Raw genomic sequence first — 69356 nt, forward strand, 5'->3', positions numbered from 1 at the left:
CCAGTGAGGTGAGTTGCAGATGAGCTAACTGAGGCTCAAGTCCCAAGCTCAAAGTCACATGGCCAGTGGCAGCCAAGCAGGTTCTTCACTCAGGCTTCCTATCTCCCCTTCTGGCTTCCAAGAACTTTGTCCTGCTCACAGCTCTCTCCCTGCTACATGGTATACAGTAGATACTCAATTAATGTTTGTAGGTTGACTAATTGCTTCTTCACTGAACTAACAACCTTCCATCACTTTGCTTGGGATGCCCATTCCTATCTTGCAAACTCCTTCTCATACCTCAAAACCCCATTTATAATGCCCCTTCCTTAGAAAGTTTTCCTGACTGCTTGAGAAGACTCCTGGCATCCCTTTCTGGGCTTCTCTAGTCCTTCTCCCTCCCTCTAGCCCACCTCTGAGCCCGTGGGGCTGGGATGTCTGGTTCTTTCTCTCCCAGAAAGGCCCTGTACAGGTTGAGCGCAGTGCAGGGAGGGAGGTGCATTAGGTCTCTCACATTCATCCGCCTTCTCTTCCTCCCCTCTCTGGCAATGCAAAGGATACTTCCTGGAGCAGGAAAAGGTTTCCTTTTTTATTTTATTAGAAAATAAAGTGTTTATTCAAAGAACATTAAAAGGCCAGGACCTGTGTGGGGTTGGCATGAGGGGGAGGAGCGAATCTTGGGCTCAGCCAGGCTGGGCATGGGGCTCCTCTCCGTGGAGTCTGGGCCTCAGGGAGGCTGGGGTGGGAGGCCCCAGGGTCCGGCAGGAGGGTAGGGAGCGGTCAGCCAGCACCAGGGCGCAGTGTAGAGCTGGGGCGGCAGCATTTACGGGTTCAGCAGCTCACCAGGTACATCCCTGTGGGGGCGCAGCTGTGAGGGGGAGGGGTGGGGAGAAGGGGTACGGGAGGGGTTCCCCGGCTCTGACTCTGGGATGCTTCAATCATCCTTGTCCTCTTCAAAACACCCCTCTATCTCATAGTCCTTGCTGCCACTGGGCCCCAGGAGCCCCTTGTTGGGGGCAGGAGAACAGGGTGGGGCTGGAGGAGGGGATGGCAGGGGGGACTTCGGGCTCCCTGGTTTGGGTCCTTTCAAGGATGTCCTCCAGGGGCCAGCCCCAGACACATGGGGCCCTGAATCCTTGCCCACCTGTGCCCCCCATCTGGGGTCTCCTGGCCCCAACACCCACCTATCCTTCCCAAGGATCCCCACGCCCCAATCCCTCCCCACATCCCAGGGCTTGCCCCTAGCAAGGTCCCGGCTCCTGAGGTCACCCAGCAGCAGGGCTGGGGAGTACCTGTGGCAAACCTCCTCTTCACCAGTGACATGCGGTAACCGCTGCCCACCAGTTCCAAGTCCACGCCCGACAGAGTGGCCCCCTCGCTGGTGAACTGTGCGGCCACGGGGCTGGGTGTGCTGGGCCCTGAGAGCGGCTCCCAGCTGGCAGAGAGGCGGCCAGAGCCTGGGGAGACCTGCAGTCAGCTGCGCCCTGGCACCAGCCCCCGTCCCAGCTGTGAAACAGGCTCCTCTTTGGCCCACACCTGAAGCCCTTTGTTCTGTGGTCTTCATGTGCCCCATCAGACCTCCCTTCAATCCCCTGCATCTGTCTCTCCTGGCATCACTGGGCTTTGTGTGGCTGGCAAGGGAGTCCTGCCTCAGGGCCTTTGCACCTGCTGTGTCTGGCCACTTGGCACTGGGACACCCTCTCCTCCAGTTTTTTTCTTTTTTTTTTTTTTTTAGAGACAGGGTCTGGCTCTGTTGCCCAGGCTGGAGTGTAGTGGTGCAATCATAGGTCACTGCAGCCTCCAACTCCTGGGCTCAAGTGATCCTCCCACCTAGGCCTCCCAAAGCACTGGGATTACAGACCTATGCCACTGTGCTCGGCCCTCTTCCAGTTTTTTTTTGAGACAGTCTCACTCTGTCACCCTGGCCAGAGTGCGGTGGCATGATCTCAGTTCACTAAAACCTCCGCCTACTGGGTTCAAGCGATTCTCCTGCCTCAGCCTCCTGAGTAGCTGGGATCACAGGTGCATGCCACCACGCCTGGCTAATTTTTATATTTTTAGTAGAGACAGGGTTTCACCATGCTGGCCAGGCTGGTCTAGAACTCCTGACCTCAAGTGATCCACCCGCCTTGGCCTCCCAAAGTGCTGGGATTACAGGCATGAGCCACCGCACCTGGCCTTTTTTGTTTGTTTTTTAGAGACAGGGTCTGGCTCTATTGCCCAGGCTAGAGTGCAATGGTGCGATCATGGGTCACTGCAGCCTCCAACTGCTGGACTCATGTGATCCTGCAGCCTAGGCCTCCCAAACCACTGGGATTACAGACTATGCCACCCAGCCAGGCCCTCCTCCAGCTTTTTAAAGCCTTCCTCAATGCCCATACTTGCCCGCCCTCAGTATGCCCCCAATTCTTCCCCAACATAAGTAAGTGCCTCCCACCTGACCCCAGTCCCTCCCACCCAGCCCTCATGCACAACCACAGCTCACCCCCTGCCTCAGACACATCTGGAAGCCTCCACGTGAGCCGCTTCTCCTCCAGGTTCCTGGCCGTGAGAGAATCTTGATCAGGGCTACCCCACAGAGGATGCTGAGAGCCCAGGGTCCCGCCTCAGCAGCCTCCTGGCTGTGTGACCCCAGCAAACTTTCTCCCCCACTTCACCTCAATTTCCCCATCTGTGAAATGGGGGTGAGATATGGAACAGCCGCGGAGCCACACAGCCTTGCAGCACTTTTATGTGTGTGTGTATGTGTTTTGAGATGCTGCCTCGCTCTGTCGTCCTGGCTGATGTGCATTGGCGTGATCTCTGCTCACTGCAGCCTATGCCTCCTGGGTTCAAGCGATTCTCCTCCCTCAACCTCCTGAGTAGCTGGGATTACAGATGCCCGCCACCATGCCTGGCTACTTTTTGTATTTTTAGTAGAGACAGGGTTTCACCATATTGGCCAGGCTGGTCTCGAACTCCTGATCTCAGGTGATCCACCTGCCTGGGTCTTCCAAAGTGCTGGGATTACCGGCATAAGCCACCATGCTCAGCTTCCTTGCAGCACTTTTAGATTATGCATTCTGTCCTGTAAGTCTGGCTTCTTCACAGCAGACTTTTTTTTTTTTTTTAACTTTTGTTTTTTCTATTTTTTTTTTTTTTTTTTTTGAGACGGGGTCTCGCTCTGTCGCCCAGGCTAGAGTGCAGTGGCACGATCTCGGCTCACTGGAAGCTCCACCTCCTGGGTTCACACCATTCTCTTGCCTCAGCCTCCCAAGTAGCTGGGACTACAGGCACTCACCACCATGCCTGGCTAATTTTTTCTATTTTGTTTAGTGGAGACAGGGTTTCACCATGTTAGCCAGGATGGTCTCAATCTCCTGACCTCGTGATCCGCCTGCCTCAGCCTGCCCAAGTGCTGGGATTACAGGTGGGACAATTTTTGTTTTTTAAGAGACAGTTGTCACCCAGGGTAACTCCCTGAAGCCTCAACTCCTGGGTTCAAGTGATCCTTCTGTCTCGGCCTCCCGAGTAGCTGGGACTACAAGAGCACAATACCATGAATGACTACTTCTTAAAATATTTTTTTTGCAAGGCTGGGCACAGTGGCTCATGCCTATAATCCCAGTACTTTGGGAGGCCAAGGCAGGTGGATCACCTGAGGTCAGGAGTTCAAGACAAGCCTGGCCAACATGGTGAAACCCCACGTCTACTAAAAAAATACAAAAATCAGCTGGGCATGTAGCAGGCCCTCGTAATCCCAGCTACTCGGGAGGCTGAGGCAGAGAAAAATCGCTTGAATCCGGGAGGCGGAGGTTGCAGTGAGCTGAGATCGTGCCATTGCACTCAAACCTACACGACAGAGTGAGACTTCATCTCAAAATAAATAAATAAATAAACAACATTTTTTTTGTAGAGATGAGGTCTCACTATATTGCCCAGGCTGGTCTCAAACTCCTGGCCTTAAGTGATCCTCCCACCTCAGCCTCCCAAAGCACACAATTACAGGCATGAGCCATGGCACCTGGCCCTCACAATATCACCCTTAGTGCTAAGAAAGGTGGGCTCACAGTTAACGGTCAGGCCTAGGGTGCACCCTTTAATCGTTGCATCAAGGAGAAGGTCTGGGGTTATGGGGGAAACTGCTAAGTTTTCCTTGGCCTCCCGCACGCCCTCACCAGGTGGCGGCCGGCTGCAGGCGGACGTTGGTCACAGGTTCCCCCACAGGCAGCAGGATCTGGACGTTCGTGAGTGGCGTGGGCACAGCTGTGGCACCGGGCCGGTAGCCGTACTCCACTGAGACCTGGGTGAGGGTGGCCCCACACTGCCAATGGGCACTGAGCTGCAGAGGCACAGACTGGGGACCCGGGCGGGAGAACTAGGAAGAATGAGAATGGGAGAGAGGACACAGCTTGGGCCATCCCGTCTTGCCATAGCATGTGCTATTCAACCACTTGACCCCGCCAGGCACACACTGCCCCAAGGGGGCCCAATCACAGGGAGATTTGATGGATGAGAGGCTGTATTACACCAGGTTTCCAGCAGGGGGCAGGAGAGCGCCTCATTCTAACAAAGTCTCCCAGGGAAGTTCAAGTGAAAAGATTCCAGGGCTGGGCTTCTAGTTCATATAAAGATGCTATCTGCAACAGGGGATGCATGCTCTCCCACACTGCCTACTCCTCCACCATCCATTCCCCACCCACCCTGCCTACTCCCTCCAGCTCATCGGCTCTCACGGGTTGGATCTCTTGAGGTCAGGAGTTTGAGACCAGCCCGGCCAACATGCAAGCGCCTCCAGGTCTGCTGCCAGCTCACCGTGTCCCCCACTCCACCACCTCCTCCCGGACCCATGCGGGTGGCACACCTGGTATCGCAGCAGCACCACGTTGTAGTAGGAGGCGGTGGGGTTCTGCTCTGCCTGGCGCTGCAGAGCCTCGGTCAGAGCTGCCATGTTGAGCCAGAAGTCTTTGGTCTCAGGGTCACTCTGGGAGGGGTCACTGCAGAAACCCGGACTGATCACCACAATCCTTGGGACATGCCCTCCCAGGGCTCCCAGCATTCAATCTACCCCTTCCTAAAGATGTAATTTCCTCATCCTGGCTAACACGGTGAAACCCTGTCTCTACTAAAAAATACAAAAACTAGCCAGGCGAGGTGGCGGGCACTTGTAGTCCCAGCTACTCAGGAGGCTGAGGCAGGAGAATGGCGTGAACCCGGGAGGCAGAGCTTGCAGTGAGCTGAGATCCGGCCACTGCACTCCAGCCTGGGTGACAGAGCGAGACTCCGTCTCAAAAAACAAAACAAAAAAGATGTAATTTCCTGGTCCACCCTGGGCCCAGCAAAGCCCTACCTAGATGGTAGTGGTGGTGGCAGTAAAGGAGGGATGGAAAACAAGGGTCAGAGAGGGCAAGTTACTTGCCCCAGGCCACACAGCAAATCCCAGGAGGCGGCTGGGTGCGGTGGCTCATGCTTGTAATCCCAGCACTTTGGGAGGCTGAGACGGGTGGATCATCCGAGGTCAGGAGTTTAAGACCAGCCTGACCATCGTGGTGAAACCTCATTTCTACTAAAAATACAAAAATCGGCCAGGCATGGTACATGCCTGTAATCCCAGCTACTCAGGAGGCTGAGGCAGGAGAATCACTTGAACCCAGGAGGCAGAGGTTGCAGTGAGCCGAGATCGCGCCACTGCACCCCAGCCTGGGCAACGATAGCAAAACTCCATCTCAAAACAATAAAAAAAAAAAAAAAAAAAAATCAGGCCGGGTGTAGTGGCTCATGCCTGTAATCCTAGCACTTTGGGAGGCCAAGGCAGATGGATTGCCTGAGCTCAGGAGTTCGAGACCAGCCTGGGCAACAAGGTGAAACCCTGTCTTTACTAAAATACAAAAGAAATTAGCTGAGTGTAGTGGCATGTGCCTGTAATCCCAGCTACTCGGGAAGCTGAGGCAGGAGAATTGCTTGAACCCGGGAGGCGGAGTTGCAGTGAGCCGAGATCATGCCATTGCACTCCAGCCTGGGTGACAGAGCAAGACTGCGTCTCTACAAAAAAAAAAAAAAAGAAATTCCCAGGAAGCAGAGAGGGAATTCAGAGCCCGGAAGCCCCTGACCCCCAGCATCCTCGGAGGCCCTCTCCCACTGCCCATCCATAGTACCTGAAGAGCAGATCGGCGTTGGGCTGGAAGTGCTCAATAGGGGCTGTGTGTACAAGCCGGAAGCTGAGGACAGGTGGGGGTGGGGTCCCGCTGAACACACGCACGATGCCAGCAGGGAAGGTCATGGTCAGCTCCCCAGTTACTCGAGCCAGGCAGCTGGGGAGGATGAGGGGACTGGGTGTTGGCTTAGGGCTCTGCCTGGAGTCTCATCCTCCCCCTTCTCCTGGTTCCACTGGTGCCTGTGGCTCCCCAGACTCCTCAGATCTAGGATGGCCCTGATGATCCCCCGTATCCTTTCCCCCAACCTCCTCCTCTTTCATTCCTGCCTGGACAGGAAGAATCCACCCTGGGCTGAAGGAGGCAGGAACATCTCCTTCCCTAGTTCTCTTTTCTCCTAGGCCACCAGGGAGCTCAAATTAAAATGTTCAGTTTTTTTAGCTGTCCTTTGCTTGGGTTTTTGATCTGACACTCTCCTCTTCTTCATGGTTTGACTTTCATATCTTTTCTGCCGAAGGCCACCCCAATATATATCCCTGCCCTCCACTCGTCCTTAAACCATCCCCTTACCCCCTTACGGGGCCTAACTTCTAGTGTTACTCCCTTCATCTCAATGCCCACGGCAGCCTTGGAGTCTACAGCAATGCCTAGCCCTGCTCAAATGCTCTCCTATGGCCGGGCACGGTGGCTCATGTCTATAATCCCAGCACCTTGGGAGGCCGAGGCAGGTGGATCACTTGAGGCCAAGAGTTCGAGACCAGCCTGGCCAACATGGTGAAACCTTGTCTCTACTAAAAACACAAAATCAGCCGGGTGTGGTGGTATACGCCTATAATCCCATAATTACTTGGGAGACTGAGGCAGGAGAATCTCTTGAACCCAGGAGGAAGAGTTTGCAGTGAGCCAAGATCACACCACTACACTCCAGCCTGGGCAACAGAGTGAGACCCTGTCTCAAAACAAACAAACAAACAAAAAATACAATAATTTAGTCAGGTGCAGTGGCCTGCACCTGTAGTTCCAGCTACTCGGGAGGCTGAGGCAGGAGAATGGCTTGAACCCAGGAGGCGGAGGTTGCAGTGAGCTGAGATTGAACCACTGCACTCCAGCCTGGGCAACAAGAGTGAAACTCCATCTCAGTTAAAAAAAAGAAAAAAAAGGCCCTCCTATGGCTCCACTGCCCTCAGGACAGGGGCCTGGTCACTTGGCTCAGTGTTCAAGGCCCTTTCACCATAAGATAGACCATGAAGCACATCTGAAAGCTGTCCCTGCTGGACCCTCCCCAACACAGACCCCCCACGGGCCCTGTCTGCCCATCACCGGGTACCTGGGGCTGTGGCCACGGAAGTAGGCATGGACGTACTCCGTGAAGGCTGTGGCTACGGGCAGAGCATCCTGGGAGCCCAGGACCACAGGGCTCGGACCCCGGGAGACTCCTGGGGGTGGTGGGGAGGGAATGGGGAACAATGGATAGACAGCATGAACACAGGCTCCAGGCTCGAGACCCCCCGCCCAACCACACCTCTGCCAACAGAGAAGCCACCCACCCAGACCAGAGAAGGTGACACTGATGCCCAAAGCTGGGCCCAGGACCGCTCTCACGTACCATGTCCTGTCTGGGATGAGAAGCTGGGCCGGTCCAAGGCAGTGCCGGGGGCTAAAGAGCCCAGTGGGGAGGGGCTCAGGGAACGAGACTGGAAGGGAAAGAGACAATCTGGGCTATCAGTGCCCCAGGACCAGTGCCTAAAAGCTGACCCAGGAGGCGACCCCCAGCCCAGCTTCTGCCACACCCCCTCACCTACCAGGTCCCCGTTGCTACGTGTGAGAGGGCAGGACACCTTCCTAGAGCGAAGTCTCCTGGGTGGGGCTGCCAGGCCCTCCCTGGCTGTGGGGTCAGCAGGTGCAGGCATCAGGTCTGGGAGCAAGTACAAAGAGGCACTGCTGAGATGCTGCCCAGGGCCTCTGGGGCCTCCCCAGGGGCACAAACTCAGTCAAAATATAGGAGGTGGGCTTTTCCATGGAGACCCCCAGTGGGTCTGAAGTCCTGGGGTTGCAGAAAAGGTGCCAGACAGGACTGCGGATATCGTGCACACCCCTGACCCTCCCAGACGCCAGAATGGTGGCCCAATAAGAGGTGAGCTTCCCATTACTGGGGATATGCAAGCAAGCACTGAAGGCGTAAGACGCAGGCATACTGTAGGGAGGATTCAGCGAGGGTTTTTAGCCAACATTCAGCCTTTCTGTGACCTCTACCCTCTCCGGGAACCTGACTGCAGCCACCTACTGTGGCCTATGTCTGAGTTTCATGCCTTTAACAGCCAAGCTCCCCTCCCTCTCCTGCTTCTTCAGGGTTCTGGTTGTGTTCCATCTTATGAACGTGCTCACTTGCTCACCTACCTCCCCTCCCACCTACCTCCCCCCTCACCTGCACCCCAGGCTGCGCTCCCCCCTCTACCTGACTTTCTCAGCCTCAGCACTGCAGACATTTGGGGGCTGGACCATTCTTGTAGATGGTGGCTGCCCTGTGCACTGTAGGGTGCTGAGCAGCAACCGAGGCCTCCACCCACTGAATGCCAGAAGCACCACTCCTGCCTGGTAGTGACAATCAAAAATGTCTCTAGACACTGACAATGTCCCCTGGGGGGCAGAATTTGCCAGGATGGATAAGAGCCTCTGCTCAGGCTGGATTTGGTGGCTCACACCTGTAATCCCAACACTTTGGGAGGCCGAGGCAGGCAGATCACCTGAGGTCAGGAGTTCAAGACCAGTCTGGCTAACATGGTGAAACCCTATCTCTACTAAAAATAAAAAAAATTAGCCGGGCATGGTGGTGGGCGCCTGTAGTCCCAGCTACTCGGGAGGCTGAGGCAGGAGAATGGCATGAACCTGGGAGGTAGAGCTTGCAGTGAGCCGAGATGGTGCCACTGCACTCCAGCCTGGGTGACAGAGCAAGACTCTGTCTCAAAAAAAAAAAAAAATTAGCCAGGTGTGGCGGTGTGCACCTGTAGTCCCAGCTACTTGGGAGGCTGAGGCAGAGAATGGCTTGAACTTGGGAGGCAGAGGTTGCAGTGAGCCAAGATCGCACCACTGCACTCCAGCCTAGGCAACAAGAGCAAAACTCCCTCTCAAAAAAAAAAAAAAAACTTCTGCCCCCTCTCTGTGGTCTCCACCCACTCGGCTCTCCCTTGAACAGGCTCCAACCAGGCCCTTTCCTATGGAGGGCGCCTAGCGCCCTTGTTGGCACTGCTGGGGACCTTGAGGTGGTCACAGCCCACAGTCCCTCTGACTCAGGGGCTTCCCATTCTCCTCAGGTAGCTCCTAGGAGCCCACCCCACCGCTCTCCCCCAACCTGCTGTCCTCCTGTCTCCAACCCCTCCGGGGTCCCCGGCTCTGTCCTCTCCTCTACTCTCTCTGGCCAGCTGCTCCTCCTGTTTTGATGACATCTTCAAGGAGGGGGTGCTCTGTCGAGAGGGTGCTCTGACCTGACCTTTCCCAAACTCAGGGTCCACTGTGCACCTGACACCTAAAGGCCCAGCCTCAACGTCCATCCGCCCCTCCCCTGCTCATGGCCCTCAGCGTTACTCAGGGTAACACTTACAAGCCCTCCCTGTGCCCATCAGGCCCTGCCCACAGCCCCCTTCTCTTCCTCCTCCTCCCCTCATCACCCTGTTCCAGCAGGCAGGCCTCCTTGCTGTTCTTCAGACAGGCCTAGTGTGCTCCTGCCCCTCGGCCATTGCAGGGGCTGTGCCCTCTGCCCAGCACATCTTTCCCCTCATATCCACGTGGTTCTGTCCTCACTTCCCTCAAATCTCAGCTCAGATGTCCCTTCCTCAGGGAAGGCCCCCACCTGGCACCCGCTACCGCCTGCCTTGCTAAATGTCTATCTCATTGTTGTCCCTGCAACGGTGGGAGGTTCTACCTGCCTGGTCCTAGCGGTGTCTCCAGCAGCCTAATCAGGCCCTGCCCACAGCAGGCGCTCAATCCCCCTCCCAGGGTTCCAGCAACTCTCAGGCCCAGACCCGCTGGACTCACCTCCTCCTGCCAAGGTCTCCAGCCCCCAGGGGCCTGGAGACGGGGCGAGGGGCTGCGGCGAGTCTGTCAGAGGCGGTGCTCGGATACCCCTGGCCTCTGGGGGTGGCGCCCTACAGCTGGGCGGGCTCTGCGGGGTGCCTGGGCGGGGGACCCAGGAATCTGGGGAGGGGCCAGGTGCCGCGTGTGACGGAGAGTCCAGGCCGGAATCCTCCACGTTTTCGGGCGACGAGGAGGAGAAAGGGGAGGGGCTGGAGGTGAAGCCCAGGCTGCTAGAGCCTTGGGGAGGGAAGTGGGCGGTCAGCTCCGACCCTCGCCCACTCGGAGTCCCTGCCCATCCTCCTGCAGGCCACGGCCACGTCGAGGGAAGGTCAGGGGGTGCCCCATTCAAAGTCCTTGCGCACGCCCCCAAGGCTATGCCTTCTGGTGACTTCCCTCTCCACAAATGTCCGGCCCATCCACCCAGTCACCGCCCACTGGCCAAGGCCCCGTCCTATCTATGGCCCCTCCCACCTGTACTCTGGCCCCGCCCACCCTGACACGGACTAGTCCTCCCTCCAGCCTGGCCTCCAAGGTACTCGATTGGCCTAACTTTGCAATGGCCCCACCCATCCTCCCTCCGGCCACACCCATGACCTCCAATCCTTTATCCCCATCACCTGTAAAATCTTCGTGGTCAAAGGCTGACTCCAGGGGCGGCCCAAAAAGGTTCTTGGACACCTGCTCCTCTGACTGCAATCTCTCTGCACAGCTAGAGAGGGTGAAGCCAAGAGGAAACTGCTTCTATTTTTCCCAAGCCTCATCCCACCCCGGGGCCTTTGCACATGCTGTTCCCGGTCTTTTTTTTTTTTTTTTTAGACGGAGTCTCGCTGTCGGCCAGGCTGCAGTGCGGCACAATCTCAGCTTGCTGCAACCTCCGCTTCCTGGTTCAAGCAATTCTCCTGCCTCAGCCACCAGAGTAGCTGGGATTACAGGCACCTGCCACCATGCCCGGCTAATTTTTGTATTTTTAGCAGAGACAGGGTTTCACCATGCTGGCCAGGCTGATCCCAAACTCCTGACCTCAACTGATCTGCCCGCTTTGGTCTCCCAAAGTGCTGGGATTACAGGTGTGAGCCACTGTGCTCAGCCTGTTCCCAGTCTGGAGTTCCATTTCCCCAGCTCTCTTCATAGCCACCTCCTGGCTCCTCTTTGGGGCTTAGCTCCAAGTCACCCTCTCGAGGAGGTTCCCATCCCCACCTCAAGGGAAGTCACCTCCTTCTGTCTTTGCGTCATCGGCTTTCTTCGTAGCACTTAGAAATATTGAATATGCTCTAACTTGTTTGCTTTTTTTTTTTCTCTTGAGACGGAGTTTCCTCCTGTTACCCAGGCTGGAGTGCAATGGCGCAACAGCAGCTCATTGCACACTCCGCCTCCCAGGTTCAAGCGATTCTCCTGCCTCAGCCTCCCTAATAGCTGGGATTATAGGCATGCACCACCATGCCCAGCTAATGCTGTATTTTTAGTAGAGATGGGGTTTCTCTATGTTGGTCAGGCTGGTCTCGAACTTTCAACTTCAGGTGATCCGCCTGCCTTGGCCTCCCAAAGTGCTGGGATTACAGGTGTGAGCCACGGCTGGCCTTATTTACTATTCTTTTTTTTTTTTTTTTTGAGACAGAGTCTGGATCTATCGCCCAGGCTGGAGTGCAGTGGCCGGATCTTAGCTCACTGTAAGCTCCGCCTCCCGGGTTTACGCCATTCTCCTGCCTCAGCCTCCTGAGTAGCTGGGACTACAGGCGCCCGCCACCGCGCCTGGCTAATTTTTTGTATTTTTAGTAGAGACGGGGTTTCACCGTGGTCTCGATCTCCTGACCTTGTGATCCGCCCTCCTCGGCCTCCCAAAGTGCTGGGATTACAGGCGTGAGCCACCGCACCCGGCCTCTTATTTGCTATTCTTAAAATCTGAGTCACTAGCATGTGATTCTGAGAAGGGAGACCTGTCTCAGAACCCAGGCCCTAGAACAGCACAGGTACATAGCAGGCACTCAATAAATGTTCATCAAATGAATGACTAAATGGTCCCTCAAAAGCCAACATGGGCCAGGCGCAATGGCTCATGCCTGTAATCCCAGCACTTTGGGAGGCCGAGGCAGGCAGATCACTTGAGGTCAGGAGTTCGAGACCAGCCAGGCCAACATGGTGAAACCCTGTCTCTACTAAAAATACAAAAGTTAGCTGGGCGTGGTGGTAGGTGCCTGTAATCCCAGCTACTTGGGAGGCTGAGGCATGAAAATTGCTTGAACCCAGGAGGTGGAGGCTGCTGTGAGCCGGGATCGTACCACTGCACTCCAGTCTGGGCGACAGAGTGAGACTCTGCCTCAAAACAAAAAACAAAAAAAACCCCAGCATGACATCAACTCCCAGCCGAGACAAGAGATCACCAGGCGGAGACATGGGGAGGCAGAGGTGGGGACAGCCCCCACCTGCCCACTCGTGTGGAACCCACCTGCCAGTTCTGGGGGCAGACCGAGGTCTCTGGGGTTTCCCAGCAGCGTCCCCTACAAGAAATGTACCTCCTTGAGCTTTCTTGTCACCCTGCCCGCAATGCTCCCCACTTCACGGACCAAGGGACCGAGGTTTGGGGGTGTCCAGCCAGTTGCCCAAGGTGATCAGCAAATCAGGCAGACACAGATTCAAGCCTGAGCGAGCCCGTCTCCAGATGCTGGCTCCTCCTGGCCCCAGCTACCCCTTTCAGCTCTCACTTAATTTCATAATGACCTCATTTTACAGAAAAGGAGACTGAAGGTCAGCGTGGTTAAGCAGCCTGCCCCAAGTTACAAAACAGAGCTATGATTCAAGCCCACACTCATAGCCTCCCCTCCTTAGGATCCTCCCTACTCTGAAGACCAAAGGCTACTCACGTGAAGAATGGCGTTTCATGGTGCCCTGTGGACAAAGTGGGCGGCATCAACATGAGCACATCCAGCCAGCCTTGCCAGCACCACCCAGGGCACCCCTCCCATGCCTCACCCCTGGGCCAGGAGGAAGGATGAGACTGCCCGCAGTGGCCCTGAGCTGTGCCGCTGCTGCCTCAGGGCTGCAGGCTGGAGCCCGGGCCGGGGCGGGCTTGATGTGCACGTAGAACTTGCGGGGCTCTTCATCATCAAAGTCGGAGTCGCTGGACGAGAAACGGGAGGGCTCGGCCGTGCGTGGGCTGCAGTCAAGGTCCAAGCCAATCCCAACACAAGCTTCTCCCCAGTCAGCTCTCCAATCCAACCTTGTCCCTCCCTGCTCAAACCCTTCAAGGTCCTGCCCAATCCCATCGCTCGTCATGTGCAACCTTCAGTCCTGACACCATGTCCCACCAGCACTCCCACCCCCCAGCCAAGCCTTTGCACAAGCATGCGCAGACCTAACTGGCAAACTCCTATTCAGCTGCAAAACCCCAACACTGGTGCCTCCTCCTCCAGGAAGCCTTGCTGGCTTTCCTTTTCTCTCTCCCTCTTGCCCAGTGCTGACCCCAGAGAGTGGGTGTTTACATTTAGGTTGGCTTCGTCCACAAGGGAGACCCTCTCCAGGGTGTACCCAGAGAGGATTGCTGAAGGTGGACTGGTTATTGTGGACAGTTTTGACCTTGCTGTGCCAACAACTGCTCCTGGGGGGTGCCAGAAGGATATTGTTCTGGGTCACATCAGGCCGGACAGTGAAACCTTCTTCATCCACCTCTGGACACGTCTAGGGGAGTCGGGGGACAGCAGTGAGTCAGGCTCCCCACTATTGAACTTTCCATCTCACCCTGCCAACCACCCCCTGCCCCACCCCCAGGCCTTGACTCAGACCTCAAAACAACCCTGATGGCAACGACTGTCTTCCCTGGGTGTGTGGGCGGGTTCCTGGGACAAACTGAGCTTCGGCAGGGACATTATTCACACCCACGTAGTCCACGGGACTTTGCAGCTGAGGTGGGATATGAACTCAGCCCCCAGGCTCCAGCCCGCCCCTCAATCTCGGCTCTTTAGTTTCCAGTAGGGATCCGGTCTCTAGGAGCCAAGAGTGGGATCAAACTCCTTCCACTTGTAGCTCAGCCTGACCCCTCCCACGTCACTCACCCCTGAATCTGGCTCCAGGAAATCTCTGGGGATGGAGGAAGAGATGTTGGTATCAGCTTCTGCAGCCCACCTGGTGCCCCCTGTCAGCCCCCAACACTGGACATGGAAGCTGGGGTAGCTCCCCGGCTGTGATACTGCCCTGACCTAGCCCTGGAGGCGGTGGGACCCTGGGGCTTGCTTGGGGAGGGGCTTGAATCTGAAGTTAGCTGAGTAGAGAGTGTTCTCAAATAGCCTGGGAGGGAAGGAATCCTGGAACTCATCTGAAGGGCTGCCTTGTGAAGGTAGGGAGAGTTAGGGCTAGCCTTGGCAAACAGAACAATCCTGGGCCAGCTTGGACAGGGGAAATGCTAGGTTACTCTGCGACAGGCAGTTCTTGGCCTAACCTGGCAAAAGGAAGAATTCTGGACTAGCTTGGGCAGCGGTAACATTGAGCTAGCCTGGGGCAGAGGTACTCCTGGTCTAGCTTGGGTGGAGGGAATCCTGGTCCAGCCTGGAATATGGATACTCCTGGGCTATCCCAGGAGGGGACTTCTGGGATAGCCTGGGCAGGGGAAGGGATTCTGGGCTAGCCTGGGCCAGACCAGGCAGGGGTACTTTCTCACACAGCTGCAGGTGGCTCTGGCTCCCGCTCCCGCCGACTTAATCCCGGAAGGCGAAAGGTCTTGGCTCCCCGCAAACGTTTCATCGCTGAGGACAGATTGCAGTGCAGCTGAGAACTGGGAGGTGCCTTCTTTCACATTCAGATCAGCCTCCCTCACCCCCACGGTCCAGCCTGGGCGTCCAGGCCCAGACGTACTTGCCTTCCTGCAGGGCAGCCGCGCTGTACGCCTCGAAGTCCAGAGGTCCTGAGACGGGAGACAGAAACTCAATGGAGGGGCTGGGCATGGTGGCCCGTGCCTGTATTCTCAGCACTTTGGGAGGCTGAGGTGGGTGGATCACCTAAGGTCAAGAGTTTGAGACGAGCCTGGCCAACATGGTGAAACCCTGTCTCTGCTAAAATTATAAAAAAATTAGCCAGATATGGTGGCAGGTGCCTGTCATCCCAGCTACTCAGGAGGCTGAGGCAGGAGAATCGCTTGAACCTAGGAGGCAGAGGTTGCAGTGAGCCGAGATTGCACCACTGCACTCCAGGCTGGGTGACAGTGTAAACTCTGCCTCAAAAAAATTAAAAAGAGAGAGAGAGAGAGAGAGAAGAAACTAAACTGAGGGTGGGGAGACTGGGCTTCAAAAGGGTAGTACACTTTTGGCCACAAAATGGCACCTGGATCTGAACTCAAGGTCCATCAGGTTCCCAGACAAGAACCAGCCCCAGATCATCAGGAGTGGGATGGATCAAGGGCCGGTCTGGTTCCAGCTGGTTAGTGCCACCGTAGGGGGTGACATGAGCTACTTCCACATACTTCCAGCATTTGTGGCTGGAACTTGGGTTGGGTTGGGGGATGGACCATGCGTCTGTGCAGTGGGCTGGGCTTTGAGTGACAGGATGAGGCGTGGGAACTCTCTCCCAAGAACAATGGGGAGCCATGGAAGGTGTGTGAGCAGGAGGAGGACACAACAGATCTGGGGCCTGTGAAGAGCAAGAGTGGGGCCCCACGCAGGGAGGGGTGACCTGAGCCAGGGCCGAGCCAGAGAGACAGGAGGGAGAAAGAACAGGTTTTGCTGGTTAACAAGACTTGAAGACATAACTGTATACCAGCATTTAGTGAGTGCCTACTGTGTGCCTGGCACACCCTTTGCCCTTTACCTGAATTAAATCACTGAACGTTACATTATTAACATCCTCACTTTACAGATGAGGAAACTGAGGCTCAGAGAAGTCAAAGCACAGGTTCTAGGTCACACAGCAGGTGATGAAGAAAAGACTCAAGCCCAGGTCTGACTCTAAAACTTTTGCTCTTAACTCCTCCCCAGTCCTGTAGCTGAGTATTTGCAAATTGTTCTTTTGCCCAACAACCCTCAATGGCTCCCTTAGGCCCTGGGGGTGAAGTCTGAACAGCTGAGCCTGGCACTCAAGGCTCCTCTGGGATCTGGTTCAAAGAGATTTACACGTAAGATCAAGCTGGAGAGCTGGACTCGTCAGCAGCCCATTTTTCCCATGAAGAAACCAAGGCCTGGCCATGAGCAGTGGCTCACGCCTGTAATTCCAGCACTTTGGGAGGCTGAGGCAGGCAGATCACCTGAGGTCAAGAGTTCAAGACCAGCCTGGCCAACATGGTGAACCCTCATCTCTATTAAAAATACACACAAAAAAATTAGCTGGGCGTGGTGGCACGTGCCTGTAGTCCCAGCTACTCCAGGAGGCTGAGGCAGGAGAATAGCTTGAACCCCGAAGCAGCAGTTGCAGTGAGCCAAGATTGCACCATTGCACTGCAGCCTGGGCAACAGAGGCAGAGGGAGACTCCATCTCAAAAAAAAAAAAAAAAGAGAAAGAGAGAAACCAAGCCCCAGGGAGGTTCAGTCTCCTGCTTCTGGAGTCCTGCCCATCACCTGCAGCTGTGGCCCTAAAGCCCGACCCCTGATGGCTGCCCTGACTCACCTGGCTTCTCCTGGCCTGTGCCCTTACTCTCTGCAAACTTCCTGAGTAGCATCTCCACGCTGACGTTCTCGATGTTCTGCTTAAATTCCTCATGCACCTGTGCCAGGTGGGCGGGGTGTGAAACTGGTCAAGGCCCCTTTGCCCAACAGTGACCCCCACCTCATTCCTCACACCTGCCCAACTCACCTGCCCGATCTGCACGTGCGTGTCCTCCACTGAGTGAGCATAGGAGCCCAGCAACGCCTTCATGTGCCTCAGGTGTGTCTCTTCCATGGCTTGGAAGCGCTGAAGCAGGAGGGGAGAGGCAGGTGGAGAGAAGGTCAGGGCCAAGAAGGAGTGGCCATGTGACTCAGCCTGACCAATCAGAACACCCTAAGCCCTTGGCTCACTGATTGATTTGGGGAAGGGCCAATGAGAGTCTGCCCTAGGACTTTCTCTGAATCTACAGAAAAAGATACTTCCATTCCTGAACCAATGAGCTGATGGGATGTAAGTGGGGGTTGCTGGGGCCCACTTTGATGCACACATGTGCATGCATGCACACACACACACACACACACATGGGCATGTCTGCCTGGGAGTGATGTCCCCAGAGAGCAAAATAGACTTAAGAAGCAGAAATGGTGGTCGGGTGTGGTGTATTATGCCTGTAATCCCAGCACTTTGGGAGACCAAGGTGGGCAGATCATCTGAGGTCAGGAGTTCAAGACCAGTCTGGGTAACATGGTGAAACCCTGTCTCTACTAAAAATACAAAAATTAGCTGGGCATGATGGCACGTGCCTGTAATCCCAACTACTACTAGGGAGGCTGAGGCAGGAGCATCACTTGAGCCCAGGAGGTGGAGGTTGCAGCGAGCTGAGACTGTGGCACTGCACTCTAGCCTGGGCGACAGAGAGACTCCATTTCAAAAAAAAAAAAAAAAGAAGCAGAAATGCACAATTTCCTGCCAGCACTATTTGAGCACCTGGATTCAGCTATGACTGAAACCTCCACAACTCAAAAATAAAACTTTTCAGTTCCCTGAGCATGTCAGCTTTTTTAAAATTTTATTTTTGTTTGTTCTTTTTTTTTTTTTTTCCCGAGACAGAGTCTTGCTCTGTCGCCCAGGCTGGAGTGCAGTGGTGCAATCTCTGCTCACTGCAGGCTCCGCCTCCTGGGTTTATGCCATTCTCCTGCCTCAGCCTCCGGAGTAGCTGGGACTACAGGCGCCCGCCACCACGCCCGGCTAATTGTTTGTATTTTTAGTAGAGACGGGGTTTCACTGTGTTAGCCAGGATGGTCTCGATCTCCTGACCTCGTGATCCGCCCGTCTGGGCCTCCCAAAGTGCTGGGATTACAGGCGTGAGCCACCACCATGCCTGGCCTTGTTCTCTTTTTTTTATATACACCTTGTCAGTTTGAATGAGGGTTTCTATCACTCGTAGCTTGAAAAAAGTTCTGATTCCTAATCCTGAGATTCCAATCTGCTTTTATTTATTTATTTTATTTTTTCCAGACAGGGTTCCATTCTATCACCTAACCTGGAGTACAATGGCTCAATCTTGGCTCACTGCAATATCCACCTTCCGGTTCAAGTGATTCTCCCACCTCAGCCTCCTGAGTAGCTTAGATTACAGGCACCTGCCATTACATCTGGCTAATTTTGTATCTTTAGTAGAGACGGGGTTTTGCCATGTTGGCCAGGCTGGTCTCAAACTCCTGACCTCAGGTGATCCGCCCACCTTGGCCTTCCAAAGAGCTGTTATTACAGGTGTGAGCCACCACACCCTGCCTGGGATTTCTGCGGCCCATAACCTCCAGGGCAAAGGCATGTGTGGGTCTTAAAGGTACAGATGCCTGGTTCTTACCAGGGCCGAGTCCAGCATCTTCTGCTCAAAGTCAGCTCGGGCTGAGTTGTATTTTTCCACTGAGCGTCGCAGGCTCTCTGCCGCCTTCTTGGTTTTAGTCTCTGCCTATGAAGCCCAGGGAGGAAATGGGGATGGAAGGGGGACACTCAGGGGGCTTCCCCCAGGCCCCATCACCTGGCAGGTGGACTCCTCGGGGTACCCAGGGTGTGATCACCCACAAGTTCCACGACTGTCGCTCTGGGACGTGTTTCCACTCTGATCAGGCAGCCCCTCTGCCCCGCGGCAAATTCCTCAGAACCCCCTGCTGTGAGCCCACCTTGTCCATCTCCTTCTGGCTGGTACTCTCCCTCCGCAGCCGCTCCTGGTCCATGCAACGGTTCAGGTAGTTCTCGCGGGACTTGGGCAGGAGCTGGCTGACGCCCGAGAGTACCTGCACAGCATCCAAGGTGCCCACCACTTCCTCCTTGCACTGCAGGGATAGGAGGGGAGATCGTGGGTAGACTGTGAAATTCCTGACCTCCCAAATATTTCCTGCCAGCGCTAGTCTTTTTCTATGTGTGTGTGTGTGTGTGTGTTTTGTTTTGTTTCTTTTTTTTAGATGGAGTTTCGCTCTTGTTGTCCAGGCTGGAGTGCAGTGGCACAATCTCAGCTCACTGCAATCTCTGCCTCCCGGGTTCAAGCGATTCTCCTGCTTCAGCCTCCCAAGTAGCTGAGATTACAGGCGCCAACCATCACACCCGGCTAATTTTTGTATTTTTAGTAGAGACGGGGTTTCACCATGTTGGCCAGGCTGGTCTTGAACTCCTGACCTCAGGTGACCTGCCCACTTCAGCCTCCCAAAGTGCTGGGATTACAGGCGTGAGCCAACGTGCCTGGCCTGTGTGTGTGTTTTTAATAGCAATGGGGTCTTGCTATATTGCCCAGGCTGGTCTCGAACTCCTAGACTCAAGCAATCCACCTGCCTCAGCCTCCCAGTGTTGGGATTACAGGCGTGAGCCACCATGCCCAGCCTGTATGTTTTTCATTTCAAAACATTTTAAACTTTTTAAAAAAGTACTATTTACACATGGTTCATATTTCCGAAAGTTGTAAGGGGTTAAGCCAGGAAAAAGCCTCCCATATAGGCCCTCTACCTAGAAGTCCCCAGTAATTACTGTGATACTTCTCTAGAAATAATCTGAGTATGGATAAAGATGCTTGTTCTAACCCATGTTTTATGACAAACAGTGGCAGACTGTGTTGCTTAACTCACCCTTTTGTGTGTGTGTGTGTGTGTGTGTGTGTTTTGTTTTGTTTCTTTTTTTTAGATGGAGTTTCGCTCTTGTTGTCCAGGCTGGAGTGCAGTGGCACAATCTCAGCTCACTGCAATCTCTGCCTCCCGGGTTCAAGCGATTCTCCTGCTTCAGCCTCCCAAGTAGCTGAGATTACAGGCGCCAACCATCACACCCGGCTAATTTTGTATCTTTAATATAGACAGGGCTTCACCATGTTGGCCAGGCTGGTCTGGAACTCCTGACCTCAAGTGATATGCCTGCCTCAACTTCCCAAAGTGCTGGGATTACAGGCGTGAGCCATCGTTCCTGGCTAGCAAGACCCCTTCTCTACAAAAAATTTAAAAATTAGCAAGGCCGGGTGTGGTGGCTCACTCCTGTAATCCCACACTTTGGGAGGCCGAGGCGGGTGGATCACCTGAGGTCTGGAGTTCAAGAGCAGCCTAGTCAACATGGTGAAACCCTGTCTCTACTAAAAATATAAAAAATTAGCCAGGCATGCTGGTGTACGCCTGTAATCCCAACTACCTGGGAGGCTGAAGCAGGAGAATTTCTTGAACCCAGGAGATGGAGATTGCAGTAAGCTGAGATTGTGCACTCCAGCCTGGGCAACAGAGCGAGTCTCCATCTCAAAAAAACAAAACACAATAAAAACAAAGTATTACCAACTCCCTTTTTAAACAGGAGTTAAAAACGTGGATTTCGGAACTCTGTAAAGGCAATGCATCTATGATTCTACAATTATAAGCTTTGAATATAGTGGAATTCTAGGAGTCTAAGATGGTTCTTCCAAGATTCTAGGTTTATAAGACTGTAAAAACAGTAAAAATGAATATCTGTATCTTCTAATGCTTTAGAACAGCTGTTGGCAAATGTTTTCTGTAAAGGGATATATAGCAAATGTATTTGGCTTGATATAAACACTTGACTCTGTCACTGCAGTGCAAAACAGCCAGAAATGACAGGCACATCAATGGGCATGGCTGTGTGCCAATAAAACTTTATTTACCGGCACTGATGTGTGACAGTCATACAATTTTCACACGTGTTGAAATTTTATTTTTCTTTAGATTTTTTCTAAACCTTTAAAAATGTCAAAACTAGTGATAACCCATTTCTTTTTCCTTTTCTTTCTTTCTTTTTTTTTTTTTTGAGGCGGAGTCTCGCTCTGTCCTCTGGGCTGGAGTGCAGTGGCCGGATCTCAGCTCACTGCAAGCTCCGCCTCCCGGGTTTACGCCATTCTCCTGCCTCAGCCTCCCGAGTAGCTGGGACCACAGGCGCCCGCCACCTCGCCCGGCTAGTTTTTGTATTTTTAGTAGAGACGGGGTTTCACCGTGTTAGCCAGGATGGTCTCGATCTCCTGACCTCGTGATCCGCCCATCTCGGCCTCCCAAAGTGCTGGGATTACAGGCTTGAGCCACCGCGCCCAGCCTTTTTTTTTTTTTTTTTTTGAGATGGGTTCTTTCTCTGTTGCCCAGGCTGGAGTGCAGTGGCGTGATCATGGCTCACTGCAGCCTCGACCTCCCATGCTCAAGTGATCCTCCCACCTCAGCCTCCTGAGTAGCTGGGACTACTGGCATGTGCCACCATTCCTGGATAGTTTTTTTTTTTTTTTTTGGTAAAGACAGGGTCTCCCTATGTTGCCCAGGCTGGTCTCAAACTCCTGGAGGATCCTGGGCTCCAGCCATCCTGCCGCCTCAGCCTCCCAAAGTGCTGAGATTATAGGCATGAGTCATTGCACTGGGCCCAAACATTTTTAAAAAATTAGCCAGGCATGGTGGCATGCACCTGTAGTCCCAGTTATTCTGTGGGGGCTGAGGAAGGAGGTTCACTTGAGCCCAAGTGTTTGAGGCTGCAAGTAGCTCTGATCATGCCACTGCACGTGGGTGACAGAGCAAGACCCTGTCTCTCAAAAACAAGCAAACGAAAACAAACCCTTCTTAGCTGTACAAACACTGGTGGTGAGGGGTGGGCTGGATTTGGCCCGCGGGCCACAGTGTGCTACCTCCTGGTCTGGAATTTTGCAAATTTGAAATTCAAAAATGCTCAGGTCCTTAAGACCCTGGGCTTGACATTGTGGAATTAACGGAAATATCCGAGGCGCGCATCCCCAGGTTTTAAGGCCCCAGAAGATCTGGGGTCCTGTGAGCTGCTGGTGTTCCACACCCACCCAGCCGCTGGGCGGCGCCCACGACACACACCTTCTTGTGGGTCTTGAGCTGTTCCTCGCCATAGCGGAGAACGTCCTTGATGAGATCCTGTAACTTCCGTGTCAGTTCCAGGTGGCACAGCGCCAGCTTGTCTGAGGAGACGCGGAAGACCTCCCAGAGTGGGGCGAAGGTCCTGGGGACAGGCAAGGTCACACCCAGGGTTCATCAGGCTCACCCCACCCCGGGAAAGCGCTGGCACTGGCTCAGGTATGTGCTGTGCGCTGATCCCTGCTAAACATGAATGCATACTAATTCATTTAATCTCCACTGCAGCCGTAAGAGGCGGGCCTGTGACAGATGGGGAAACTGAGGCATAGGGAGCTCTATAGGTCATCCCAAGGCCCCTCAACAAATGAACATCAGGGCTGGAATTTAAACTCAGGCCCTGGTAATCCCAGCACTTTGGGAGGCCGAGGCGAGCGGATCACTTGAGGTCAGGAGTTTGAGACCAGCCTGAGCAACATGGTGAAACCCCCGTCTCTACTTAAAATACAAAAATTATCTGTGTGTGGTGGAGGGAGCCTGTAATCCCAGCTACTCAGGGGGCTGAGGCAGAAGAATCGCTTGAACCCGGGAGGCAGAGTTTGCAGTAAGCTGAGATTGCACCACTGCACTCTAGCCTGGGTGACACAGCGAGACTCCATCTCAAAATAAATAAATAGGCCGGGCGTGGTGGCTCAAGCCTGTAATCCCAGCACTTTGGGAGGCCGAGACGGGCGGATCACGAGGTCAGCAGATCGAGACCATCCTGGCTAACACGGTGAAACCCCGTCTCTACTAAAAAAAAATACAAAAAACTGGCTCGGGCGAGGTGGCGGGCGCCTGTAGTCCCAGCTACTCGGGAGGCTGAGGCAGGAGAATGGCGTAAACCCGGGAGGCGGAGCTTGCAGTGAGCTGAGATCCAGCCACTGCACTCCAGCCTGGGCGACAGAGCTAGACTCCGTCTCAAAATAAAAAAAATAAAAAATAAAAAAAAAAGAAAATTACAAATGCCATCGGGACCACATTATGTGTTTTGTTTTTGTTTTCTTGAGGCAGGGTCTGGCTCTGTCACCCAGGCTGAAGTGCAGTGGTGCAATCATGGCTCAATGCAGCCTCAATCTCCTGGACTCAAGCCATCCTCCCACCTCAGCCTCCTGAGTAGCTGAGACTACAGGCATATGCCACCATGCCCGGCTAATTTTTACATTTTTAGTAGAGACAGAGGTTTCCCCATGCTGCCCAGGCTGGTCTTGAACTCTTGGCCTCAAGTGATCCTCCCACCTCAGCTTCCCAAAATCCTGGAATTATAGGCGTGAGCCACCGCACCCAGGCACAAAGTTCATATAGAGTCATTAGTGTGTCAGGCCCCTGAGGCCTCGCCCTGCCATCTCCCCTCCTACTTCCTTTCCTCATTGCCCAACCCCTGCAGCCACACCAACCTCCTCACTCTTCCTTAAACATGCTACACCTGTCAACTCAGGGCCTTTGCACTGGCTGAGCCACTTGCCTCAGTGTCTGTCCCTCAGACATCCCCATGGCCAGCCTCTCTCTCCCTCCCTCCCTCCCTACCTCTCTCTCTCTCTCTCTCTCTCTTTCTTTCTTTCTCTTTCCTCTCTCTCTCTCTTTCTTTTTTTGAGACCGAGTCTCGCTCTGTCGCCCAGGCTGGAGTGCAGTGGCGCGATCTCGGCTCACTGCAAACTCCGCCTCCCAGGTTCACACCATTCTCCTGCCGCAGCCTCCCAAGTAGCTGGGACTACAGGCTGCGCCACCTCACCCGGCTAATTTTTTTTCTGTATTTTTTAGTAGAGACGGGGTTTCACAGTGTTAGCCAGGATGGTCTCGATCTCCCGACCTTGTGATCCACCCGCCTCGGCCTCCCAAAGTGCTGGGATTACAGGCGTGAGCCACCGTACCCGGCCTGCCAGCCCCTTTCTATTAAGGTCTCAGCTCAGGGAGGCCGGGTCCACCCCTGAAAAAGTGCCCAACCTCTCATAGTCCTATTTCATTTCCTCCCCAGCACCTTTTTTTTTTTTTTTGAGACAGAGTTTTCGCGCTTGTTGCCCAGGCTGGAGTGCAGTGGCACAATCTTGGCTCACTGCAACCTCCGCCTTCCATGTTCTAGTGATTCTCCTGTCTCAGCCTCCTGAGTAGCTGGGATTCCAGGCGCCCGCCACCACACTCGACTAATTTTGTATTTTTAGTAGAGATGGGGTTTTGCCATGTTGTCCAGGCTGGTCTTGAACTCCTGACCTCGGGTGATCTGCCCACTTCAGCCTCCCAAAGTGCTGGGAGTACAGGCGTGAGCCACTGTGCCTGGCCCCCTTCCCAGCACTTTTCACCCCAGAAAAAAAAAAATGGTTTTTTGTGTGTATTTAACATCTGTGTCGTCATGCAACCCAGATGTACATTGCACGAAGGTGACTGGGTTTTTATCTGTCTGGGTTGCTGCTGGTGCTTGGCACACAGAAGGCACTCAATAAATATTTGCGGAATGAATGAGCTAGTATGTAAATGAATCATATACATTCCTCTATCCAATTAGCCCCATAATCAAGATGGATGACACTCTATTCTACATGCCCTGAGTGTGAAGAGATGTCCACCAAGGAGGAGGCTCCCAATGTCCCCACGTTGGTGACCCCTACCCCACTCACCCCATGGGGGTCCCATTGCTGGCCAGCTTGGAGAGTTTCGCCATCGCCTTGGAGTAGGTCTCCTCGATGGTTGCCCTGGGTAGGAGAATGAGGTAAAGATGGAGAAACTGCCCGGGCGCAGTGGCTCACGCCTGTAATCCCAGCACTTTGGGAGGCCGAGGCAGGTGGATCACCTGAGGTCAGCAATTCAAGACCAGCCTGGCCAACTTGGTGAAACCCCGTCTCTACTAAAAATACAAAAATAAGCCAGGTGTGGTGGTGCATGCCTGTAATTCCCAGCTACTCGGGAAACTGAGGCACGAGAATCCCTTGAACCTAGGAGGTGGAGGTTGCAGTGAGCTGAGATCGTGCCACTGCACTCCAACCTGGGTGCAGAGCAAGACTCCATCTCAAAAAAAAAAAAAAAAAAAAGATGAAGAAGCTTTCAGACACCCTTGAGAGAGGCACTGCTCCTCTGGGCCTCAGTTTCCCCATCTTAAACACCTGAACTGTGGCTTTCCATGATGGGGTGATGACACAACCCTCTAAAGGATGTTTTGAAAATTCATAGAAGATTTTTTCTTATGTAATATATTTTATTAACAACAGTAGTAGGCCGGGCATGGTGACTCATGCCTGTAATCCCAGCACTTTGGGAGGCTGAGGCAGGAGAACCACTGGAACCCAGGGATTCGAGACCACCCTGGGCAATACAACGAGACTCCTTCTCTAAAAAAAAAAATTTTTTTAACTAGATAGGTGTGGTGGTGCACTCCTGTAGTCCCAGCTACTCAGGAGCCTGAGGTGGGAGGATCGCTTGGTCCTGGTAGGTTGAGGCTGCAGTGAGCTATGCCCAGCTATGTTGCTGGGCAACAAAGTGAGACTCTGTCTCTCTTTTTTTTTTTTTTTTTTTTTTGAGACGGAGTCTCACTCTGTCGCCCAGGCTGGAGTGCAGTGGCGGGATCCCAGCTCACTGCAAGCTCCGCCTCCTGGGTTTATGCCATTCTCCTGCCTCAGCCTCCCGAGTAGCTGGGACTACAGGTGCCCGCCACATCGCCCGGCTAGTTTTTTGTATTTTTTAGTAGAGACGGGGTTTCACCGTGTTAGCCAGGATGGTCTCGATCTGCTGACCTCGTGATCCGCCCGTCTCGGCCTCCCAAAGTGCTGGGATTACAGGCTTGAGCCACCGCGCGGCGCCAACTCTGTCTCTTAAAAACAACAACAAGGGCCGGGCGCGGTGGCTCAAGCCTGTAATCCCAGCACTTTGGGAGGCCGAGACGGGCGGATCACGAGGTCAGGAGATCGAGACCACTCTGGCAAACACGGTGAAACCCCATCGCTACTAAAAAATACAAAAAAAAAACTAGCTGGGCGAGGTGGCGGGCGCCTGTAGTCCCAGCTACTCGGGAGGCTGAGGCAGGAGAATGGCGTGAACCCGGGAGGCGGAGCTTGCAGTGAGCTGAGATCCGGCCACTGCACTCCAGCCTGGGCGACAGAGCCAGACTCCGTCTCAAAAACAACAACAACAACAACAACAACAAAAAAGGCAGGGCGCAGTGGCTTACGCCTGTAATTACAGCACTTTTGGAGGCCATGGCGGGCAGATCACCTGAGGTCAGGAGTTTGAGACCCACCTGGCCAACACAGTGAAACCCCGTCTCTACTAAAAAAATATAAAAGTTAGCCAGACGTGGTGGCAGGCACCTGTAGTCTCAGTTACTTGGGAGACTGAGGCAGGAGAATCGCTGGAACCCGGGAGGCAGAGGTTGCAGTGAGCCGAGACTGCGCCATTGCACTGCAGCCTGGGCAACAGAGCAAACCTCTGTTAAAAAAAAAAAAAAAAGCCAGATGTGGTGGTACATGCCTATAGTGGCAGTTACTCGGGAGGCTGAGGTAGGAGGATCCCTTGAACTCAGGAGTTCGAGGCTGCAGTGAGCTATGCTCGGGTCACTGCACTCTAGCCTGGGCAACAAAGCGAGATCTTGTCTCCAAAAAAAAAAAAAATTCCCACCGTGAGTAGGTATATCATCCTCTTTTGAGGAGGGGAGCTTTCGAAATCAGGTGATTGTTGTTTAAAAGGAGATATGGGGCTGACAGGGTTGAGAATCGGTCATTTCCAGGATCTTCTAGCCCCTCTGGTTTCTGGAATCCCCAGGGATCTAGCCCCTGACCATGTAGGGCGTAGTCATGAGGTAGGCGTGACTACAGGGTGGTGGGCGTGGCCCCTGGTGGATGGGGCTTGGGGACCTCACCTCTCCCGGATGAAGTCCGCCAGCTCCTTGGTGGAAATGGGCCCCTGCTTCACGCTGTGGTACAAGACCTCAAAGCCATGATTTTTCTCGCCCTGTAGGGGATGGGAGTAGAGACTGAGAAAGAATGGGGGCGGGGGGGGTGGCATCATAGTTGCTTAGCAACGGAGGCGTGGCCAAGGAGCAGCGGTCCATCCCCTTGGCTGTAGGGACTCGTTCAGAACTGAGCGAATCAGCTTGCTGCATTTCCCCTGGGCCATAGGATTGTCTATGGACCTTAAATTTATCCAATCAGAGAGAAGCTTGGGATTTTCTTTTTGTCCCGTAGTTGCTGGGGAGGAATCTCATTTGTTCTGTGTCTTTGTCTCCTTCTGTCTTTGTGTCTCTGTTTTTCTGAGTCTCTCTGCCATTTTCGGTCTCAGTCTCCTCCCTCTTTCTCTGTCTTTCCATAAATGAGGAATTATATGGCCACAAGGGATATTGGAAGTCAAATGCAAACCGCGAACCTTAGAAAGAAGCTGAACCAGAGGGCTTTTGTATTTAAAAAAAAAAAAAAATGTGTGTTCAGCTGGGCGCAGTGGCTCACACGCCTGTAATCCCAGCACTTTGAGAGGCCAAGGTGGGTGGATCACTTGAGGTCAGGAGTTCGAGACCAGCCTGGCCAACATGGCGAAACCCTGTCTCTACTAAAAATACAAAACTTAGCCAGGCGTGGTGGCGCGTGCCTGTAATCCCAGCTACTTGGGAGACTGAGTCAGGAGGATTGCTTGAGCCCACCACTGCACTGCAGTCTGGGTATCAGAGCAAGACTGTCTGAAAATGAAAGAAAAGAAAAGAAAAGAAAAGAAAAGAAAAGAAAAGAAAAGAAAGAAGAAAGAAAGAAAGAAAGAAGAAAGAAAGAAAGAGAAAGAGAAAGAAAGAGAAAGAAAGAGAAAGAAAAAGAAGGGAAAGAAGGGAAAGAAAGGAAAGAAAGAAGGGAAAGAAGGGAAAGAAAGGAAAATAAATTGGAGTGGGTCACGACTGTAATCCTAGCACTTTGGGAGGCTGAGGCAGGCAGATCACGAGGTCAGGAGTTTGAGACCAGCCTGGCCAACATGGTGAAACCCTGTCTCTACTAAAAATACAAAATTAGCCAGGCATGGTGGTGCACCCCTGTAATCCCAGCTACTTGGAAGGCCGAAGCAGGAGAATTGCTTGAACCTGGGAGGCAGAGGTTGCAGTGAGCCAAGATCGTGCCATTGCACTCCAGCTCTGGGCAACAGAGCAAGACTCCATCTCGGGAAGAAAAACAACAACAACAACAACTATATATATATATATAATATATATATATATACACACACACACACATATGAAAAGAAAAAGTCAAATTGTCTCTCTTTGCGACATGATCTTATGTATAGGAAAGCCTAAACACTCCGCCAAAAAACTCCTAGAACTGATGAACAAATTCAGTTAAGTTGCAAAATACAAATATCAACATATGAAAATCAGTAGCGTTTCTATACACCATTAATAAAATAGCTGAAAAGAAATCAAGAAAGTGATCGCATTTACAATAGCTACAAAGAAAAAAAAGGTGTGTTGAATCAAGTTGCTGGATCAAACCAACCCTGAAAGCCACATTCCCCCATAATCATTAGATCTTAAAAGCCAATACAGTCCCCGTTGCTTAAGTCACTGTAGTTGTGTTTTCTGTTCTTGTCAACATGGAAACTCCCTCTATGAGAACCCAAAGTAGGGTCCAGGTTTGAGTTCTCTCCCTGGACCCAGCAAAGCCCAGCACAGAATAAGAGACAGAAAGGGCATTTGAGTTTGTCGAAAAAATGAACAAATGATTCTGCTGTTACCTGCTAGTGCCAGTGGGAACTGAGCATTTCTACCCTGGTGCCTGAGAATGCCTTGCACAAAATCTCTTTACTCCAATTTCTGGGGTTGTCATGGTGGAGGAGACTAGGGCTGCACTGTGTGACGCAGGCAAGTCACTGCCCCTCTCTGAGCTTTTAGCAGCTCCTCATTAAGATGGGGCAGGGAGGCTGCGCGCGGTGGCTCATGCCTGTAATCCCAGCACTTTGGGAGGCTGAGGCAGGCAGATCACTTGAGGTCTTGAGTTTCAGACCAGCCTGGTCAATATGGTGAAACCCTGTCTCTACTAAAAATGCAAAAGTAGTCAAGCACGGTGGCAGGTGCCTGTAATCCCAGCTACTCAGGAGGCTGAGGCAGGAGAATCGCTTGAACCCAGGAGGCGGAGATTGCAGTGAGCCAAAATCACGTCACTACACTACAGCCTGGGAGACACCCGCCTCTTACATGGGGATGATACAAGCAGCAACATAATCCATGTCAATGCTCCCCAAAGCCCCAAAGGCAACTCTAGCTTTTGCTAATTTGTAACATTAGTTATTAATAGTTAGCATTTGTCTTAAATTGGCTTATGTTTCTCCCCCAAAGACATTTATGTAAAAGGGCAACTTTTTCTGCCACTCTCGATGGAAAATTGGGACCCTTTGCCGCATGAAAGGAGTAGGAAAAAACGAGGCAACAACTATATCTTAATGCCAGCCAGCTTCTGTCACCTGGGAAGGGCATCATGCCTGAACACTACTAAGCTGTCCATTAAAAATGGTTATCAGGCTGGGCGAGGTGGCTCACACCTGTAGTCCCAGCACTTTGGGAGGCCAAGGCAGACAGATTATCTGAGGTCAAGAGTTCGAGACCAGACTGGCCAACATGGTGAAACCCCGTCTCTACTAAAAATACAAAAATTAGCCAGGAGTGGTGGCACATGACTATAACCTCAGCTACTCGGAGGCTGAGGCAGGAGAATCTCTTGAACCTGGGAGGCAGAGGTTGTAGTGAGCTGAGATTGTGCGATTGCATTCCAACCTGGATGACATAGCAAGACTCTGTCCCCCACTGCCAAAAAAAAAAAAAAAAAAAGGGTGGTAAAACAGGAGACACAACATATTTCAGGATGAAGCAGAATGCCTCAAATCATGGCTAATATTTAATGCTGATGTGGAGGTGCTGGCCAATGCAGTAAGATAAGAAAAAGAATTGAGACCAGATTATATGACCATCTACAGAAAACAAAAAAGAATAAACAAAATTAATAGAACTGAGGAAGAGGATAAAAGGCAAGACCAATATAGATTAAACATGGGGATTTTTTTTCCTTAACAGGCGCATGCCACCACTATGCCTGGCTGATTTTTGTATTTTTAGTAGAGGCAGGGTTTCACCATGTTGGTCAAGCTGGTCTCGAACTCCTGACCTCAAGTGATCTGCCTGCCTCGGCCTCTCAAAGTGCTGGGATTACAGGCATGAGTCACCACACCTGGCCTCATACACACCTTCTGATCCCACTTCTCTCTACCCCTTGCAGACCTGGTCCTCTGTGCCCACTGTTGGGATTGGACACCTTTAGATTTGGACTTAAAACTCACCATAACAACTTTAAAACCAATGACTAGATGGGTGTGGTGTCTCACGTCTGTAATTCCAGCACTTCAGGAGGCTGAAGCAGGCAGATCACTTAAGGTCAAGAGTTCAAGACCTGACTGGCCAACATGGTGAAACCCTGTCTCTACTAAAAATACAAAAATTAGCCAGGCCTGGTGGTGGGCACCTGTAGTCCCAAATACTCGGGAGAACGAGGCAGGAGAATTGCTTGAAGCAGGGAGGCCGAGGTTGCAGTGAGCTGAGATCCCACCACTGCATTCCAGCCTGGCCAACAGAGTGAGACTCTGTACCACTTCCCCCCAAAAAAGGTACTCAGCTGGGGTCTTGGGGTCTGATGGAATTGGGGACATTTTAGCATCAAATCAGGTCTTGTAAGAATACTGGAAGAGAAGGCTTGTGGAGGGATCTGATGCCATTTAAGACCCAACACACATCAGTGAAGGCATCCCTCTGGCAGCATTTGGCCGGTTTTCCATAAATGGTAGTTTCCTGTGCCCTCCTCCAACCTGCCGGGTTCACCCTTCCAGGTACCTGGAAGCTTGAATGTTATATATATTTTTCTATGTTTGAGACAGGGTCTCGCTCTGTCTCCCCAGTTGGAGTGCAGCGGCACAATCATGGCTCACTGCAGCCTCAAATTCCTGGGCTCAAGAGATCATCCCACCACAGCCTCCCAAGTAGCTGGGACCACAGGCACATGCCACCATATCCAGCTAATTTTTTTGATATTTAGTAGAGACAGGGCCTTACTATGTTGCCAAGGTTGGTCTCGAACTCCTGGACTCAAGCAACCCTCCTATCTCAGCCTCCCAAAGTGCTGGGATTACAGGCGTGAGCCACCATACTTGGCCAGAAGCTTGAAGGTTAAAGCCAGAAGTCACTGCTAGATAGCGTTTCCTGCTGCATCAATGGAGAAACTGAAGCCAAGACTGGGGCAGACCCAGGTCAGCCTCAAGCCCAAATCTCCCAATGGTCACACTTCATTCTAGAATCATCGATGGGTCCCAACTGCCCACCAGACGCTGAAGTTCAAGTCCATGGCCTGGAATTGCCACTCCAGCCTCATCTCCTAGCTTCTTCTTAGCCTCACCCACAAAACAGCAAATAGCAAAGACAGGCAGTGCCTTTCCACCACCACGCCTTTGTCCAGGCTATTCCCGCCATCAGCTCTCCAGTCTCCATCTCCTTCCACCCATCCACATCCTTCCACTTCTCAAGGATCATTGCCACCTGCTCTAGAAACTTCCCTAACTCTGCTCAACCCCCTCCCCACTTCACTGTTGCTCCCTCCAGCTCACCAGGAATATATTTTATTTTTTATTTATTTATTTTTTTAGACAGGGTCTATGGCCGGGCGTGGTGGCTCAAGCCTGTAATCCCAGCACTTTGGGAGGCCGAGACGGGCGGATCACGAGGTCAGGAGATCGAGACCATCCTGGCTAACACTGTGAAACCCCGTCTCTACTAAAAAATAAAAAAAAAAACTAGCCGGGCGAGGTGGCGGACGCCTGTAGTCCCAGCTACTTGGGAGGCTGAGGCAGGAGAATGGCGTAAACCCGGGAGGCGGAGCTTGCAGTGAGCTGAGATCCGGCCACTGCACTCCAGCCCTGGCGACAGAGTGAGACTCCGTCTCAAAAAAAAAAAAAAAAAAAAAAAAAAAAAAAAAAAAAGACAGGGTCTCACTCTGTCACCCAGGCTGGAGTCCATGATATCTTGGCTCATTGCAACCTCCGCCTCCCAGGCTCAAGCGATCCTCCCATCTCAGCCTCCCAAGTAGTTGGGACCACAGGTGCACACCACCACACCCAGCTAAGTTTTTGTCTTTTTAGTAGAGACAGGGTCTTGCTATGTTGCCTAGGCTCGTCTCAAACTCCTGGGCTCAGGCAATCCACCATCTCAGCCTCCCAAAGTGTTTGGATTACAGACGTGAGCTACCATGCTCCACCTATATTTTCTCTCTTCTTGTGTTTGGAATTGTACTTTCAAAGTTCAAGTGTCCAATTGCCTTATACGCACAGGGTCACTTTGGGTTGGTGACTTCATCTCTCTGGCCTCAGTTTCCTTCCTTGTGTGACAAGTGGGGACAACAACAGCACCCAACTCCCAGGGGTCTTGCTGGGATGAGGCTGGCACAGTGCTGGCCCCAGGAGATCCTCGGGTGAGGCTGCACCAGGCACCACCGCCCAGGCCAGCATCTGGGTCTGACTCAGAGCCAACTACTGGCCCGTTTCCCAGACCTGGCAAACCCCCAGCGGCGTCTGCCTCCCTTGGACTGGGCTGGCAGCCGAGGGTCCTAGGAGGGGCTGTCTCAGGTCTGTCTCTCCCACCAGAACTTCAAGACAGACTTGCCTCAGTGCCAGCCAAAGTGTGGTTTTTTTGTTTTGTTTTGTTTTTTTTGAGACAGAGTCTCACTCCATCGCCCAGACTGGAGTACAGTGGTACAATCTCACTGCAACTTCCACCTCTCAGGTTCAAGCGATTCTCCTGCCTTAGCCTCCCAAGTAGCTGGGACTATAGGCTCACGCCACTATGCCCAGCTAAGTTTTGTATTTTTAGCAGAGATGGGGTTTTGCCATGTTGGCCAGGCTGGTCTCCAACTCCTGACCTCAGGTGATCTGCCCCCCTCGGCCTCCCAAAATGCTGGGATTGCAGGCATGAGCCACTGCGCACAGCCAAGAGTGTGGTCTTTGTAACAGAGCTTATTTATGTCCTTCTCCTGCTCACCCTTCCCCCACGACTCCCTAGTACACTTTATGCTTCAGCCCTGCCCTGGCGCGATGAGACTGGGGCATCCCTGTCTGGCTTAATCTCCCCTGATGAGAGCCTCCTTTGAGCCATCAGGGCCCCGGCATCACCCAGCAAAGAACCAGACTTCTGTGGCGGCTTCAATACCAGCAACTGATAAAAAGAAACCTTGCCAGTGACAGAAGGCCTCCCGGAGTCTGGGGGTGCATGGGGGTGCATGGGGTGGGAGTGGCGGCGCAGGAATTTCATCCCTTTTTCCCAGATGGGGAAACGGAGGTTCAGGCAGACAAAGCCATTTGCTCCAGGGCTTCCAGCAGAGCCCAGTTCGAATCCTGAACTAAAAGCTCTTTTTTTTTTTTTTTTTTTTTTTTTTGAGACGGAGTCTCGCTATCACCCAGGCTGGAGTGCAGTGGCCGGATCTCAGCTCACTGCAAGCTCCGCCTCCCGGGTTCACACCATTCTCCTGCCTCAGCCTCCCAAGTAGCTGGGACTACAGGTGCCCACCACGTCGCCCGGCTAGGTTTTTGTATTTTTTAGTAGAGACGGGGTTTCACCATGTTAGCCAGGATGGTCTCCATCTCCTGACCTCGTGATCCACCCGTCTCGGCCTCCCAAAGTGCTGGGATTACAGGCATGAGCCACCGCGCCCGGCCCTGAACTCAAAGCTCTTAACCATTCTCTACCAGGATATCTTTGGGTGGGGTGGGGAAGTCGGGGGCGGTTTCTATTTTCTCTTTGCTGATCTGAATTTTCTGCAGCGAGCCTGCACGCCTCACGCAATTAAAAAGGATTTAAAATAAATGTAGGTGCCACTGTCGGGGTTCCAAAATGAGGGTGACTACTGATCCTCAAATGGTCACCTCCATTACACAGTAGTACTAACAGGAGCTCAGAGAGGGGTAGCCCCTTGCTGGGGTCACACAGCCTTTCAGGGGCAAATCGAGGAGCCTGACCTTTGGAGAGAGGGCAGAGGTCACACCCCTGCAGGTGGCAAGGGAGTGCGGCCCCTTTAAGAAAGCGAGTGCCAGTAAGAGGAGCCCCAGCTGGGGAGGGAGCAAGGGCAGGAGTGGGGCTTGTTGCCAGGGGCAACCAGTCACCTAGCAACAGGCTTCCCCGCTGCAAGCTCAGGGCTTGCAACTGGGGAAGGGGCTTTCTGACCTGGTCCTTCCCTGACTCCTGGGCCCTCCCCTGTTTACCCATCCTCTGTGGCACCCCGTCAGCCTGGCTCTGCAGGAGGAGTCCCTGTACTCCAAACTTGCCACTCAGTGTCACACCTCTGGTCTTTTGCCCAGGCTGTCCCACAGCAAACACGATTCTGTGTCCTGGTTCCCACTGCAGGACCCCCAAGGCTGGGTTCAGCCCTGGTCTTGCAGGGCTGAAGGTGTCTAAGCTGGCTCTGAAGGTGTCTAAGTTGGCTCTGGGTCCCCTAGACTGGGGACTCCTCCCTTGGGGCTGGGGCTGGGATGGATTCTCTCGGAGGCCCCAGCATCTCCTAGGGCTGGCTGGGGATGAGGTCACAGTGGCAGGGAGAGAGGAAATGAATGAATGAAAACAAATCTGTCTCACTCAGCATCCCTTGGTCTACAGTAGGTGATCTCCAGCCTGAACACTGGAGGGGTGCACAGGCCATGAGAGGCCAGGTCAGGAAAACCCCTCAATTCTCCAGGGTGGGAAGGGGGTGGAAATTCCCTGGCTGGAATGACCCTGGGTCCTGGAAGTTCAGTTTGGCCCTGGGTTTGAGCACTGACTCTGCACTTTTTCATGGGGCAACTTCAGGTTGCTTAGACGTTCCCACTCTGGGCCTTGGTCTCCCTATGACACAAGCTATGACTTACCCAAGGTCGTAAGGCCTGTGAGGTCTGGGATGGGTGTGAATTCAAACCCAGCCTGACTCTTCCAACTTTAACTTCCATCCCTTGCAGACCATCTACCTGTCCAACACTCTACCCACAACTCTCCAGTCCCCCCATCTCCATAAAAGTCCCTGAAGCCCTGAAAGCATTCCCTGCCAAAATAAGAGTCGGTCTTACCCAAAAATGCTCCCCAAAATACGACATCCTGATGGTCTCTGTGGAGACCCCTGCAGGCCCCGTCCAGTGCCTGTCTGAAGAGAGAGGGAAGTTTGAGCTACAGAGTCATTGCCAGTGTGGGCTTGATGGGGGGGAAAGTCCCTCCCTGTAGAGGAAGGAGAGAAAGGACGAAGGAGGAACTGAAAGCTCCAATGCTAAGAGCATGCCAGGACCCCTGAGATAATTCAGCCCCAGTGCTGGTCCCAAGTAGCTCCAGCAGAGGGGTCAGAACAAGACATAGATGCTCCCAATTCCATAGAGTCAGGACTAGACTAGGTGGAGGGACAAGAGCTGAGGGAGTCTATATTGGAGGAGGGGGCATGGAATGTGGGGTTTTTAGGTACATATAAGAGTTCATAGCAGTGGGTAGGAGCAGTGCTGGATGACCCCAACCTTGGCAGGAAAACTCTGATCCACTTCACAGATGGGAAAACTGAGCCCTCCCCACCCCCAGAGGGGAAGCCACTTGCCAAGATCACACAGCTAGGAAGGGACAGTAGATTTGCACTCTGGACTGGCTGAGCCCAGACCTGAGCTCTCGGCTCCACTCCAGGTGGCTCCTGCAGGAAAAGGGTTTGAAGAGAAATAGATGCAGGGGCTGTGATCAGCCACATGGGGGTTGGGGTCCGTGAAGTGTCCCTGAGGGTCCCTTGGGGTCTTCTGAATTCCTCTAGGACAGTCCTCACCTTATGCACCCTCCTGGGAGTCAGAGCTCACTCCTCCAGCTGGCACTGCTGCCCCCATGAGTCCCAACCCTGCCCTCGAAAGCCAGTGTTCACCTGGTGTCTGAGTCACTGTCCAGCTCCGTGCCTCAGTTTCCCCATCTGCAAAATAAGAAGGAATGCTTAGAAGGGATCTTGCTGGGGAAACCCAGGTGTTTCTGCACAAAGGCTGGGTCAGGCTGCCCGGCAGGGGACGGACAGGCAGTGTCCTTGGCATGTTCTAGAGGCCAGGCTTGTCACTGGAGCCTGCAGGCCTCATTCATAATTCATGACCCCACAGGCAGCTTGGTAGCAGCTGGGAGCCTGGGAGGCACAGCGGCAGGAGTGACAGGGACCCGCGACCACAGGATGGGGAAGCTCCCGGGGCCTTCCCAGGAAAGGACTGAGCAAGACCTTGGTAAAGGCTGCCCCTCTCTGCGCCTCAGTTTACCTAATCTTGAAAGTTAGTTTAGGCTAGGAGTGGTGGCTCACGCCTGTAATCCCAGCACTTTGGGGGACTGAGGCAGGTGGATCACTGAGGTCAGGAGTTTGAGACCAGCCTGGCCAAAGTGGTGAAACCCTGTCTCTACTAAAAATACAAAAATTAGCCGGGTGTGGTGGTGGGCACCTGTAATCCCAGCTACTCGAGAGGCTGAGAGGAGAATCGCTTGAACCTGGGAGGCGGAGGTTGCAGTGAGCTGAGATGGGGCCACTGCACTCTAGCCTGGGCGACAGAGTAAGACCTTGTCTCAAAAAAAAAAGAAAAGTAAAGTAAAGAAAAGAAAGAGAGAAAGAAAAGAAGAGAAGAAAAGAGAAGAGAAGAGAAGAAAGTTTAATTGGACGTATTATCATTGAGCCTCCAATCCCGGGACTTCTGTGAGTCACCCAAGAGCTCCCATTTGCTCACCCAGACTAGGACAATGTCAGGGTCCCTGAGTTGATTCAGCCCTGGGCCTCGCCCTGCAGGAGTCCCCAGTCTAGAGAGACAGAGCTGGACACAGATCCTCCCGTCCTGCATGGTCAGGGCTGGTCCAGATGGAGGGACAAGGTCCAAAAGAGCCTAGACTAAAGGAGGGCTCATGGGAGTTGGGGTTTTAAAGCATGAATAGGAGTTCACTGGGCAAGGAATTATTTGTTTCAACAAACATTCCCAACCCTGCACTGGTTAATGACAGGGGCCCTGAAAACCTTCAGTCCCCTCTGCAGCCCTTTAGGAAACCTAGTTTTGTGGCGGGGGTAGGGTGGTGACCATGCTATACTGACATCCCTAGGGGAAAAGCCCTAAATTTCCATATCACTTCTTAGCTTCTGTCCGTGACCAGGACCCTAAGCATCTCCAAATCCCTTAGAGCTCTGCTGACTGGCATGGGAACCACTAGCCCCACGTGGTGACTTAATTTTTCTTTTTTGTTTTCGGAGACAGGGTCGCGCACTGTTGCCCAGGCTGGAGTGCAATGGTGCGATCATAGCTCACTGCAGCCTCGGCCTCCCACGTTCAAGGGAGTCTTGAATAGCAGCCTCCCGAGTAGCTGAGACTACAGGCTCACACCTGAATTTTTGTATTTTTATTTTTTTATTTGTTTTGGAGACAGGGTCTTGCTCTGTCACCCAGGCTGGAGTGTACAGTGGCACGATCACAGCTCACTGCAGCCTTGACTTCCCAGGCTCAAGTGATCCTCCCGTCTCAGCCACCTGAGTAGCTGGGACTACATGCCCAACTAATTTAAATTTTTTTTTTTTTTTTTTAGAGACTAGGTCTCACTAGTGTTGCCCAGGCTAGTCTCGAACTCCTGAGCTCAAGCCATCCTCCTGCCTGGGACTCCCAAAGTGCTGGGATTGCAGCCATGAGCCACCACCCCGGCCTTAATTTTTGTATTAATGTTAAACCAAGGAAAATTAAATACAATTGGCTGGGCGCAGTGGCTCACGCCTGTAATCCCAGCACTTTGGGTGGCTGAGGTAGGTGGATCACTTGAGGTCAGGAGTTTGAGATCAGCCTGGCCAACATGGCAAAACCCCATCTCTACCAAAAAATATAAAAATTAGCAGGGTGTGGTGGCACACACCTGTAGTCCCAGCTACTTGGGAGGCTGAGGCACAAGAATTGCTTGAACCTGGGAGGCAGAGGTTGTAGTGAGCCGAGATCGCACCACTGCACTCTAGCCTGGGTGAAAGAGTGAGACTCTGTCTTAAAAATAATAAATAAATAAATAAAATAAAATAAATAAAATTATATACCCAACTCCTCGGCTGTGCCAGCCTCTCTTCCAAGGCTCAGTAGCTACATGGGGCTGGCGGCTGCTGTAATGGATGACACAGATGAGAAAGCCTTGCTGCCAACATTGTTCTAGAAGATCCCAGGAACCAAGGAGCCCAAGTTCCCCAGAAACCAAGAATCTCACTACTGTTTTTACAGTTTCAATTAGATTGCCTCACCCCACCTCTGGCAAACAGATACACACAGAGCACTAGTATGTGTGTGACCCTGTACCTAACTATTCACACGCCTCTGCTCATCCAAGCTTCATGCCATGCCCTCAGATGCAACCCCAACTTTATGAGGGAAACTGAGGCACAGAGCGATCAGTCATTGGTCCCAGCTGACTGTGATTTTGCCCCTGGTCTGTCTGCCAACGACCTCCTGTTTGAAACCATCACACGTGGCTCTCTGGGTTTCCAAGCCCCCTCTGTCGTCCCCGCAACCCAAACCACCACTCACAGCTGGAATGGAGGATGTGGGGGGCAGGGCAACGGGTGGCCCCATGCAGGCTTTCACCAGCCCAGGAAGTGACACCTGCTACTTCTCCTGAAACCCAGGTTCCGGGCAGGGGGGGCCTCCCCTCTGTTCCTGAGGGGGGCCAAGGAGAGATGATGGGCATCTACTGGCCAGGGCTCATACTTACCGGACAGGGTAGCGAGTGGGATGGGGCCCCCGTCTGATGGGGCAGGCGCCAGGAGACAGCCACGAGGCCACTTCCGTCAGCACCAAGTTGGAGGCTTGTGTGCATGGGGGGGACAGGAAGCTCACCCCGCCCCGCCTACCATCCAACCGCCACCTTACCTCCCCCGCCCAATCAGCACCCGTGGGACCTCCCTGGAACCACATAGGCCATGGGTGAGTACACAAGAGGCACCTGAACCTGGAGCCCCCCCAGCCTGAACCTGGAGCTGTTCTTACCGAACAAATATTAATCATGACAACAATTGGGAAATAAGTGAGCACCAACCCTGGCCCAGGCATTCAACATCTTGCCATCCCGAGGTAGGCCGATACCCACTTCACAGAGGGGGCAAACTGAGGCTCAGAGAGGGAAATGCACTCAGAAAGGGGAAGACATGGCCAGGCGCGGTGGCTCACGCCTGTAATCCCAGCACTTTGGGAGGCCGAGGCGGGGAGATCATGAGGTCAAGAGATCGAGACTATCCTGGCCAACACAGTGAAACCCCGTCTCTACTAAAAATACAAAAATTCGCTGGGCGTGGTGGCATGTGCCTGTAGTCCCAGCTACTTGGGGAGGCGGGGGAGAGGGAGAGAGAGAGAGAGAGAGAGGAGGGAGAATCGCTTGAACCCAGGAGACGGAGGTTGCAGTGAGCTGCGATCGAGCCACTGCACTCCAGCCTGGGCGACAGAGAGAGACTCTGTCTCGAAAACAAAACAAAACTATATTTTACAATTACATTGGCATAAACATGAATATACTAATATTATACACAAAAATGTTTCCTTCAACCCAAAAGTTCATTTTTTTTCCCTTTGGATTTTAAAAGAAGTGAAAACATCAACCTACGGACCCCTGAAAGCACTGTGAGCCTGAGACATCGGGCTTGTCGAGACATCAGACTCATCTGATGGAGAAGTCAGCCCTGCTAGAACCCAAGTCTCCCAGCCTGTACAGCACCAGCACAAAGCCCAGAGATGGCCAGAGACTTGCCCAAGGTCACACAGCACATTGCCAGCTGACTCAGAGGCCCCCATCCTGCCTTCCCGGCACCAAGTCTTGCAAACCTGGGGCTGAGACATGTGAGCAGCCCCAGAACAGATAAAACAAAGCAGGAACCACATCAGCAACAAAGGCAAGACCCGAGCTCCCATTCTGGAAATGGAGTGGTGCCTGGCTGGGTGTCCAGAGCCGCTGACGTCTTGCCTGGTGACCTTGGGCCACTCCTGACCTTCCAGGATCTGGCTTCCAGGATCCTGGGAAGCAGGATCTGGCATTTCCCTCTCTCTCTTGGACCCCAGTGAATGTACAGTAGGGCCAGCAGCAGGATTTTCTCATCCTTCCCACAGACCAGTCACTTGGTTCAAGCAGGTACCAGCTGTTTCAATGACCCACTATGTCATGTCTGCCCTCTTGGCTTAGCCACCTGGGCTGCGATCACTTATACAATCTGGCTTGATTCTCGGCACCGCACCTCAAGGCAGGGTCTTATCTCGACCAGCACCATGATGGGGAAACTGAGGCACATGCCCCAGGTCACACAGTGACTCAGGCCACCAAGTGGGAATCTGAGCCAGGGATTCTCAGGAATTTTCTGTTCTCTCCATGGGTCTCCTCCCTCTTCCTCACTTCATTTGGCAAACATCTATCGAATGCCTACTGTATGCCCAACTTTCCCAGGTGCTAGAGTCTCCTCAGGCAATGCCCTTAGTAGACTCCCCCTTCCCCTCCCTCCTCCTGGTCAGCTGTGACCCGATTTAAAGAGCACTAATGCTGTCATTAATATTATAATGATCATGTCTGTATTTACGGAGCTTCCTCCTCCCACAGATTCCTCTCATCTTCCCAGAGGAATTCAGCCCATTTCACAGAAGAACAAACCAAGGGACCAAGTGAAAACACACACAGGTAGAGGCAAATTCAAACCTGGGGGTGTCAGACTCCCAGCCCTGTGCCCACCACTGGGAGGGCGCTCCAAGGGACAGGGGATGAGCTGGCCTGGCAACTCCCACCTCCTCCTCCTGCCCAGGACCTCGCCCGAGAACAGGTTCGCCCCTGGTGTGGGTGATGGTATGTGGGTCAGGGTGTGCCCCAGGTGGCCCCACTGGTGAGACCAGGGTGGTGATGCTCCGTCCCAACGATTGCAGCTTGGTCCTGTGTTTTACTCCCTGCCCCCATGCCCCCAGCCCCAATATCAGAGTGTCATCATCAACCCATTTTGCAGCGCAGTAAACTGAGGCTCAGAGGATAGCAAGACACTGTGGGAGGGTCTCCAAACCCAATACTCTCTTGACCCCAAACCACCCACATGTTAAGCAAAAAAGTGAATCACCATCAGACAAAATGTGGGCTGGGTGAGTTCAGAATCTGTAAAATGCAGGGTCCGAAGCTCCCAACCTCAATTTTCAAAAGAGGAAACCGAGGTTTGGAAAGGCGCTGTCACCTGCCCAAGGTCACCAGTGAAGCAGGTCCATTTGACTCTGCCTCCTGGTCCCCATTGCGGCTGGGGCAGGTGACTCGGGGGATCCAAGGCAGATGGAGGGGCCCCCCACCACCCAAACCTCCTCCGCACCCCACTCACAGCCAGCCTCTGGCAAGATCCTAATTTACCTCGATTTATTTTAATCCCCAGGAACAGATGCTAGCTGTACACCCCGCCCCTCAGTAACAGAGGGACCCCCCCCAAGTCCAGGCTCCAGGCCCTTCAAGGCCTGGCCTGGATAAACCGTGCCAGGCAGGGGACCCCACACTGACCTCCTCCCCAAAATTCCAACCTTGGGGTCCGCACAGAAGATGCCAGTGAAACGCCCCCCACCCCATCCCTAAGGTGGGGGACTGGGATGGGGCAGATTAGAGGAGGGGCCAGGTGACCCTCCAGCTCCTCCAGCCATCAGGCCTGGAGAGGGGTTCACAGTGGAGGAAAAGGGAAGTGGGTACCTCATCCTCGGTCCCCGGTGGTCTGCAGGCCGGAGCTGGGAAGAGGGAATTTGCGGGTGGTCCTAATCTCAGCCACCGCCCAGGGTTCCAGGCTGGAAGGGGAGCGGCGCCCCCATCTTTGCAGCCCCAGAACCCAGACCTAGGCTTAGAATAAAAGGATTTGGGGAGGGGTCTCGCGTCGTCACCGCCCCCGTGCACGCTCGGTTCTAGGCCAGGAGACGGTGGATTTGGGGAGCTGTCCCCGTTTCCGCCTGCGGACCCCCGATTACCACTTGGGGGAGAAGCCGGGGCGCCCACCGCTTAGCCCCCAACCCCTGCTCTCCATCCCTCGCGTCCCGCCGCGCCTTTGCCCTCCGCAGCCGCCGGGCCTGCAGGGCACGGTGAGCGTGGGAGGCTGCGCGGGCCAGGGTGTCCCAGGGGGTTCCGGGGGGCAACACTCACCTCCTGAGCTCGGGCCGAGCCCCGCGCTGGCCGCCACCTGCGGCTCGGTCGCTGACACCCGAGCCCGCCCCGCCCCTCCCTCCGCGGCTGCGGCGCGGCTGCCGACTGGCTCCGCCCTCGGGGCGTGGCCTACAAAGTCCCCACCCCCGCGACGGCGCCAGGAGGCAGGGCGGGCTCTGATCCCGCGCGGTCCCCCATTGGGCCATTTAGGGGGCCATCTCCGCCAGCCCAGCGCGCTGATTGGTCCAGCCGAAGACCAGGATCTTTTTTATAGGCCCCCCCTTTTCGCCACCCGCAGTCTATTTGCATAATTTAAAGAGACAGGCGCCACTCTTTCCCCGCTGAGATTCAGTGGTAAGAGGTAAGGAGCGACCAACGTTTATTGAGCGCCCAGGCAGGGCTCATTTGATGACCCCCTACAAGCCTGTAACCGGAACGTTATTGGTCTTTATTTTACAAGTGGAAAATCTGAGGCTCAGAGAGGGCAAGGTCTTGTTTGGAGGCCACACAGCAAGTCTGCAGCCGGCCTAGGGCAGCCCCAGGATCCGGCCCCTTGCACAGGAGGTCATCCCCTCATAGGACATATGACAGTTCTTTTTTGGAGGTCGAACTCGATTGCTTGATGTTAGGAGTTCAAGACCAGACTGGCCAACATGGTGAAACCCCATCTCTACTAAAAATACAAAAATTAGCCGGGCATGGTGGCAGCTGCCTGTAATCCCAGCTACTCGGGAGGCTGAGGCAGGAGAATCACTTGAACCCGAGAGGTGGAGGTTGCAGTGAGCTGAGATCACACCACTGCACTTCAGCCTAGGCGACAAGAGTGAGACTTCGTCTTAAAAAACAAACAAAGGAAAACGAAGAGAAAGAAAAAATAAACTTACACAACACCCGCTAGTCCCCCATTCTACCCTCTGCTTAGGGACAGGGCACCCAGCTGATAGCTCTTGCCTCTCTCCACCAGCCTCCCAGGCTCAGTCAGGGCAGCCCAGGAGCACAGACCAGAAGCTTGGGACACCCTAAGGATCTTCTCTTCCCTTCATCACCAGCATTTCATCCTGTGGATTCAGTGTCTCTGAAACGGTTCCAAATTGTCCATTCTCCTAGACACCACAGTGGTCCCGGCGAAGACCCAATTATCTTCAGCCTGGATACCGCCTCAGTTTCCTATTTGTGTTTCTTGTTCCCTCTATCCCAGCCCTACACAATCCCTGTTCTCCAAGGCAACTACAGATGTTCTTTCTTTTCTTTCTTTCGTTGTTTAGAGACGAGGTCTTGCTCAGTTGCCCAGGCTGGAGTGCAGTAGCATGATCATAGCTCACTGCAGCCTCAAACTCTCAGGCTTAAGTAATCCTCCTGCCTCAGCTTCCAAAATGCTGAGACAACAGTCATGAAGCACTGAAACTGGCCAGTTCATTGTATTTCCAAATAAACCCTTTATTTTAGAGCAGTTTTAGATTTATAGAATTATTGTGAAGATAATACAGAGAGTTCCTGTATACCCCACACTCAGCTTTCTCCTATTATTTTTTTCTTTAATTTTTTTTTTTTTTAAATAGAGACAGGGTGTCCCCATGTTGCCCAGGCTGGTATCAAACCCCTGGGCTAAAGCAATCCTCCCATCTCGGCCACCCAAAGTGCTGAGATTAACAGTCATAAGCCACTGCGCCTGGCCTATTATCATTATTATTTGAGACAGAGCCTCGCTGTGTCGCCCAGGCTGGAGTGCAGTGGCACGATCTCAGCTCGCTGTGCAAGCTCCGCCTCCCAGGTTCACGGCATTCTCCTGCCTCAGCCTCCCAAGTACCTGGGACTACAGGCGCCCGCCACCACACCTGGCTAATTTTTTGTGTTTTTAGTAGAGACGGGGTTTTACCATGTTAGCCAGGATGGTCTCGATCTCCTGACCTCGTGATCCGCCCGCATTGGCTTCCCAAAGTGTTGGGATTACACCGCACCCGGCCTATTATTATTATTATTAATTTATTCATTTGGTGAGACGGGGTCTTGCTCTTGTAGCCTAGGCTGAAGTACGGTGACGTCATCTCAGCTCACTGCAACCTCTGCCTCCCAGGATCAAGCGATCCTTCCACCTCAGAGTCCTGAGTAGCCGGGATTAAAGGCACGTGCCACCATGTCCAGCTAATTTTTGTATTTTTTTGTACAGACGGAGTTTCACCATGTTGCCTAGGCTGGTCTTGAACTCCTGAGCTCACTCCATCCTCTCCCCTCATCCTTCCAAACTGCTGGGATTATAGGCGTGAGCCACTGTACCTGGCCTGCTTCCCCCGTGATTACCACCTTCCATTGGTATGTCCATTTATTACAATGTCTTTTATCTTTTTCTTTTTCTTTTTTTTTGAGACGGAGTCTCACTCTGTTGGCCAGGCTGGAGTGCAGTGGCGCCATCTCGGCTCACTGAAACCCCCGCCTCCCAGGTTCAAGCGATTCTCCTGCCTCAGACTCCCGAGTAGCTGGGATTACAGGCACCCACCACCACACCCAGCTAATTTTTGTATTTTTAGTAGAAATGGGGTTTTGTCATGTTGGCCAGGCTGGTCTCAAACTCCTGACCTCAGGTGATCTGCCTGCCTCGGCCTTCCAAGGTGCTGGGATTACAAGAGTGAGCCACTGCACCCGGCCCGCCTTCCACATGATTATCACCTTCCACTGGTATGGCCACTGGTTGCAATGTCTTTTTTCTGTCCTAGAATCTTACATGACATTTACTCCTCATGTCTCCTTAGGCTGTTCTGGGGTTTGTCAAACTGTCTTGTTTTTGGTGACAGTTTTGAGGCATGGTGGTCAGGTGTTCTATAAAATGTCCCTCCATTGAGATCTTTCTGATGTATTTCTCACAGTTAAATGAGGGTGATGGATTTGAGGAAGGAAGACCACAGAGGTGCAGCGCCCATCTCATCACACCATATCAAAGGTACAAACTGTCAACATGCCTTACTCCGCTGGTGTTGACCTTGATTTCCTGGCCGTAATGGGATCTGTCAGGTTTGGGGGTTGTTTGTTTGTTTTTTGTTTTGTTTGTTTTTTATTTCTTTGTTTTCTTGAGACAGAGTCTCGCTCTGTTGCCTAGGCTGGAGTGCAGTGGCGCAATCTTGGCTCACTGCAACCTCCCATTCCCAGGTTCAAGCGATTCTCCTGCCTCAGCCTCCTTAGTAGCTGGGATTACAGGTGCCCGCGACCATGCCCAGCTACGTTTTGTATTTTTAGCAGAGACAGGGTTTCACCATATTGACCAGGCTGGTCATGAACTCGTGACCTCAGGTTATCCTCCTGCCTCGCTCTCCCAAAGTGCTGGGATTACAGACGTGAGCCACTGTGCCTGGCCTGTTTTTTCTTTCAGAATGTCCTTATTTTCCGGCACTGCAGGATGCTCTGGGCTCTTGTATATTTCCTGTCCTGGTTCTAGAATCAGCCTTTTCTCCAAGGAGTAGCCCCGGTAACTTTGAGTGGAGAACGGTGTTAGAAACCAAGACCTGGGTCATCGGTGTCCTTGTTTTTTGTTTGTTTGTTTGTTTGCTTGTTTTTGAGATGGAGTCTCACTCTGTCGCCCAGGCTGGAGTGCAGTGGTGTGATCTCAGCTCACTGCAACCTCCGCCTCCTAGGTTCAAGCGATTTTCCTGCCTCAGCCTCCCAAGTAGCTGGGACTACAGGTGTGCACCACCACGCCCAGCTAATTTTTTGGGGGTTTTTTTTGTATATTTAGTAGAGACGGGGTTTCCCCATGTTGGCAAGGCTGATCTTGAACTCCTTACCTCAAATGATCCACCCGCCTGTGCTTCCCAATGTGCTGGGATTCCAGGTGCACGCCACTATTCCCAGCTAATTTTTGTATTTTTAGTACAGACGGGGTTTCACCATGTTGTCCAGGCTGGTCTTGAACTCCTGACCTGAAATGATCCACCACCTGGGCCTCCCAGTGTCCTGGGATTACAGGCATGAGCCACCACGCCCGGCAAATGTGTACTTGTTGTTACTGGGGTGTTGTGTCTTGAAGGACCTGTCTGCAGACAGAGCAGGGAGCCATATGTGTGTATATATGTATATACACATATCTATACATATTTTGCTGTAACTATCTATATTGGGTAGAACATGAGCTCAGCCTCCTCCCCTTGCTTGTCTGTGATCTTCTACTTTATCCCCGAGAAACCTGGCTCCCACCACCAGCCCTCCAAAGTAGGAGGCAGGACTCAACTCCAGAGGTGGAGCTGCGACATTGGACCAAATTGAGGACTGGCTATTATAAAACAGACCCCCAGGGAAGGGGCTTTTCTTAAGCTATGCCCACCGGTGTGCCATGTCAGTTTACCATTGCCATGGCAACATGCAGAAGTTACCACCCCTTTCCGTGGCAACAACCCTGATGACTTGGAAGTTGGCACCCTTTTCCTGGAAGTTTCTGCATAAACTGGCTTAATTTGCATATATATATATATAAATTTTTTTTGAGATGGCATCTTGCTCTGTTGCCCAGGCTGGAGTGCAGTGTTGCAATCTCAGCTCACTGCAACCTCTGCCTCCTGGACTCAAGTGATTCTCCCGTCTCAGCCTCCCGAGTAGCTGGGATTACAGGCGCACACCACCATGCCTGGCTAATGTTTGTATTTTTAGTAGACACGGGGTTTTACCATGTTGGCCAGGCTGGTCTCAAACTCCTGACCTCAGGTGATCCGCCCACCTCGGCCTCCCAAAGTGCTGGGATTACAGGCTTGAGCCACCATGCCTGGCCTTCATTTGCATATAATTAAAAGTGGGTATACTTATGAGTGCAGCTGTGCCTGTGAACTACTCTTCTGGGTGCACTGTCTATGCAGAGTAGTCTTGCTCAGCAAGGAAAAGCACCTCTGATGCTGCTCTACACAGCCACTTCAACAAATGCTGCTGTTTAGGGCCAGGCGTGGTGGCTCACACCAGTAATCCCAGCACTTTGGGAGGCCGAGGTGGGTGGATCACCTGAGGTCAAGAGTTCGAGACCAGCCTGGCCAACATGGTGAAACCCTGTCTCTACTAAAAATACAGAAATTAGCCGGGCATGGTGGCTCATGCCTATAAGCCCAGCCATTTGGGAGACTGAGGCTGGAGGATTGCCTGAGCCAGAGAGTTGGAGGCTGCAGTGAGCTATCATCACGCCACTGCACTCCAGCCTGGGCAACACCGAGACTGTCTCAAAAAAAAAAAAAAAAAAAAAAAAAAAAAAAGCCAGGCCTAGCGGCAGGCATCTGTAGTCTCAGCTATTTGAGAGGCTGAGGCATGAGATTCACTTGATACTGGGAGGTGGAGGTTATAATGAGCCGAGATGGTGCCATTGCACTTCAGTCTGGGTGACAGAGCAAGATCTCTCTCAAAAAAAAAAAAAAAAGAGAGAGAGAGAGAAAGAAAAGACCAGGCATGGTGGCTCACTCCTATAATCCCAACACTTTGGGAGGTCAAGATGGGTGGATCACCTGAGGTCAGGAGTTCAAGACCATCCTGGCTAACACAATGAAGCCCCGTCTCTACTAAAAACAAAAAAATTAGCCGGGTGTGGTGGCAGGCTCCTGTAATCCCAGCTACTTGGAAGAATGAGGGCAGGAGAATCGCTTGAGGCAGAGGTTGCAGTGAGCCAAGATCACGCCATTGCACTCCAAGAGCTAAACTCCATCTCAAAAAAAAAAAAGAGGAAGAAGAAGAAGAAAAAAAGTTGCTGTTTACCAGTCTGGGCAACATCGCCGAACCCCATCTCTACAAAAAAAAAATACAAAAATTACTCCAGGCACAGGGGCTCAAACCTGCAATCCCGGCATTTTATGAGGCCCAGGTGGGAGGATCACGTGCGCTCAGGAGTTTGAGACCAGCCTGGGCAAAATGGTGAAACCCTGCCTGTGCCAAAAATACAAAAAATTAGCTGGGCTCCATGACTTGTGCCTGCCTGTAGACCCAGCTACTTGGGAGGCTGAGGTGGGAGGATCCCTTGAGCCCAGGAGGTGGAGGGAACAGTGAGCGGAGATCGCGCCACTGCACTCCAGCCTGGGTGACAGAGCAAGACTCCGTCTCAAAAAAATAAATAAGAAATAATTAGGTGGGCATGGTGGCACGTGCCTGCGATCTAAGCTTCTCAGGAGGCTAAGGTGGGAGGACTCCTGGAGGCTGCAATGAGCCAAGATCATGGCACTGCATTCCAACATGGGCATGAGAGTGAGACCCTATCTTAAAAAAAAAAAAAAAAAGTAGAAAAGAGAAGAAAAGAAAAAAGAAAAGTTGCTATTTTAACACAATTGACTTGCCCTGGAATTCCTTCCTGGGTGAAGCCAAGAACCCTTCCAGGCTAAGCCCCAGTTTTGAAGCTCGCCCGTCCTCATCACCTTCACGTGCTCAGCTGTTCCATTGCAGTGCACATGTGTAGCAATTCCAGAATGTTTAACCGGGACCCACAGCAGGGTTTCAAACAGAAACTGATCACCTTCTTCTCCAGCTTGAAACACTCCCCAGACTTCCCAGCACTCTTGGTAAAAACTGCAAACCCATCTCAGCAGCCCATCATACTTATGGGGTCCAGCCCTCCCTACGTTCCTGTCCTCATCTCTCTCTACCCGCCTCAATGCAGGGGGCACAAAAGCAGTTCCACCTCAGGGCCCATCTGACTGGTAACTTTCCTACTTTGAGCTCTTAGTTCCTGTTTGGTCCCCTCCTCCAGGAAGCCCTCCACCTGCCCTCCCAGGCTTCTTTCCCACCTTTAGCTCTTGTGGTCCCCTTCTCTAGGAAGCCCTCCTTCTGGCTGCCCAGGCTCCTGTCCCACCTTTTGCTCTTAGTTCCTATGTGGTCCCCTCCTCCAGGAAGTCTTCCTTCTGGCATCCTAGGTTTCTTTCCCACCTTTAGCTCTTAGTTCCTATGTGGTCCCCTCCTTCAAAAAGCCCTCCAGTTGGCTTCCCAGGCTCCTGAAAACCCATCTGGCCTTCCTTCCAAGCCAGTGCTGATCCCCCCAGGACTGGGATGTTATGTTAGGCATTGCCCCCTCCCCTCCAGCCTGGGAGCTTCTTAGGGGCCCTGGTACCATCCACACCTGTCAGGTGAGGTCTGAACTGCATCCACACTCCCCCAGACACTCCTTTCCCAAGCCTGGGCCAGGGGAAACTAAGCTCAGAGAAAGCAAGCTATTCTCGGAAGTCACACAGCAAACACATGTCAGAGGCAGGACTTGACGTGGGTGTGCTGGTACCACAGCTCACACCTGCCCTGGGCCCAGATCCCAAAGGATGCTGTAGGGGGTGGGGAGGACAGGATGACATAGGGCAGGCCTGTCTGGGGGTGCCTGGGGCCGAACAGGCCAGGGAAGAAAACTCAGGAGTCCAGTTGCCAAAACAGCCCAAGGCTCCCTACTCCTCCTGGAGGTTCAGGCCAACTTTCTTTTTTTTTTTTTTTTTTTTTTTTGAGACGGAGTCTCGCTCTGTAGCCCAGGCTGGAGTGCAGTGGCCGGATCTCAGCTCACTGCAAGCTCCGCCTCCCAGGTTTATGCCATTCTCCTGCCTCAGCCTCGCGAGTAGCTGGGACTATAGGCGCCCGCCACCTCACCTGGCTAGTTTTTTGTATTTAGTAGAGACAGGGTTTCACTGTGTTAGCCAGGATGGTCTCGATCTCCTGACCTTGTGATCCACCCGTCTCGACCTCCCAAAGTGCTGGGATTACAGGCGTGAGCCACCGCGCCTGGCCCAGGCCAACTTTCTTATTTCTGAGATTGGGGAAGAGGAGAAGCCCAGAGAGGTTAAATAACATTCCCAAAGTCACCCAGCAGCGCTGCCAAGCTGGGGCACAACCAGCATTTCCCAAGAACCTACTGTGTGGGGGCAGGTACTGGGCCCTTTCCTGGGCAGCAGGGACCCAGAAACAACCAAGATGGAGAGGGTGCAGCTCACCGTGAGGGGAATCAATATAAACTTATTGACATATTGACATACAAACATGTAAACAAGTAAGAGTCTGCTAGGGCTACGGACTAAAAGGAAATACAACAGGGAGATGTGCCGATGGACAGGATGACAGTTTTTTATTTTTATATTTATTTATTTATTTATTTAGAGATGAAGTCTTGCTCTTGTCCCCCAGCCTGGAGTGCAGTGGCGCTATCTGGGCTCACTGTAACCTCCGCCTCCCGGGTTCAAGCGATTCTCCTGCCTCAGCCCCCCGAATAGGTGGGATTACAGGCACTCGCCACCATGCCCGGCTAGTTTTTTTTTTTTTTTTTTTTTTTTTTTTTGAGACAGAGTCTCGCTCTGTCGCCCGGGCTGGAGTGCAGTGGCCGGATCTCAGCTCACTGCAAGCTCCGCCTCCCAGGTTTACGCCATTCTCCTGCCTCAGCCTCCCGAGTAGCTGGGACTATAGGCGCCTGCCACCTCGCCCGGCTAGTTTTTTTTTTTTTTTTAGTATTTTTTAGTAGAGACGGGGTTTCACCGTGTTAGCCAGGATGGTCTCGATCTCCTGACCTCGTGATCCGCCCGTCTCGGCCTCCCAAAGTGCTGGGATTACAGGCTTGAGCCACCACGCCCAGCCAGTTTTTATATTTTTAATAGAGATGGGATTTCACCATGTTGGCCAGGCTGGTCTCAAACTCCTGACCTCAGGTGATCCACCCACCTCAGCCTCCCAAAGTGCTGGGATTACAGGTGTGAGCCACCACGCCCGGCCTTATTTATTTATTTTGAGACAGTCTCACTCTGTTGCCCAGGCCATCTCAGCTCACTGCAACCTTCGCCTCCCAGGTTCAAGCAATTCTCCTGCCTTATCCTCCTGAGTAGCTGGGATTACAGGCACCCGCCACCACACCCGGCTAATTTTTTTTTTTTTTTTTTTTGAGACGGAGTTTTGCTTTTGTCACCCAGGCTGGAGTGCAGTGACGCGATCTCGGTGACTGCAACCTCTGCCTCCCGGGTTCCTCTGCCTCAGGCTCCTGAGTAGCTGGGATTACAGGCATGTGCCACCATGCCTGACTAATTTATGTATTTTTAGTAGAGATGGGTTTCACCATGTTGGCCAGGCTGGTCTCGAACTCCTGACCTCAGATGAGCCACCCACCTCACCCTTCCAAAGTGCTAGGATGACAGGCGTGAGACACTGCGTCCGGCCCTAATTTTTGTATTTTTAGTATAGATGGAGTATCACTATGTTGACCAGGCTGCTCTCGAATTCCTGACCTCAGGTGATCCGTCTGCCTCAGCTTCCCAAAGTGCTGGGATGACAGGCATGAGCCACCATGCCTGGCCAGGACACTTTTAAGAGAGGGGATCAGAAAGGGTCCAGGCAGTGGACTAAGAGGTAGCAAGGAGGGCTACCTGGAGGAGGTGCCATAGCAGGCAGGGCTCTACCACGCCCTGCCCCATCACTGCCTCTTACTGGGAAGAGCTGACATCATCCCAGAAATTAGCTCTGGCCACGCCCTACCAGGACCTGGCACCTCCACCCACTCACACTGGAAGGCCTCTCCCAAGTCCACACTTTAAGCCTGCTTCCCCTGTGTCTCCCCGCCCCCAGGCCCCATGGGGTTTGGTCCCAGCTGCTCAGTGAGGCCTCCAGGCAGCTGCCTCCCACACTCTTCCCCCTTTGCGGGAGCTTCAATGTCACCCTTCTCTCGGTTCCTCCAGCAAACCAGGCCTTTGCCTCTGCTGGTCCCTCCTCCAGAAGCGCCCTTCCCTAGCAAGGCTCACCCTTTTGCATCCTTGGGAAGCCTCCTTTAACTCCCCAGGCAGCAGCGCTGCAGGCCTCCTCTGAGCCTGCGGGGTGCACGTGCCACCTCCCCACACCTCACGCCATGGGCTGTTACTTCTTTGTGTTTTGTTGGCCCAGTTGACACTGTTTGCCCCGTGGGAGGAACTTCCAACAGTTTTTGTTTTTGTTTTAATTTTGTTTCTGTTTAGATGGAATCTTGCTCTGTTGCCTAGGCTGGATCTCGGCTCACTGCAACCTCTGCCCCCCAGGTTCAAGCAATTCTCCTGCCTCAGAGTAGCTGGGATTACAGATGTGCAGCAGCACACCTGGCTAATTTTTGTATTTTTAGTAGAGATGGGGTTTCTTCACGTTGGCCAGGCTGGTCTTGAACTCTTGACCTCAAGCGATGTGCCCACCTCGGCCTCCCAAAGTGCTGGGATTACACGTGTGAGCCACTGCACCCGGCCTAAAAAGCTTTCTTGAGAGTCAACTGGCAAGGAGACAGTAGGCGAATTTCAAATCTGTCTCTTCAAGCTGGAGCTTGGGAGCAGGTTTCATAGGCAGAGGATTACCATGGGAGATACGGAAATGCAATGGGGATGATATGATTGCATCATGGGCAGGGGCGATGATGCGTTCTCGGTGCTCAAGTCCATACTGCAATAAACAAGGCACCGCCCTCCCCCTTTTATTTTTTGAGACAGGGTCTTGCTCTGTTGCCCAGGCTGGAGTGCAATGGCGAAATCACAGCTAACGGTAGCCTCAACCTCCGGAGGTTTAAGTGATCTTTCCACCCCAGCCTCCCAAGTAGCTGGGACTATAGGCATATGCCACCACACCCAGCTGATTTTTGTATTTTTTGTAGACAGGGTCTCACTATGTTGCCCAGGCTAGTCTCCAACTCCTGGCCATGAGACAGCACACCCAGTTTTCTCTTTTGAATTTTGTCCCCATTCCTTTTTTTTTTTTTTTTTTTTGTGATGGAGTCTCACTCTGTCACCCAGGTTGGAGTGTCGTGGTGCAATCTCAGCTCACTGCAATCTCCACTTCCTGGGTTCAAGCAATTCTCCTGCCTCAGCCTCCCAAGTGGCTGGATTACAGGTGCGTGCCACCACGCCCAGTTAGTTTCTTTTGTATTTTTAGTAGAGACAGGGTTTCACCATGTTGGCCAGGCTCAAATTCCTGACCTCAGGTGATCTGTCTGCCTGGGCCTCCCAAAGTGCTGGGATTACAGGTGTGAGCCACCACGCCCGACATAGTCCCCATTCCTTGATCTGAGTACTTGGGTTCTACCTGTAGTTGAGTTTTTCATTCCACTCAAGGGTTATGCATTGGTCATGCTTTGTTCATTTGTTAATGCTCCAGCTATATGTGACTTGCACCCTGGGGATCCATTGCACTGAAAAACAACTCATAATTTTGTTACATTTTGTTACTAACAAAGCTGAACCAGATTGGATTGGTTCTGTTTATACCACACCCATTTGTTGCAGCCTACAACAGCAAATTCAGTGGTCTGGACAGACTATGTGGCTTAAAATCCTCTTTGACTTTTTTTTCTTTTTTCTTTTTCAGAGTCTTGCTCTGTCGCCCAGGCTGGAATGCAGTTGGACGATGGCTTCACTGCAATGTCCTTCCTCCCCGGTTTAAGTGATTCTCCTGCCTCAGCCTCCTCCCAAGTAGCTGGGATTACACGCATGTGCCACCATGCCTGGCTAACTTTTGTATTTTTAGTGGAGATGGGTTTCACTACGTTGCCCAGGTTGGGGGTCTCGAACTCCCAACCTCAAGTGATCTGCCCACCTCAGCCTCCCAAAGTGCTGGGATTACAGGCATGAGCCACTGTGCCCAGCCACCTTTTGCCTTTTAACTAGAGATTTTTGTCCATTTACATTTGTTGAAATGACTGGCAAGTTTTATGTACTTTTCTCATCTTATTTTGGGTTTTCTATTTGTACCCTTTCCCTATGAGCCTTAGGTGGGAATGTATCTTTTTCATTCTAATTTGACCCCCTCTACTATGTGGAAGTCATAGACTAATTTTGTTCTCCTAGTATTTACTGCAAAATCTTTACTATTTCTCCTATGCTCACCCAAGTAATATGTTACCTCCCCACAAAGATTTTAAGACCTTCCTCCACTTAGCTCTTCCTATTTGCCATTGTTGTTGAAGTTTAGTTTTTAACCCTATCACATTGGACTTTATAATTATTTTTAATGGTGGTTATTTTTTATTGATTCACCCACAAATTTTCTACTTTTCTGCTCGCTGATTCCTTCTGCATGTCAGCCCTGTACCTAGATCACTTTCTTTCTACCTGAAAAACTTCCTCAGAATTTCCTTCAGTGAGGGTCTGCAGGAGATAAATTATCAGCTGCTGTCTTCATTTCATTCTCATCCTCCAAATTTATGTATTTATTTATTTTAGAGACAGGGTCTCACTTTGCTTCCCAGGCTGCAGTACAGTAGTGTGTGATTATAGCTCACCGCAGCCTCCTACTCCTGGGTTCAAGCTATCCTCCCATATCAGCCTCCGGTGTAGCTGGGACTACAGGTGCATGCCACCACACTTGACTAATTTAAAAATGTATTTTTGGCTGGGTGCAGTGGCTCACGTCTGTAATCCCAGCACTTTGGGAGGCCAAGGCAGGCAGATCACCTGAGGCCAGGAGTTTGAGGCTAGCCTGGACAACATGATGAAATCCCTTCTCTACTAAAAATACAAAATTAGCCGGGTGTGGTGGTGCATGCCTGTAATCCCAGCTATTCTGGAGGCTGAGACAGGAGAATCACTTGAACCCACAAGGCAGAAGTTGCAGTGAGCTGAGATGGTGCCGTTGCACTCCAGTCTGGATGATAAGAGTGAAACTCTGTCTCAAAAAAATAAATACATAAAAATAAATTAAAAAATTAAAATTTATTTTCATTTTCATGGAGATGGAGGTCTTGCAATGTTGCCCAGGCTGGTTTTGAATTCCCGACTTCAAGCCATCCTCCTGCCTCAGCCTCCAAAAGTGTTGGGATTACAGGGACGAGCCACTGTGCCCAGCCTGGACTGCTCTGAACCATGTTGTCTACTTGAGGACTTTCAGACACCCAGATAATGTGGTTGGAGTTGCAAATTCATGTGAGGTTACCCATCCTCAGATAAGATTTCACTCCCTCTCCTAACAGCAAAGTCTGAGATAACAAGTTTCCTTTCAGTTCTTGGGACATGTGTGTTAAGGAACTTATTTTGATTTCCAGTTCACTTTTATGTTGAGTGGGCACCACTTTGAGGCCTTATCAGACTCAAACCCGCCTTGTCTGACGCCTAAGCTGTCCCCTCCTGGGGCTACAATGACATTTTGGCCTTATTGTTCTTTATTTTCTGGTTATCTTGCTGATAAATTAATAAAGGTTTAACTTGTTTTAACTCAGCATTTTTGGTTGTTTGTATTGGTTCCATGTCTGGGAAATTTATCAAGCCCCATCTTTCAGTTCTCCAATTTTCTCTTCAACTCTCTCAAATCTACTATTAAACCTGTCCAGTGGTTTAAATCTCAATCATTAACTTCAATTCTCTTTTTTCTTTTCTTCTTTTTTTTTTTTTTTTTTTTTTTTGAGACAGAGTCTTGGTCTGTTGCTCAGGCGGAAGTGCAGTGTGCAGTGGTGCTATCATGGCTCACTGCAGCCTCGACCTCCCGGGCTCAAGTGATCTGCCAGGCTCAGCCTACCAAAGTGCTGGGATTACAGGCATGAGTCACAGCACCTGGCCCAGGTTCTTGGTTTCTCTTAGTTCTATTTGCTCTTCATCTTGAGAATCTGGTCCACCATGTGGTCAGAAGCTGAAGCTCATGGCACTTTTCATCCATGGGTTTGGGCCCCCTCCATGGAGATTCTAGAACTCCAAGAGGAATTGGGATGTGAAAATAGCTGGAAATGAAGTTCTTCTTTCATCAATAAAAGGAAAGAGAAAGGACATGCCTGACAAGATATTAAGACACACAGAGCCGGGCCCAGTGGCTCATGCCTGTAATCCCAGCACTTTGGGAGGCTGAGGGGGGCGGATCACGAGGTCGGGAGTTTGAGACCAGCCTGGCCAATATGGTGAAACCCTGTCTCTACTAAAAATACAAAAATTAGCCAGGTGTGGTGGCACGTACCTGTAGTCCCAGGTACTCGGAAGGCTGAGGCAGGAGAATCACTTGAACACGGGAGGCAGAGGTTGCAGTGAGCCGAGACTGTGCCATTGCACTCCAGCCTGGGCGACAAAGCGAGACTCCGTTTCAAAAAAAATAAATAAATAAATAAAAAAGGAAAACAACAAGAACTTGGCCAGAAAAGTTGGTGATGAATTAGAGCAGATTTGGAAACAGGTGCAGACCCACAGGGGACCTTATTTAAGGAGGACAAGGCATTTCAAATCCGTATACAGCACAGGACAATCAAGGAGCCTTTGGGGTGAGGCAGCTTCTATCCCTCTCTTCAATCCCAAGTAAGTCTTAGGATAAAAGTTGAAATTATGAAAAAGAAAAAAAACGTAGGAGAATTCGTACCAACAGCAGGAAACACCTCTCAAACATAAAAGAGAGACCTTTAAAATTGCAGTTTGGGCTGGGCGCGGTGACTCACGCCTGTAATCCCAGCACTTTGGGAGGCCGAGGCGGGCGGATCACGAGGTCAGGAGATCGAGACGATCCTGGCTAACACAGTGAAACCCCGTCTCTACTAAAAATACGAAAAAAAAAAAAATTAGCTGGGCGTGGTGGCTGGTGCCTGTAGTCCCAGCTACTTGGGAGGCTGAGGCAGGAGAATGGAGTGAACCCGGGAGGCAGAGCTTGCAGTGAGCCGAGATTGCGCCCCTGCACTCCAGCCTGGTTGACAGAGTGAGACTCCATCTCAGAAAAAAAAAAAAAAAATTGCAGTTTGGCCAGGTGCAGTGGCTCATGCCTGTAATCCCAGCACTTTTGGAGGTTGAGGTGGGAGGATCACTTGAGGCTAGAAGTTCGAGGCTGCAGTGAACTATGATCCCATCTACTGCTCTACTGCACTCCAGCCTGGGAAAGAGAGACTGTCAAAAAAAAAAACAAAAACAAAACAAAACAAAACAAAAAACCAACCACACAAAAATATTTACAGCAAAACCATGCCTAAACAAAATGGAAAAGTACATTTGGAAAACATTTACCACATAAGTTTATTAATCCTAATTTAAAAAAGAAAATTGTGCAGGAATGAGAAAAAGACAAATATCCAATGAGAAAAATATCAAACCAGTTAATTAGAAAAAGGCCCATTAAGTCAGGCACAGTGGCTCATGCCTGTAAATACCAGCACTTTGGAAGGCCGAGGTAGGAGGATCGCTTGAGCCCAGGAGTTCATGATCAGCCTCGGCAACATAGAGAGATCTCATCTCTACAAACAATAAAAGAAATTAGCTGGGTGTGGTGATACACACCTGTGGTCCCAATTACTTGGGAGGCCGAGGTGGGAGGATCTCTTGAGTCTGGAAGGTGGAGGCTGCAGTGAGCCATGATCATGCCACTGCACTCAGCCTGGGCAACGCAGGGAGGCCCTGTCTCAAAAAAAAAAAAGGGCTGGGTGCAGTGGTTCATGCCTGTAATCCTAGCACTTTGGGAGGCCAAGGCAGGTGGATCACCTGAGGTTAGGAGTTTGAGACCAGCCTGGCCAATATGGAGAAACCCCCGTCTCTACCAAAAATACAAAAAATTAGCCAGGCCTGATGGTGCATGCCTATAGTCCCAGTTAGTCAGGATGCTGAGGTGGGAGGAACGCTTAAACCCAGGAGGCAGAGGTTGCAGTGAGCCACCACTGAGCCACTGCAGTTGTCTGGGTGACTGAGCAAGACCCTGTCTCAAAAGAAAGAAGGAAAAAAGGCCTGGGCTGGGCATGGTGGCTCATGCCTGGAATCCCAGTACTGTGGGAGGCCGAAATGAGTGGATCACTTGAGGCCAGGAGTTTGAGACCAGTTTGGTCAACATGGCAAAACCCCATTTCTACTAAAAATACAAAAATTAGCCAGGCATGGTGGAACATGCCTGTAATCCCAGGTACTCGGGAGGCTGAGGCACAAGAATTGCTTGAACCCGGGAGCCTGAGGTTGCTGTGAGCAGAGATGGCACCATTGCACTCCAGCCTGGGCAAGAGAGAGAAACTGTCTCAAAAAACAAACAAACAAAGAAAGAAAGCCCAGGCCGGGCGCGGTGGCTCAAGCCTGTAATCCCAGCACTTTGGGAGGCCGAGACGGGTGGATCGCGAGGTCAGGAGATCGAGACCAACCTAGCTAACACGGCGAAACCCCGTCTCTACTAAAAAAAAATACAAAAAACTAGCCGGGCGAGTTGGCGGGCGCCTGTAGTCCCAGCTACTCGGGAGGCTGAGGCAGGAGAATGGCGTAAACCCGGGAGGCGGAGCTTGCAGTGAGCTGAGATCTGGCCACTGCACTCCAGCCTGGGCTACAGAGCGAGACTCCGTCTCAAAAAAAAAAAAAAAAAAAAAAAAAAAGAAAGAAAGCCCATAAATAGAAGGAAACCTCCCTGGTAATGGGACAATTGAAATAAAAACAGTAGGCAGCAGGGGTCACTAGACAGTTTGGCCAAAACAAGAAACCTGGGGGAGTCATCCTCATGTATAAATGGTGACCCTTGAAGAGGTCCATCCTTACCCTGGCAACGAAGAAAAGGCCATAACCTGAGTCCTCCAATTTTCTCTAGAAAATTGATGACACTGATGACACCACTGGAGGAAGAAGTCCACAAAATCTCAGAGCCACAAAAGTGATTCTGGCAGCTCTTCCCAGAGAGCAGGCAGTTTTGCTGACCCGCTTAGAATGTGTGATGGATGCCATATTAGTTTCCTGTGGCTGCCATTAATAATCACAAAGCAAGCACCTTCCAACAGGAATTTCTTCCCTCACTGCCCTGGGGGTCCGAAGTCCAAAAATCAGGACAGCAGAGCCATGCTTCCACAGTGGCTTAAGGGAGGAAGCTTCCTTGTCTCTAACAGTGGCTTGTGGCCACATCACTCCAATGTCTGCCTCTGTCCTCACATGGCCTTATGTGTTTTTTCTGAGACAGGATATTACTCTGTTACCCAGGCTGGAGTGCAGTGGTTTGATCTTGGCTCACTACAACCTCCGTCTCCCAGCTCAAGTGATCTTCCCACCTCAGCCTCTGGAGTAGCTGGGACTACAGGCGTGCGCCACCATGCCCAGCTGATTTTTGAATTTTTTTGTAGAGATGGGATCTTGCTATGTTTCCCAGGCTGGTCTGGAACTCCTGCGCTCGTGATCCGCCTGCCTTGGCCTGCCAAAATGCTGGGAGTCCAGGCGTGAGCCACCGTGCCCAGCCACCTTCTGTCTCTTAGAGGATACCATGTCACTGGATGCAGAGCCTGTCTGGACAATCCAGGGTGATCTCTTGAGCTTCTTCGTTGGGCAAAGCCAGGGTGCTGTGGCTCATGCCTATATTTTCAGCACTTTGGGAGGCTGAGGTACGTGGATCGCTTGAGGTCAGGAGTTCAAGACCAGCCTAGCCAACATGGTGAAACTCTCTGCTAAAAATACAAAAATTAGGCTGGGTGCGGTGGCTCAAGCCTGTAATCCCAGCACTTTGGGAGGCCGAGGAGGGAGGATCACGAGGTCAGGAAATCGAGACCATCCTGGCTAACATGGTGAAACCCCGTCGCTACTAAAAATACAAAAAAATTAGCTAGGTATGGTGGTGGGCGCCTGTAGTCCCAGCTACTCGGGAGGCTGAGGCAGGAGAATGGTGTGAACCCAGGAGGCGGAGCTTGCAGTGAGCCGAAATCACGCCACTGCACTCCAGCCTGGGGGACACAGCAAGACTCCGTCTAAAAAAACAAAAAAAAAACAAAAAAAAAACAAAAATTAGCCGGGTGTGGTGGTGGGCACCTGTAATCCCAGCTACTAGAGAGTCTGAGGCACAAGAATCGCTTGAATCCAGGAGGCAGGGGTTGCAGTGAGCCAAGATCGCCCCAATGCACTCCAGCCTGGGCAACAGAGGAAGACTCCATCTCAAAAAATAATAATAAAAAAACTATATTTGCAAAGATCCTTTTTCAAAATAACATCACATTGACAGGTGTCAGGGGTCAGGAGTTGAATGTGTTTTGGGGGTTGGCTACCATTCAACCCAGTACAGATGACATTTTATCTAATAGTAAACCTAAGTGCTTGTATTTGTGCAGAGACGGGTCAGAGTGCGTTAGTCAGAAGTGGATGTTCTGTCATCTCTGGGTTCCACATTCCTCTGTAAATCCTTCCTGCAGAGTAAGACTTTCTGGAACAAGCATCCATCTCCTCTAGGGACAGCAGAATAGCTTCTGTTTGATGGCCTTGGAGCAGAGACGGGTATTCACTCTCCCCCTGCCACCACCTGGTTTGTGACAGGTAGTCAGGTAGCTACTTCGCGCCTATAGCTTAGGCCCCTCACAGTTGCTGGGTGGGGGTGGAGGCTGCAGTCAGGAGCTCCACCGGCCCACGGTCACTAACTCGGAGGCACTTCCTTCCCAAACCAGGCCCTGCGAAGCCTGTGTTTCCTCCATCTGCGACACGGAGGTCAGAGTGGGCCTGACCGCAGGGTCGCTGGGGATTCCATGGAAGCTGTCCCCACCCGCAGGACCAGGAGGTACATGCCAAGTCTCCCATCACAGAAAGAAGAGAGGCCACAGCCAAGTTTAGTCATGGTTTATTTCTGATGCAGCTGAATCTAGGGAAGGGCGGGCTGGGCTGAGTGGGGGAACGTGTCGGCGATGAGGCTAGAACTCCACCTTGCAGGCCGGGAAGGCGTCATCCTGCATGGACACCATGCTGTTGCTGCCCAACACCGTGATACCCAGCGCCTGGTGCCGGGCGTGCGTCTCTGCGTACCACGTATGCATGGCCACCGAGTCGAAGGTGGGGATCAGGGTCACCTGCAGGTGGGGGGGTGTGGAGAGGGTGGACCACCAGTAAGGGGGGTGCCCCTTGTCCTTCTGGCCTGAGTTCCAAGTCGCCTTCCTTTCCTGGCATTTGAGACCCCTCCAGGCTTCTCCCTGATCTTCTGTGCTCCACCTTGAGGTCTGCAATAGGTGGTCAGCCTGTCTATGAGGTCTCTGCTCCTCCCAACCAGCACCCAAAGAGCCTTCTCAGCACACAGGAGATAGAGCTCCTCCTCTGCAAGGCCTTCCTTGGCCTAAGACCCCCTCTACTCACTTGGATCTCCCCCTGCTCCTTGAACCCACCAACCTCTTTCCTACCTCTGGGCCTTTGCCTGGGTCATGCACCCTACAGGGACGCTCCTTTGAAACCAGCCTAGCAGCTGTAAGAGGGCAGGGGCCGTGGTGTGAGGAGGTCCTCCCTCTGCCCACACGCGCCTCGCCCTGCAGGGCTTGGTTTCAGTCTCTCAGCTTCATGCAGCCATGGGGGAGGGTTCTCAGCTGCACAGACACCACCCAGCCCACCTATTCCATTAGACTAATTCTCACAGCGGAACAATGGTTAAGTGACAAGGTGTCTGGGGAAGGGACAGAACCACGAGGCTTCACAAGGCCCTGCGTCCTCCCCCAGGCTTTCAGCACAGCCGATGACGGTGACACGACAGAATCAGAGTCCAAAGAGACCCCTAAGGGCTGAGATGTGTGAGACGCCCGTATTTGCCCCCATTCACCTGTGGCCTGGGGGACACAGCTCAGTCTCTGAGGGTCGAGGGTGGTCTTCCCCACCTGTGCTAACTACACTGACCACCAGAGCCCTGGGGTGACACGCACCTGCAGGTCTCGGTCCCAATGCTGCTTGCTGGCCAGCAGTGCGTCCAGGACGGCTCGCATGCCCTCCTCCTTGCGCTGGTCCTGGCCACTGATGACGTAGCAGAGCGCGCGTACACGCTGGAAGAACTCCTCATCCACCAGGTGGGCGCTGCTCCCACTGGGCAGGTAGGCCAGGTCCAGGTAGACCGGGGACTTGGGTGGGGTGGCCGACGCCCCGGGCCGGCTGCTGGCTGACCCTGCGGGCAGGGATGGGGAGGAAGGGATGAGCTCCTGGGGTTGGGGAGGGGCCAAGGCTCCGAGTTTGACCTGCACCACTCAGAGCAGCTCCCTCTTCAGCAGGAGGCCCGATCTCCGAGTTTTCTGGGGAGCCCTGTTGCACTCATGACTCCAGTGAATCTTATTTTAAGAAATGCGGTCTCGCTATGCTGCCCAGGCTCATCTCAAACTCCTGGGCTCAAGTGATCCTCCTGCCTCAGCCTTCCAAGTAACTGGGACTACAGATGCATGTCACCACGTCTTGACTCCAGTGACTCTTCACTCACTCTACAAACACCACTGGCCACCCCTCTGTGCCAAGAGCCTGACTCATCTCCAGCAGTCTCTGGACATAGACATCCCCAGGGTCAGGGGGCAAGTGGGTGGCAATCAGGGAATGCTTCCTGGAAGAGGGTTTAAGAGTTTGAGTCCTGAAAGCAGCCAGTGACTGGACCACTCAGCTGCTTCTGCAGCATCTGTCTGGCTCACTTGCTCAAGGGGTATTTAACAGAACCTCCTGGGCACCAGGCCCTGAAACAGGGCTGTGACCCAGACTGACAGAATCCCCGCCCCAAGGGTGATGGGGAGCCAGGGTAGGTGGACAGAGCCTTGAGAGGCAGGTCCAAGATCAGTGCGGGTGCTGGATGGGGATGAGACAGCTCGGGGGGACTTGCCCAAACCCTGACCGTAGAGCCAAAGGGAACAAGGCCACCAGCCCTGGGCAAGTAAATGATCAACGGAATCAAAGGATACGGCTGGGTCTCGGGCACAAGAAGCCTGCCAGACCCTGCATCTTACAATCACAGCTGCTGCCCAGCTCAGCGGGGAAGAATACTACCCCGTCTGTATACCAACGAAATGGACACACTCCTAGAAACGCAAAAACTACCAAGACACAATCACAAAAAAATAGAAAATCAGCATATACCCGTAGCTAGCAAAGAGAATCAATCAGTAACTTACAACCTCCCAGCAAAGAAAAGCCCTGGGGAAGCCACCAAACATTTAGAGAACTAACATCAGCCTCTCTCAAACTTTTCCAAGGAACTAAAGAGGAAGGAACACGTCCTAACTCATTTCGTAAGACCAGAATTGTCTTGATACCAAAGCCAGGCACACATATTTAATTCTACAAGAAAATGCCAGTTCAATAGCCTTTATGAACAACAGCCTTTATGAACAATAATGTAAAAAATCGGTCCTGGTGCCATGGCTCATGCCTGTAATCCCAGCACTTTGAGAGGCTTGAGGCGGGCGGATCACTTGAGGTCAGGAGTTCCAGACCAGCCTGGCCAACATGGTGAAACCCTGTCTCTTACTAAAACTACAAAAATTAGCTGGGCGTGGTGGCAGGCGCCTGTAATCCCAGCTACTTAGGAGGCAGAGGCAGGAGAATTGCTTGAACCCGGGAGGTGGAGGTTGCAGTGAGCTGAGATTGCGCCACTGCACCCAGCCTGGGTGACAGAGCGAGACTCCATCTCAAAAAATAATAATAAATGAATTCAGCAAAGAAGCAAGATACAAAGTCCACAGACAAAATGCAGTTGAATTTCTTTCTTTCTTTTTTTTTTTTTTGTGAGACGGAGTCTCACTCTGTCACCCAGGCTTGAGTGCAGTGGTGTGATCTCAGCTCACTGCAAGCTCCGCCGCCTGGGTTCACACCATTCTCCTGCCTCAGCCTCCCAAGTAGCTGGGACTACAGGCGCCCGCCACCACGTCCAGCTAATTTTTTGTATTTTTAGTAGAGGTGGAGTTTCACTGTGTTAGCCAGGATGGTCTCAATCTCCTGACCTCGTGATCTGCCTGCCTCGGCCTCCCAAAGTGCTGGGATTACTGGCATGAACCACCGTGCCCGGCCATGCAGTTGAATTTCTATACGTGAACAACGAACAATGTGAAAATGAAATTAAACAATCATGAAACAGAAGAATCAAGATAGAAAACTCACACTTCCTGATTTCAAAACTTACTACAAAGTTACAGTAGTCAAAACAGTGTGATACTGACATAAAGACAGACATATAGACCAATGGAATAGAATAGAGAGGCCTGGAAATAAGTCATCACATGTGTGGTCAAATGATCTTCAACAAGGGTTCCAAACATTCCAAACATTCAATGGGGAAAGGACAGTCTTTTCAACAAATGGTGCTGGGAAAGCCGGGCCTCCACATACAAGAGAATGAGGCTGGATCTTTTCACCATATACAAAAATTACCTCCAAATGGACCTCAATGTGAAAAGGAAAACCGTAAAACTCCTGGAAGAAAACATGGGGTAGAAGCTTCTCAATGTTGGATTTGACCAGGCACGGTGGCTTAGGCCTATACTCCTATTACTTTGGGAGGCCGAGGCAGGCAGATCACTTGAGTTCAGGAGTTTGAAACCAGCCTGGCCAACATGGTGAAACCCTATCTCTACTAAAAATACAAAACAATTAGCCAGGTGTGGTGGTGGGTGCCTGTAATCCCAGCTACTCAGGAAGCCTGAGGCAGGAGAATCGCTTGAACCCAGGAGGCGGAGGTTGCAGTAAGCCGAGATGGCACCCCCACACTCCAGCCTGGGCAACAGAGGGAGACTCATCTAAAAAAAAAAAAAAAAAAAACAGAAAAGAAAAATAAATGGGATGTGGTAATCATTTATTGGGTCTGACATCAAAAGTGCAGGCAGCAAAAGAAAAAAATAAGACAAAATGAACTTCGTGAGAATTTAAAACTTTTGTGCATCAAAGGGCACTAGCAAAATAAAAAGACAACTCACAGAATGGGAGGAAATATTTGCAAACCATATATCTGCTACAGGATTAATGTCCAGAATGATTTAAAAAACTCCTAAAACTCAGCAATGGAAAACAACTCAATTTAAAAATGGGCAAAGGGGGCTAGGCGTGGTGGCTCATGCCTGTAATCCCAACACTCTGGGAAGCCAAGGCAAGAGGATCGCTTGAGGCTGGGAGTCCAAGATCAGTCTGGGCAATTTTTAATGTTTTGTAAGGACAGAGTCTCACTCCGTCCTTACAAAACATTACAAAATTAGCCAGGCACCACAGCATGCACCTGTGTAGTCCCAGCTACTTGAGAGGCTGAGCTGGGAGGATCACTTGAGTCCAGGAAGTTGAGGCTATAATGAGCTGTGTTTGCACTACACTGCAGCATGGGTGACAGACCGAGACCCTGTCTCTAAAAAGCAAAATAAAATTTAAAAATGAGCAAAGGAATTGAATAGACATTTCTCCAAAGAAAACAGACAAATAGCCAATAGGCATATGAAAAGATGCTCAACATCACTAGTCATTAGGGACACGGAAATCAAAACCACAATGAGATCCCACCTCACACCCATTAGACTGACTAGTGTCAAGCAGCTGCTATGGAAAAGTCTGGCAGTTCATCCAAAATTAAACATTGAGGTGGGCGTGGTGGCTTATGCCTATAATCCCAAAACTTTGGGAGGCTGAGGCCAAAAGATCACTTGAGCTCAGGAGTTCAAGACCAGCCAAGACAACATAGTGAGACCCCAGTGCTACGGAAAAATATAAAAATTAGCTGGGCGTAGGCTGGGCGCAGTGGCTCACGCCTGTAATCCCAGTACTTTGGGAGGCCGAGGCGGAAAGATCATGAGGTCAGGAGTTTGAGATCAGCCTGGCCAGCATGGTGTAACCTCGTCTCTACTAAAAATGGTGGCACATGCCTGTAATCCCAGCTACTTGGGAGGCTGAGGGAGGAGAATCGCTTGACCCCGGGAGGTGGAGGTTGCAGTGAGCTGAGATTGCACCACTGCCTGGCAACAGAGTGAGACTTCGTCTCAAAAAAAAAAAAAAAAAAAAAATTAGCTGGGCGTTATTGTGTGTGTCTGTCGTCCCCGCTGTTCAGGAGGTTGAGGTGGGAGGGGTGCTTGAACCGGGTAGGTGGAGGCTGCAGTGAGCCATGTTTGTGCCACTGCACTCCAGCCTGGATCACAGAGTGAGACTCTCAGAAAAAGAAAAAGGAAAAAACAGCACAGCAGGCCAGAGACCCTCTCCTCCGCAAGGCCTGCTTAAAATGTGAGCCTTTGGCTGGTGTCTGGGAACTTGGATCTTAGGAAGAGGGTTCCCACCATTCCCTGTCTGAGAGGGGCTCCCTGTGCCTGGACTGGACCACACACCTGATTTCTCCTTTTCGGGGAGTCTAGAGTGTGTGTGCCAGGCAAAGGATGCCTATGTAATGGCCCAATAGCAACCTGGGCATGCTGTCTCCAATGAGCTTCCATGAGGCACACGTTGTTACAACTTGCTACTGGAGACATGCAGCCTGTGGTATGCAGCCCTACTGGGAGAGGATTCTGGAAACTTCTTCCTTTGGACTTCACCCTATGTGCCTTTTCTCTTTACTGATTTTGCTCTGCTATGAGTGCAACCATAGGCCGCGTCCTCCTAACCGATTAGTTACATAAAATACGCTATTTAAATTTTCAAATGGGCCGCGTACGGCGGCTCATGCCTGCAATCCCACCACTTTGCGAGGCCGAGGCGGGCGGATCATGAGGTCAGGAGATCAAGCCCATCCTGGCTAACACGGTGAAACCCCATCTGTAGTAAAAATACAAAAAACTAGCCGGGCGTGGTGGCAGGTGACTGTAAACTTAGCTACTCGGGAGGCTGAGGCAGGAGAATGGTGTGAACCCGGGAGGCGGAGCTTGCAGTGAGCCGAGATCATGCCATTGCACTCCAGCCTGGGCGACAGAGCGAGACTCCATCTCAAAAAAAACAAATTTTTTTTTCAAATGTTTCATTTTACTTATTGTTAGTGTGGCTTCTAGAAACCCACAACTGGCATACATGCTCACCTGTCCAGGCACCTCAGAATGGCAAGTGCTTCAACACTGAGGTCAGTTTCCATTTCACAGGAGAAACTGAGCCCCAGAGAGGGTGGGCATGGCTGAGGTCACACAATTACGAACAAGAGGACTTGGCTGGGCGCGGTGGCTCACGCCTGTAATCCCAGCACTTTGGGAGGCCAAGGTGGACAGATCACCTGAGGCCCGGAGTTTGAGACCAGCCTGGCCAACATGGTGAAACCAAGACTCTACTAAAAATACAAAAATTAGCCAGGCGTGGTGGCTCGCAGCTGTAATCCCACCTACTCGGGAGGCTGAGGCAGGAGAATCATTTGAACCCAGGAGGCAGAGGTTGCAGTGAGCCAAGATCATGCCATTGCGCTCCAGCCTGGGCAACAAGAGCGAAACTCTGTCTCAAAAAAAAAAAAAAAAACAGGAAGACTGGCAGGGCACCATGGCTCATGCCAGTAATCCCACACTTTGGGAGGCTGAGGTGGGCACACAGCTTGAGGCCAGGAGTTTGAAATCAGCCTGGGCTGCATAGTAAGACCCTATCTCTACCAAAAATTTTAAAATTAGGGACGCGTGGTGGCCGTGCCAGTAGTCTCAGCTACTGGAGAGGCTGAAGTGGGAGGGTGGCTTGAGCCCCAGAGTTCGAGGCTCCAATAAGCTGTGATTTCGCCACTGCACTCCAGCCCAGGAGACAGAGTGAGACCATCTTTTTTAAAAAAATGGAAAAAGTAAAGACAGGAGGATGAGCTATGCTCTCTCCAGCCTAAGCAGCTGCCAACCCAGCCAGGGCCCCAGTTCCAGCACTCACCCGTCGGGCCTCGAGTGGCAGTCTTGGGGGTTGAGGACTTTCTGGACAGGGGTGCCCGGCCTCCCTTCTCACTGGGCTCACTCCGGGCACTGAGTGGTCGGCTGGCACGGTCCCCACCAGCAAGTCCCTTGGTTTTGGCAGCAGCCAGTGGAGTGGCTTTGGGGGCGGCAGCGCGTGAGTTGGGGCGAGCCAGGGGCTTCCGGGTGCGGCTGTTCTCTGTCTGCCGCGCTGTCTTGGGGGGCAGCATCTCGGGGTCCACCATGCAGATGCTGGATGGGTCAGGCAGTGGCGGGGGAACCTTGAGGGGGTCAGGCAAAGGGTCGTGGCGAGGGACTCCGAAGCCCTCTGTGTCGTCGTCTGAGTCTGCGGCACCGGGGGCCAGGGGCACGGGGTCCGAGTCAGACAGGGTGGGCAGGGACTCGCTGACCGATGTAGGGGGCGTCTCCTCGGCCCCCAGCCCACCTGCCCGCTCCTGTGACCGGGCACTGCTGTCATTCGAGCTGCCGGGGGACGCAGGCGCCGGTACCATGGGCACCGCCTTGCGATGTTCAAACTCACAGGGTGACACCAGGCACAGGTCCACATCGTGTGGGGAGGCCGAGCGCCGTGCCCGGGGGCCACGCAGTGGGAGGCTCAGCCCAGCCTCACTGGTGGGAGCGGATGGCGGCAGTACCTGCTCAAAGGACACGGACAGGGACTCGTCCACCTCGGTAGAGTGCGGGGAGCCCACCTCTGCGGGCAGTGACGGCGTGGTCACCGTGGGTGTGGTCACTGTGGGTGAGGCATCGGGCCCAGCCTCCCCGCCCCGCAGTGGGCTCAGTGACAGCCGCCCGCTACCCTCCGCGGGGCTCCGGCGGGACTCAGGGGAGGGCGTGCGTGGCCTTGGGAAAGAGTTGGCGGCCAAAGGCAGCTCCAGCGCCTTCTCCTCCCCGGCTGGGATTGGCCCCAGCTCCAGGCTGGGCGTGGCCACCAGCTGGGAGGCCGCGGAGCCGCAGGCCGCAATGGGGGAGCTGGCTTCTCCACATCGGAGGCTGGGCGGGCTGCGGGGTCCATTTGCCACCTGCGAGAAGCCAGACTGGGATGTGCTGGGCGCTGTGTTGGGTGCTTTGCGGGTCTTGGGTGCCGCCGGGGCACCTGTCTTCTTGAGGTTGGGCACAGAAGAGGCCGCTCGGCGCACCTCCCGCGGCTGGGTCCGGGAAACACTCGGTTTAGAGTCTTTCTTCAACTCTCGGGGGGTCCTGGCTTCTTTCTCAGCCTTGCGCGGTGCCTCAGCCCGTGCTGGCTCCTTGCGGGTCACCCCAGGGCGCTCCTGGCCAGGTCTGGGGTGGGTGGCCAACAGGCCCTCTCTCTTCGAGCTGTCCCGGGAGCCCACGCTCTCTTTGCTCTCAGCTCGCCGTGGCCCCTCCAGGTCCTGGGGCGTCACCACGGGCTCTCGCAGGAACCTCAAGTGCTGCAGGCGGACCAGGCCGTCCAGGAGGGAGGCGGGCGGGGTGCAGCCGGGGAACAGCACACGCACCACCTTCTCGCCAGGGCCCGCAGGGTGCCACACCAGCAGGGCGCACACAGACGCCAGCGTGCGCTCGGCGCCGGCGGAGGGCGGGTGCAGCACGTACATGTCCAGCCGGCCCACGCCCATCTTCTCAAAGAGCACGGTGGGCTTGGCTGGCACGGGGCCGCGGCTGAGTGGCAGGGGCGTAATGCCCAGCTGCGCCAGGAGGCTCAATGCCAGCTCCGCCTCATCTTCGCC

General features: G+C 52.5%; 2 protein-coding genes across 21 annotated transcripts in view; both read right to left on the minus strand.

Moving 5' to 3' along the window:
* Nucleotides 1-555: 555 nt before the first annotated feature.
* FCHO1 (FCH and mu domain containing endocytic adaptor 1) lies at nucleotides 556-42356 on the minus strand. Of its 19 annotated transcripts, none has more exons than XM_033199984.1 (30): nucleotides 42252-42311; nucleotides 38173-38235; nucleotides 36013-36057; nucleotides 35704-35793; nucleotides 35195-35268; nucleotides 26961-27052; nucleotides 24730-24804; nucleotides 22085-22226; nucleotides 18929-19081; nucleotides 18613-18717; nucleotides 16950-17048; nucleotides 16764-16860; nucleotides 15028-15072; nucleotides 14830-14914; nucleotides 14228-14252; nucleotides 13796-13853; nucleotides 13149-13327; nucleotides 13040-13064; nucleotides 12625-12676; nucleotides 10799-10890; nucleotides 10143-10418; nucleotides 7913-8025; nucleotides 7717-7804; nucleotides 7438-7546; nucleotides 6114-6269; nucleotides 4823-4955; nucleotides 4137-4336; nucleotides 2465-2520; nucleotides 1272-1436; nucleotides 556-847 (listed from the first exon to the last, which is right to left on the minus strand). In XM_033199984.1, exons 5-30 carry the CDS (start codon nucleotides 35219-35221, stop codon nucleotides 819-821), a joined length of 2676 nt encoding a protein of 891 aa, XP_033055875.1. In that variant the 5' UTR covers nucleotides 35222-35268; nucleotides 35704-35793; nucleotides 36013-36057; nucleotides 38173-38235; nucleotides 42252-42311; the 3' UTR covers nucleotides 556-818. The 19 variants fall into 19 exon arrangements, with proteins under 19 accessions (XP_033055875.1, XP_033055876.1, XP_033055882.1 ...); XM_033199985.1 differs by lacking the exon at nucleotides 42252-42311 and adding an exon at nucleotides 41811-41837; XM_033199991.1 differs by lacking the exon at nucleotides 42252-42311 and adding an exon at nucleotides 38838-38976 and having other exon boundaries at nucleotides 35764-35793.
* Nucleotides 42357-60641: 18285 nt separating this feature from the next.
* The window catches only part of MAP1S (microtubule associated protein 1S), a 15854-nt gene continuing 7139 nt past the window's right edge, over nucleotides 60642-69356 (minus strand). Inside the window, exons 5-7 of one of the 2 annotated variants that reach the window (XM_033200007.1) lie at nucleotides 67610-69356; nucleotides 61720-61955; nucleotides 60642-60885 (exon numbers count right to left, since the gene is read on the minus strand). The exon at nucleotides 67610-69356 is cut by the window's right edge and continues 606 nt beyond it. In XM_033200007.1, the coding sequence (XP_033055898.1) occupies nucleotides 60730-60885; nucleotides 61720-61955; nucleotides 67610-69356 (2139 nt within the window). In that variant the 3' untranslated portion in view covers nucleotides 60642-60729. Of the gene's footprint in view, nucleotides 60886-60915; nucleotides 61590-61629; nucleotides 61956-67609 lie in introns of those variants that run through there. The other variant, XR_004434372.1, reaches the window with a different exon arrangement.

Source organism: Trachypithecus francoisi, unplaced genomic scaffold (genome assembly GCF_009764315.1).
Source record: "Trachypithecus francoisi isolate TF-2019V2 unplaced genomic scaffold, Tfra_2.0 Lachesis_group5, whole genome shotgun sequence".
NCBI classification, from domain to species: Eukaryota; Metazoa; Chordata; class Mammalia; order Primates; family Cercopithecidae; genus Trachypithecus; species Trachypithecus francoisi.

Bases quoted from the DNA above. Each gene is read 5' to 3' on its own strand.
- FCHO1 (XM_033199992.1), bottom strand. From the start codon at position 35,221: ATGTCGTATTTTGGGGAGCATTTTTGG. The intron at 7,547-7,716 runs GTACGTGAGAGC...CACCACCCCCAG, and splicing joins CTCATCCCAGACAGGACATG to GAGTCTCCCGGGGTCCGAGC. The intron at 848-1,271 runs GTACTCCCCAGC...TCCCCCTCACAG, and splicing joins GAAGAGGAGGTTTGCCACAG to CTGCGCCCCCACAGGGATGT.